Source organism: Miscanthus floridulus, chromosome 6 (genome assembly GCF_019320115.1).
Source record: "Miscanthus floridulus cultivar M001 chromosome 6, ASM1932011v1, whole genome shotgun sequence".
NCBI classification, from domain to species: Eukaryota; Viridiplantae; Streptophyta; class Magnoliopsida; order Poales; family Poaceae; genus Miscanthus; species Miscanthus floridulus.
The window spans coordinates 249,107-320,478 of NC_089585.1; the positions used below are offsets into that span (position 1 = coordinate 249,107).

Below are 71,372 nucleotides of genomic sequence, written 5' to 3' on the forward strand. Positions count from 1 at the left end.
GTTCCCTCTCCCTAATTATCCTAGTACATTTAAAACTTGGGTCTAATTTGCTTCATAAGTAGCTCAAGCACCATAGAAGAGAGAGAAAAACAAAACTCTAATTACTCACTAACCAACCATTAAAACTTCAAAAAAAAGTATGAAATAGCATTTTCTTACCTTCTATAACCTCTCCACCAAAGGATTTAAGACCAAAACCTTTCCCCCTTAGTAGAACAATTTTTGGGAGGTGTCCAAGGCCTCTCCATCTTTTTTTCACGGATTGGAGTGAGTGACCCGAGGAGAAAGAATGTGCTGCATATGTTTTATATGGGGGGCATTTGTAGGGGCGGCTGGTGATTGAGCCGCCCCTACAAATCAGAGCTATAAATACGGGGCCATTTATAAGGACGGCTCAATCACTAGCCACCCCTACAAATAGCATTTCCAGGGGCGGCTGGTGATTGAGCCGCCCCTACAAATCAGACCCCATTTGTAGGGGCGGCTCGTAACACCAGCCGCCCCTGCAGTTCTATTTGTAGGGGCGGATGGTGTCTGGGCACCCGAGCACGCCATTGTAGGGACGGCTCCATCACCAGCCGCCCCTACAAAAAATTCGAACCGTTGCTAAAAATTATTTTTTACGTAGTGAGAGAAGACAATGCGTGCTGTGTTCAGTGGATAAGAGAGAAAAGGAAAATGTAAAATAAGTAAGGAAAAATGAAGAAAAAGAAAAAAAAATGTAAAGAGGCAAACAGAAGGGTATTTTGGACACTTCACTAATTTACAAACAAGAAGAAACTGTTTTACTAAATGGTTCACTGAAACAGATTCAGCTCTACCAGGAGAGCTGCTTAAGCTAAAGCCAATAAAAACTGATTCACACGACGTATCGAGTCGGACAATGCAAGAAGCAGGCTGCTGTCTAGAGTGTAACATTTGTAGCATGTAGTATACGTCAGCTAGGTAGCTCTCTAACGCTCGCTGTGTTGTTTGTCTCTAGGAGTATATTGGATGGTTTCAACGGCGACCTAACAACGAACATCGTCGTCTATCAAGCTTGCTTGACTGCGTCTCTCTCTCAGCTGCTGGCCCACGGTCAACCAGGCTACCAACCAGACTAGCAAGTGCTTGCTTGCATCATCGCTGGGTTTAAATTAACTAAATTGTTGCTTAACTAACAAGGATCAGCAATTGGAAGATTATTTCTTCTTAATTTCCATCCTTGATCTGGTGATGAATTGGTCCACAGTCCAAAACAAATTACTTTTACGACCTGGACAATTCCTTTTTCTTTTAGGACAATTGCATGCATTGACAGTTACTTTTACCACGATATATATTACTATGCCCAACAGATGAGAACAACTAGTCCAAATTATTTTTACAGCGGCGTATGTATCTCTGTTTGCGCAACACCGATGCTGGTGGATGATAAATTTATTTTTTCATGTGTGACACTTTATTACAGTTATACAAGAACATATAATTAGCAAGTGATTTCAGACAGATTTATTTGTGGCACATAACTCACATGCATGGACTTTGGATATATATAGCTAGTCATGATAAAGTAGTGTGCTAGCTACTACACATCATGCGAAATAATCTGCGGCCATCAAATAAAATTGGATTAGGGAACTGATCATAGATCAGCTGGTTGCGTTCCTTGTGGTGGAACCTGTCCACCCTGGGTTTAAATCCTCAACTTACCACGGCTGCTCGCATTTTTCTGGATTTATTCCAGGATTTAATGGCGCATGTGGTGACTTCGTGAATCTCGAAGATCTGTAGGCTCAGTCCTTCGTAGGTGCTCATAGAGGTAGGGTTTGCGTACGTGTGTTCATAGGGGTGAATGTGCGTGCGTGTTATGGGCGTCAGTCGTTGTACTGTGTAATTCTAAAAAAATGAATTAAACTTAAGATTGCTTTACTTTAAGGGGCCATTTGGATCCCTTCATTTTGGAAGAATTAGAATCTACTTGATGGATTAGGTTATTTGGCTTGAAAATTAACATTCCATAACTTTTTCAAGCTCACAAATAAGCCTATCTCAAATTCATAGGTTGAAAGATGGAAATTGATTCTATAGATCACCATGCTATATTTCTACTCTGCAACTTATAGCATTCTCTTCAACTCAGTTCTCTACGGTAGAAATGCAACATATTATATGGTTACCAATAATATACAAATGTATTTTATATACAACCATATTAGCTTAATTAATCTTTGTATAAATTATAATTATTAAAATAAATTCAATTCCAAGGATCCAAATGAACCTAAATGATTTTTTTAATTAATTTATTTTGAGACGTACTCCCTCTGTCCCATAATATCTGTCGTTTTCGATGTTCGTGCCACAAGTTTGACTCGATTTGTAGAAAATATGTATAACATTTGTATCTCCAAATAAATTTATTAAAAAACTAGATTCAAAGATCTTTTCAATAATACTAACTATGTACCATAAATATTAATATTTTTTTAATATATATTTTGTTAGAGTTGTTTTTCAGAAAACGAAAACGACAGATATTTTACGACGAAGAGTAGATAGCATTATCCTGGATCGACAAGCACAGAATGGGAATATATATGCATGGGAGTATGGGACTTAGTGAACGGTAGTACCTAGTCAAGTCAACAAGAGACTTGCTCAATCTACCAATGACTATGAACATGAGACGTGACATGTGCTCGCCGCTACATGCCTGCATCCAGAAACTGATGCTACTACCACGCCACGCGTCATCTCGTCACAGGCTAATAAACAACCTTAATTAAAAGTTTTATTACCTTTTTTCACCTTCTTTTCATTTATTTGTATCATGTACTCCCTATCCTCTTATTAATAATGTCGTCAAATAATTTTTTCTTTTTATTCGTAACTGGTAACTGATGGGGGGCAGACTACCACTAAGCTAATCTCAACAGAGAGTTTTATTTTTATAGTTTCGGTTTAGTCGTTGTATATAGGCCACTCAAAACATTTGTTCTGTGATGCACTATTAGGCGATTTGTCGTGTGAAATGGAACAATTTTTAAATTTTAGAAAGTGTGTATGCTCAGTTTCATCATGATGAACCTCATCTTCTCTATATGTTCATAACAACTGACATCTGCAGGTCGTAAATGATTTTTGAAGGTGGGCATTTTTCTGCCCCCACCCCCTCCAACCATTTACAGAGGCGGTCGGCTGGTGTGCCCATCTCCATTAAGCAGAGAGCATGTCTCTTATTTTTTTTCTAGTAGTACTTTCTCCAATCCAAATTATAAGTTGTTCTGACTATAAATTCTGTTACGTATCTAGACATAATGTATTTCTATGTGCATAACAATAATATCTATATATCTAGAAACCAAAATAACTTACAATCTGAAACGGAGGCTCCCTCCGTTAAGTTAATTAAGTTGAAGTCAAGAGTGGTCCTAGCGTGCTTCATCTCTCGTTATATTATATTGTATGTCTCTCTAACACTTACTGCATGCATCTCGATCCTGTCACTCTCGAACAGGCAGAGGTCACATCTTTGTCGATATATTAAGGGCACGTTTAGGATTGCTCTTCAAAGTTTGCTCCATAAACTTTATCGTGGAGCAGTTCCAAAAAACTAGAGTTTCTAGAGCATCTCTTTAGGCGCTCTCACAGCTCTATATTTTTTCTGGAGCAAAGTACGTGGAGCTACACCTGTTTAGCTAGAAAACATGGAGCGGTGCAGTACCAAACAGGCCTCAAGGGGCCCTGGCTCCTCCAAGTGCACTGTAGCATCTACCGTGTTAAGAAGCTTTTTTTTTTCTCTCTTCTCCAAAACAACAGGGAGCCACGATTTATGGCTCCTCTAGTTATCGTAAGCTAGAGCCCGATTGAGGAGCCCTATCAAAGAGGGCCTAATACGAGCAGCTAGATTCCACGGATCATGGTCATCACTGATCGCACGCAGTTCCAGTTAAGTTAACTATAAATGTATATACGTGATAAATATATACTCCTATACATAGAAATATAGATTCTTCACTTCCCTTGTATATATAATCATTCGTTCACACGACGACTTGGTCACAGAACTATTAATTCATGCATTGTTCGTTGAAAACGAAAATGGAAATGGAAAGGAAACGAAACGTGTGGCGGAAAAGCTCAAACATGTCTGCGCGATGGAGGTTGTTTGATCGTGTCGCATCCCATGCATGCATTAATTTGCGTAGCGTATGCAGGAGCGAGGAGGATACTGTACATATTAAGATCGAGAGGTCTTTCTTGCTTGCGTCACATCCATCCTACTACTACTATATATGACTTTGTTCTTGCACATCCACTGGGGTGCTGTTTAATTGCACCTCATTTTGACAAAAAATTTAAGATTACTCGTTACATCGAATCTTTGGACGCATGCATGAAGCATTAAATATAAATAAAAAATAAAACTAATTACACAGTTTAGACGAAATTCACGAGACGAATCATTTAAGCCCAATTAAACTATGATTGGACACTAATTATCAAATAACAACGAAAGTGCTACAGTGCCATTTTCCAAAAAAATTCACGAACTAAACAATGCCTGGTTAATTGCTTGCTTGGACTTGTTCAAATACAGCATCCATCAGTGGCAGCAGTAGAGAAGCTACTGCATGCATGCATGCGATCTCCATCCATCGAGCTAGACTGCTTTCAATTCACTTCGTTCCTTGCTTGACCTCTTCTCGTTTTGACAAACCTACGCAAGAGGGAATTTTTTTAATTAAACTGTCAAATCATTCCCAAAAAAAAACTGTCAAATCAAACACTTAATTCAGTTACTTCTCTTTCATCTCTGTCTGTCTGTCTGTCTATATATATATATATATATATATATATATATATATATATATATATATACACGTGCGGTCTACCTGCTGGTCACCAGATTGAAGAGACGACGTTGCATTGCATGCACTTGAATTTTGCCCCAATTGATCCTTCCATCATATATATAGACCATTTTGCAACCAGATAAAACCCTAGCTGATCGATCCATCCATCCATCTGCCGATCAAGCCCGCCCATCCATCCATCCATCGAGCTCCGACTCCTCCGATCCATCAGCAGGTAGCTAAGTCGTCGATCGTTTAGACATGGAGCAGCAACCCCAGCCCTTCTCCAGCGCGACGACCACGTCGCCGTCGTCGTCACAGCGCCGGGAGCTGCAGGGCCCGCGCCCGGCGCCGCTCAAGGTCCGCAAGGACTCCCACAAGATCAGGAAGCCCCCGCCACCACAGCCGGGAGGAGGAGGAGGAGGAGGAGGACCCGTCCAGCAGGTGCGCCAGCCGGTCATCATCTACACGGTGTCGCCCAAGGTCGTGCACGCGGAACCCGGCGAGTTCATGTCCGTCGTGCAGCGCCTCACGGGCGCGCGCGGCACCACGGCATCCTCCTCCTCCCTGCCGGTGCCACCGCCAACAGGGACGACGACGACGACGGAGCTACATCATCATCAGATTCAGATGACGTCGTCTTCGCTCCCGTTCCCATTCCCGTTCTTGGGCGGCCACCACGTGCACGCGCCGCCGCCGTCGTCCTCGGCACAACTACTCCCGCCGGCGGCACCACACTTACCGTTCCAGCTGCAGCAGCAAGCACCCGGAGGGGCAGCACCTCCGCAGCACGATCACCTGATGATCCACCAACTCTCACCCGCGGCACGCCTCTCCGCCATTGAGCAGGCGGCGGCGGCGTCTGCGCGGAGTTCCGGCGGCACTGCCACGGCTGATGTTGGACTTGGAGGAGGCCTGCTGCCGCCGTTTCCGAGCATCCTGTCGCCAGGGTCGCTCCCGGCGATCCCGCCGAGCTTCTTCTCACCTCCGGCTTCGGCCGGTAACTCGTACCCGCCGGGCATCAGTCTCTTTGGCGGGCTCATCAGCCCGGCATTTCTTGGTAACGAAACCACCGGTGGTGGTAGCATGAGCATGAGCATCGCCGCCATTGCCGGTGCAAGTCATCAAAGTGTGATGTCGTCGCCGTCGACGGTGACTCCATCTCCATCTGCCGGTGCGTACTATTGGGATCTCTTCAACAACCAGCAGCACTAGCAGCTACCTAGCTGTTGCCACAGGAATTGATCGAACGAAGCTTATCATCAATGCAAGGAAAATGACAAGAGAGTTGCTGAATTGGTCGTACCGTACGCGGTCGTTCTTGGATGACATCCTGCATGAGCTTAGAACGCACGAGATCGAGTCCACTGACCAGTGGACGGGCGACTGGGTTCACCATTATTTCCTTTCCCACTGACAAACAACACAGAGCCACCAGCTAGATAGGTTAGCTACATACATGCCGGTATGTGATTAACTGTGTAGGAGTATTAGCTAGCTCAATTATTCATCCATTGCTACTACTGCTTTGTTAGATATATTATTCATTTTTTTATGAGACACCCCATTTAATTTGGAGGTGATCCATCGGATTAATAAGATCTACAGGGGATGATTTCCCATGATATTATATTCTTTTGGTGACATAAACATCCCTACTATCCACATTTATGAATTCAACAGCATGTGAAATGAATCGATTCAGTTCCAATTTTCTTTGGTTTCCTTTCACGCGTGATGTTGTGGCTATGTGAATTAATACGACGACTAGTTGTAGTTGTGTAAAATCGCTCACAAAGGTTCTTGTTCATTGATAGTTGCATCTTGCATGTATATGGTTGTGGTATTGTAAAAAGCAACCCAAAATTATCTATTAAGAATATATAGAAAATTGAACTACTCAAAAAGTGTGGTAGGATTACGAAAACTATCATAGAAACTACACTATCAAAAACTAGTTTTCTAAAACACACCTTTAATTTGAAAGGTACAATATAATCAACATTAAAAAGGATGAAGCCTTAAAATGTGTTGTTTTGGGAGAATGAGCACAAATGCATATGTATGTTTTTGTGATACATATTACAATAGCAACATATTTTTTTGTGAAATTCACTCAAAAGGTAGGTAATGGAAGTCTATCTACAGGAAAATAAATATATATAATCAACATTAAAAGGGATGAGCAAGTACTCCCTATATGTACACATGTGCATAAGAACTGGAAATGACATTTCTCTTCTACTTTACTAACAACGCTATCTTGTGATATATATATATACTTCAAAAAATAAAGCTCCTTCACTAATGGATCGTGTAACAATGAAGAAAGTCTTACATCTAAAAGATGCATTATTCTGATGACAAACAAAATGTATGTATAATCAAAAACTAGTTTTTTAAAACACACTTTTGAAAGGTTACAATATAATAAACATTAAAGAGGATGAAGCCTTAAAATGTGTTGTTTTGGGAGAATGAGCACAAATAGAGGTTATGATCTTAGTCGAACGATCTTGTCTATCTGAATTTTAGTTCTAGACTCAATATAAATGCTCATGTCTCCCTCTTGTACTCCAAAAGGATCCAAGAAACTGTCGTATCCACAACATTTCTTGATAACATGCAATAGCATTTGTGTGTGTGGAGCCTTAAGCAAAGAAAGTGTTCATTGTCATTGTACAAAATGTGATTCAAAGAACAAAAGTATATCAATAGACCTAAACCTAAACAATTTTACTCAATTCTACATCCACACTACGTAAAAAATGATTTTTAGCAACGGTTCGATTTTTTGTAGGGGCGGCTGGTGATGGAGCCGCCCCTACAGTGGCGTGCTCGGGTGCCCAGACACCAGCCACCCCTACAAATGAAACAGCAGGGGCGGCTGGTGTTATGAGCCGCCCCTACAAATGGAGTCTGATTTGAAGGGGCGGCTCAATCACCAGCCGCCCCTGGAAATGGTATTTGTAGGGGCGGCTGGTGATTGAGCCACCCCTACAAATGGCCCCGTATTTATAGCTTCGATTTGTAGGGGCGGCTCAATCTCCAGCCGCCCATATAAATGCCCCCCATATAAAACAGATGCAGCACCTTCTTTCTCCTCGGGTCACTCACTCCAACCCGTGAAAGAAAGGTGGGGAGGCCTTCGACGCCTCCCAAAAATTGCTCTACTAAGGGGGAAGGTTTTGGTCTCAAATCCTTTGGTGGAGAGGTTGTAGAAGGTAAGAAAATGCTATTCCATACTTTTTTTGAAGTTTTAAGTGGTTGGTTAGTGAGTAATTAGAGTTTTGTTTTTCTCTCTTCTATGGTGCTTGAGCTATTTATGAAGCAAATTAGACCCAAGTTTTAAATGTACTAGGGTAAATTAGGGAGGGGAACAAGATCATACCCTTATTTGGTCCATGTTTCTTGATTTTAGTGAATAATTAGTTAGTTTTATGGATATTTCATGTGCATGTGGATCTAGATCTAGGGTTTGGTTTTTTTATTAATTTCAGTTTTTATAAATTTTTGTTTGATGAAATTGGACTAGGGTTTGTATGAAAGATATTGGGTAAAGTATAATTATTGCTAATTGTTGTCTTTGAAATTATTTATTGTAATCAATAAATATGTATTTTAATTATTTATGGATAAATGGGCCATTAATTAATTTTCCTTTACCATGGTGTGTTTGTATGCTTCATGTAATTATATTAGATTTATATTCATATATATCTGAAGTATATACAATTATTCTCAAGTAATTATTAATTTGTTTTATTTTTATATATATCTGAATAAGTAGTCATTTAATGTTTGTTTTATTGTTGTTGTAAAAGATGGAGTACAGGAACTCTTGGATGTATAGTTCGTTAAGGTTCAAGGCAGGTTTCCGTGAAGAGGTGGATAAATTTATTGAAGCCGCAAAGAAGCATGCAACGACATTGAAAGAGAATAAGGATATAATTATTTGCCCATGTAAAGATTGCAAAAACCATAGGCATGGATAGATGTGACTATCATAAGATCACATTTGATTATGCGAGGATTTGTTGAGGACTACACAGTGTGAATTCATCATGGTGAAATGGTTATTGTTAACGACTGAGGATGAGGAGGAATACGACGATGAAACCATAGAATCCCTGTCCCAATATTCAGCAGAGCTTGATGCATGAATGGATTTTGCGTTTGGCAATGAACAAGGTGGTGATGCTGGTGGTTGGGATGGTAACGACGCAGGTGGTGCCAATAATGATGGTGGAGCACATGTCGGGGATGAAGATGATTTGAAGGACATGATTCGAGCCCTTGGACCAGAGATTTTACTAAATAGCCCGAAAGGTCTAGAAAATTTAGAAAGGGATGACAAAAGCATCGAAGGAGACTGTGTATGGTGTTGAAAAGGGTTGTCCGACACATTGGACATTGCTACGTTTTGTGCTTGAGCTGCTCATCCTGAAGGCTAAGTACGGCTGGTCAGACTGTAGTTTTAATGATCTATTGCATCTCCTGTCATAGGTGCTGCCACAACCAAACTCAGTTCCTACCAACACATACCAAGCGAAGAAGGTCATAAGTCCATTGACAATGGGGGTTGAAAAAATCCATGCATGCCCCAACCACTATATACTTTTTCGTGGCGAAACGTTCAAGTCACTGGATAAATGTCCTCGGTGTGGGGCCAGCCGGTACAAGAACAATGACCTTTACGGTGGGGATGAAGCCTCCATGGGGAAAAAGAGGAATAAGAAGGGTACAAAAAAATATGGTACAAGAATCTTAGACCCCAGAGGACACTCCATTAGGCCACTGATGCAAAGTAGAGAAGAATTCCTGTCTTGATAACGTGGTACCTGCCAGTGACCGATCGCTTGAGACGTATCTTCCTAAACCCTAAAGAAGTCGCACTCGTGGTATGGTGGGATGATGAGCACAAGGTGGATGATGATAAGATTGCACACCCGGTTGATTGTAGTCAGTGGCAAAGGTTTGATGAGAAGCATAAAGAATTCAGCGATGACCCAAGGAATGTACGGTTTGGCTTGAGCATCGATGGAATGAATCCCTTCAATGAGAGAATGAGCGACCATAGCACATGGCCAGTGATCTTGACCATGTACAATATCCCAACATGGTTGTGTCAGAAGAGAAAGTACCTTCTCCTCACTATTCTTATTTCTGGCCCTAAACAACTAGGCATTGATATAGACATGTTCCTCAAGCCTTTGATGCAAGAAATGGAGAGGCTATGGAGGTATAGGGAGCAGATGTATGATGCATTCCGAAAGGAGGACTTCATATGTAGAGCAATAATATTTGTTACTACCAATGATTACCCCACGCTATTTGCTTTGTCTAGACTAGATCAAAGGGAAGATGGGATGATTGGTTTGCTTGGATGGTACTACATGGGTGTACCTTGATGCATCTAAGAAGATAGTTTACCTAAGGAACTGATGCTTCTTAAAGATAAGTCACAAGTACCGTAGCAAATTATTCTTTAGATTTTATGATAATGCCCCAGGAGATTGAACCCCCTCTGGAGAGACGTCATAATGGAGAACACGTGTACAGAATGGTGAAAAACATACACGTTGTCTATGGAAAGAAGAATCCAGATGGGACTGAATAGAGATAGAAGCACACCTCCCGTCGAAGGCGTACCTTTCAAGAAACAATTAATCTTCTTTTAGTATCTACCTTATTGGCCAGACTTGGAGGTCCCCCATGCCATTGATGCTATGCACATATAGAAGAATGTCTTTGAGAGTCTCATTGCTACCTTGATGGACACAAGGTAAGTTAAAGGATGATCTGAAAGCACGGAAAGATATGGTGCAGCTAAACGTGATGCCACAGCTTCACTCGGTACCTAAGGCTAATGGAAAATACACTCTGCCCGGGCATGCTTCAACCTAACATTAGACGAGAAGAGAGCTATATGCACTTTCCTGAGGGGGAATCAAAGTCCCAACTAGGTTTTCAACAAATGTGAAGAAGCTAGTATCGATGAAGGACTTATCAATAACACACTGCAAGGCTCACAATTGCCATGTGATGCTGACAGTGTTTCTACCTATTGCAATCAGGGCTATAAAGCCAGAGTTCTTGAAAATGGCCATCACCCACATGTGCTACTTCTTTTCGAAGATCTCACTAGAAGATGATTGGCAAGGAAGAGCTAAGTGACCTACATGAATTTGCTGGTGAAGACACAAAACCAACTGGAGATGTGTTTACCTCCTGCTTTTTTTGATATAATGCCACATCTCATGATTCACATGGTTCATCAAATACAGGCGCTTGGCCCTTGCTACTTGCATGAAATGTGGTCCTATGAGTGGTTCATGTCGGTTCTAAGTCGATACGTGCATAATCGAGCATACCCAGAGGGCTCCATGATAGAGGGTTACAGTACTAAAGAAGTCATCGAGTGCTGTCAAGAGTACCTAAAAGTATAGAAAGGGATTGGTAAACCCAATTCTCGTCATAAGGGTAGGCTGGTTGGGAAGGGCACCTAGTGGTAGAAAAGTGTTCATCGACCATGATTACAAAGAGGTGAGTCAGGCGCATTATAGTGTCTTACAGAGTACACAATTGATGCAACCGTATATTGATGAACACTTGGCTATCATTATGGCGGAGAAAAATGGCCATTCAGATTATTGGGTCATGAAACAACACAAGCAACGACTAACTACATGGTTGAAGGACCAAAACATACCGCCTGGAGAAACTATAGACTCTATTACCATCAGTAGGTTGGCGGAGGGGCCATCGAGACAAGTGACATCTTGGAATACTTATGACATCAATGGGTATATGTACTATACCCATGCAAAGGATAGTAAATATGTGAACCAAAACAGCGGCGTTCGAATAGAGGCTCTCAATGGATTAGGGTAAAAGATCCAATACTTTGGCATCATTAAAGAGATATGAGAACTTGACTATGAAGGGATATAACTGGTGGCCCTGTTTCGATGTCGCTGGATCAAACAACACCAACTGAAAGAGATCGGATTAAGAGTCATGGACCTCGAGAATCTAGGCTACCAAGATGACCCTTGGGTGCTCGCTTCATGTGTCGCACAAGTTTTCTATATGTCTGACCCACAAAGTAACCTCCCCCAAAAAAGAAGACAAAGCACGTGGTTGCCTCCGGGAAACAACACATTATTGGAGTTGATGGCGTGGACGATGTTGAAGCTTATAATAACTACGATGAGATACTACTATTCACAGACTTTCCTAAGAAGATCAGTATTGTAGAAAAGAACCTCCCCAAAGACATATTGCTATGAGAACAAAAAGGATGTCAAGGGGAAAGTCGTTACAGCGGGCTAGCTAGTTGTTTAACGTGGACTATTTTATGTAAATGTGTGTTTGTAAGACTTCATTTATAGATGCGTGTGAGACTATATATTTATGTACGTGTGTAAGACTACATATTTTTGTATATGTATGAGACTATATTTATGCATGTGTGTGAGACTACCCTTTGCAACATCCAGATGACTCTATTTGAAGTTGCAAATCTTGTTTGAAGTTGTCAATTATTAAAATTCAAAATTTCAACTGTTCAAATTTGGTTAAATGAAAATATGATCAAAATAAAAGTTGTACATATTGATTAGTTCTACAACTTTGGTATTCATGAGTTTTTCATCTGAAATCATTTACTCTTTCAAAATATTGTTTCAAGTTGAAATTGTTTGAATTTCAAAATTTGAATCGTTCAAACAAAGTCACATGACAAGATGACCAAAACAAAAGTTGTACATGTCAATGAGTTATACAACTTTTATGTTTATAACATTTTCATTTTATTTCATTTAATGTCATAAAATTGTAGTCGAAGTTTTAAAATTTAAATTTTTAATTTTTGTTTTTTTGTTTTTATATTGTTTTGACTACAATTATTTATATATATATTTATTCATATATAGAATAATACAAAATATTATATTTGTGCATATACATAATTTTTTTATATTACTTTGTATTTTTATGATAAAAAATATAGAATTTATAATTTAAAAAATAAAAACTATTTGTAGGGGCGGCTGGATCAGGAACCGCCCCTACAAATGCATTTGTAGGGGCGGCTGGATCAGAAACCGCCCCTACAAATAGTCCCAAGTATAAATAAGAGGGCGCATGGGAGTCAGACTATCTGGGCACTGTCTTCATCCTCCGACGCCGTTAGGCTACCCCGCGCCCGCGCCCGCCCACACCGGGCCCCCGGCGTCCCGCACCCGGCCCCCTGCCCCCGCGCCGCCACTGCACCCTCCCAGACCTCTCCCAACACCGGCGACCCCTCTCTGCACCCCTGGGCCATAGCGCGACATCCCCGAGCTACCACGGTGCCTAGGGTTAGAGCCTCGGCCGGCCGACACGCGTCGCCGCCCCATCTTGATCTACCCCCGGTGCTCCCTCCCCCGGTGAGCGACCGCGGTGCTCCCTCACCCTGTGAGCGCCCCAGTGCCTGAACTCTCCACCGTCCATGCGCTCCTCCCCTACCGTCCTCGCTCCCTTCCCCGGCCAGCTGACACGCCACCGCCGCCCCATCTCGATCCGCCCCCGGTGCTCCCTCCCTAGGCGAGCGCCCCGGTGCTTGAGCTCTTCGCTGTCCATGCTCCTCCCCCATGGAGTCCTCGCTCCCTCCCCCGAGCTCTTCACCATCCAAGTTAGGGTTTAGCGTGCGCGCACCTCCACCAGCGGGCGAGCAAGTTGCCAGTGCTGCCCGGTATCCGCGGTCCTCCACCGGCGTCCGTGCTCCTCCACAGCTCCCCCTACAAACGACAGGTTTGGATCCACCACTGCTCTGCTCGTTGAATGCTGCTCACTGCTTCGGCACTCCGATCCACCAGTGCTTAGTTATATGTGCATTGTCGACATATATGCAATACTACAAATTGGTTTGCTTGTACAACTGGGCATGCTTGTACAATTGGATGCCCCAATTTGGATCCACCACTGCTCCGCTCTTCTTGCTGCTTGCTACTCAAAATTGAAATAGGCTTCCAATTATAGAAGCTGTTAATGCTTATCTTGGACATGATGATGGCTATTTCGATTTTTACACGATGAGCAAAGTGCCTAGAGTAATGGGAACTATACATGATGTTCATGCCCATTTTGATTCACACTGAGCAAAGTGCCTTAGGTCAATGATGTTAGATTTTTAGGCGTAGGAGGAGCGCCCTTAGGTGCGGCAGCCGCACCTTACTTACGATTGTTGTCTGCAATTTTTGCTAGCTAATAATCAGTACACCCCCTCAGTGCATCCTCCCTATCTAATTAGCACTATTTCCTGTTGGTATCTGTGGACTAATTAGTAGCTTTGATGAGAACTTGGGTTATTAATTGAGACCTAAGGCACTTTGCAATGATGTTCCTATACATTCTTAATAGTATTATTTCCCATTTGTAGAAGATGTGGCACATGGATGAAGCTAAAGAACAAACTTGTTTATTAAGAACTGCATTTGATTTATTTTAGCTGTCCTACTTGAGTGCTTGTCTTGCTGCTTTAGTCTGTCTTAAGTGCTTGTACTCGTTTCCTGCCATTTGCAACAGCTCATTAGCTCATTAATCCTAGCTGTTCTGGTCCCAGATACATATAGAGCTGTCCATTTTTGGGAGATATGATTTTTTGATGTCACTGTCAGGTTTTCACCGTGTGCTATATAGTTCTGCAATTTTTTGTATTTCTACCATGTTAACATCAAAACTAGCTCTTGTTGCACACTATGTAGTTCTAGTGCTTTTCCTAAGCTTTCCAAAATGGTTAAGTACATAATTTACCATGGTCTACAACTCCGGCTATGATTTATTTTGACTAAATTGCTGTTGTCCAAATGCTCAGTTCCAGTTAACTTTCAGTTTAGCAGATAACCTATGAATCACCTCTTGATGAAAATAAAAGAGTTGTAGTGCTTTTCTTAAGCTTTTTAAAATGTTAAAGAACACACCTTTTCATGGTCTAGAACTCTAGATACGAGTGTTTAAAGTTAATGTCAAGATCTGTCCAAGTCTGAACAGATTTGCTGGTATATGATGTTTGGTCTTGTTATCTATTGTATCCACTTGAGATGATAATAAGAAATTTTTAGATAACTTAATAATCTTTCTAGAATGTTAAGGATCATGTTTGTTGGAGGAATAGAACTCTAGATATGCTTTTGTGAAGTTACTATCAGTTTCCTTTTCATACTACTACTATTTTCTCGGCTTACACTTGATTTAGTGTTCTGATCTGTGATGTCAAAGAATTCTAACTGAATTCTAACTGAGTTTTCGATTTCTACTACTACTCCAAACTGAATTCTAACTGAATTCTACTAGTACTACTCTATCTGTTGCTCTATCACTGGATATTAGATACTAGTCTTAACTGAATTTTGCCTAATGTTGCTGGTGCTCTACTATCTACTCTCTTCTCTCTTCTATGGCTCCTGCTGGCTGTTGTTGTGCACTTCTCTCTTACTGTGAGCTTCTACTCTTCTGTCTATTCTACTCACTGAGCAAATGCTTCTATGGCTTAATATGCTTTTCTTGGCCACCTTTCCTATCCTCTGTGTTTGGTAAACAGCTGCTGCCTATTTTGCCAACTCTCCCCTCTCCTCTTATCTCCTTTGTTTTGTCGATGATGAAATTGTCTAAGTCCATACATTATATGGAATATGAGCTGAATGATCAAGAACTTGTGAGAAACTTGGCATCATTACCAGCCGCCCCTACATTACCTTCTCCTCTCTTCTCTGTTATGATGCCTTGCTGCTCTAAGTTCATGATCAAATGATGATTGACATGTTTCTGAGGCCTCTACTACTGCTACTACTAGTTTTTTTTGATATATTGTTGTTTTATAGGACTTTTTTTGACATATTTCTAAAGCACACTTTCTTGCATCTATTAGAACAAAGCGCGAAATAATGTCGCGAACACCAGATAGTGCAGCCCGATGTCCCGAGCCTAATGAGCAGCCAACCCTTGAGGAGCAAGCACTAGAGGACCAGCTTACTCAGGAACAGTTCGATAACGAGGTAGAAAAGGATCTAGAAGTGATGCTTACTCAGGAGTAGTATGACGAGAAGCAAGGCCCCGAAGGAGAGGCTGCTGAAGGCGAAGAAGAAGAGGATAATGAGGACGATGACTCAGAAGAGGGATATGTAAGTCCCGAGGATCCTTTCTCACGTGAAGCCAACAGGAGGCCAACGGAGGAAGATTTGGACAAGGACTTTGACCCGAATGAGGAGGTAGGGAAAAAGCCTTAGCTTGTAAATTTTGCTAAAGCTTTGGCTGTGTTACCTCTGCTAACACTTTGACCTATCATATATACAGGTCCCTTTCGAAACTCAGAAAAGACGACGTCAATGTCCGCGACATCTCGCTAGACAAGACGGAGTAGATGAAAGGAGAGCAGAGGCAACAGCCACAGAGACGGATCACGATGCCTCTGCTCCACAACCTGAAGACAACCATGACTACCAATCCTAAGAGGAAATGAGGGGATAGAAAAGGAAATCTATATCTAGATAAGGCATGCTTTGTGATAACGGAGGTCGGGCCAGCAGGAGAGGTCCTTGAGCCGAAGGAATTAAGAGGACGATTCCGTAATACGATCGGAGCCCTAGTAAGAGATAAATTAAACCCATCAATCCTTAACTAAAAAGAGGTACCAGAGAACAAAAAGAATGAACTATGGGATAGGCAGCTGAGGGTCAATTTTAGATTTCCGGAGGGTAAGCACGAACTGGTAAAAAATACTTTCAGGATTATGGGAGAGTCATTCCGACATTGGAGGTCAGAGCTCAACATGAAGTATATTCAAAAGGGGTTAACTCCCTTCAAAGAGTTTGGCAAAATAACTCCTAGTCAATGGGAGGAGCTCATGGCTCAAAAGACTAAACCAGAGGCATTGGAGCTCAGTGCCCGTAACACCAAGCTGATGAAGAGGAACAAACACCACCATCATCTAGGCCCTGGTGGCTACTATACTAAGGAAGAGCAGTTTAGGAAGATGGACAAAGAGGCCGCAGCTACTGGGAATATCGATGTGATGAATTTGAAGGTACGCTCAAGGAACTGGATATATACGAGGAGTACAGAATCATCCGGTAGTAATCTTAAGTTTGATAAGCCAGAGACCCAAGAGGCGGTATCAAGGATACTGAAATATGCTAAAGACAAGGAGAAGGGCTTATTCAATCCTTCTAGAGAGAGGGACGAGCTTAGCCTTGGCTTGAGAAACAAGGAGCACACAGGCCGCACCATGGGGCTAGGGAAAAGGACGACCTAGAAGCAAGGATTCAAAGAGGACAGACACATGTACAAGAAACATGGTCGAGACCAGGAGACTAGTCTTAAGCTCCAAGTGAAGGCTCTAGTTGCGAAGGTGCTAGAGGAGCAAGGACTATGTACGGAGCCACGGATATTAGTGATGTCACCGAGAGAACTGGCATTAGTTGGCAGCCCTCTAAAAGTTCCTAGCAGCCAAGGTTCCACTACAGCCACAACCCCCATCGATCGCATACGGGAACCAACTAGTTGCACCTTGGTGTTTCTTAGTGGCCGATAGAACACTATGATGGAGGTGACAACGGGTGTGGCACATCCTCCCGGTGGCTTACACCACAATAATAAGATACCGCCGGACTACACTAGGGTCGAGGTGCATACCGTGAAGCCCAAGTTCATGCAGTGGAGGATAGACTATGCAACTCCCGAGGGGCTGGTGTTACTTGGGGATGTTATTGGGCAGTTCATCCTCTAGCACAAACGGGATATTATATTGACTGCTTCTTCGCCGCCTCCCCCTCTCCCAAATTTGGAGCGAGTTATTGAGGTTGGGGAGATATTTTCACCATCTCGTGACCACCACATACCTAAGATGCCACATTCTTCCCCACCTCCTAGCGAGCATGTGCCTGATGAGATGCCACAACCTTCTCCAGCTCATACCAAGCAAGTGCATGATGAGATGCCACAATCTTCTCAACAAGCACAGACGATACATGAACAACGAGTGCCTCCTGAAGAAGGTGATACACAAGAAGATGAGGACATGCCTGAATGGGAACTCCGAAAGAAGATTCCAATCAACATAAGGCCAGTTTATGTTCCGGTCAAAGATGTCTCATCGGTGTCCAAGTGGTATTCCCATGACTAGTTCAAGCCTAAGAACCAAGTTAAAAAAGTCCCATCACGGGGTTCTGAGGAGGCCGTAACTAGCAAACTCCACCAAATTGCAAAGCAGTATCCAAATATTGATGACATCAAATGGTCAAAGGATTGCCTGAAAACATATGAAAGAGGCAAGCCCTTCATACCAAACTGGGACATCCAGCGCCTACCACTTGGAATGAGAAGGTTCCATGATTGGTACTTGCATGTTCTCCCAATGAGCATAGATCTCGTACAAGTATGCTTCCCCACCGGCACATTTGGAAGCCCAGCCGGGAAAATTGTCTTTGACTTCAATGACATGCACATATGCTTTCACCTGGGAGAAATGGAGATGAATCTAATTCGCACATGGTGCTTGTAAGTCCTTGTCCTCCTGATATGATATGAATGTAATCTTTGAATTTTGTTGTAACTAACCCATGTCGTGATTTGTAGAATGCAAGTGCACATTGTCAAACAAATGCCAAGTCTGAAAGCCGGGTATGTAGACCCTCAAGCTATAGCCCAAACAAATTTTAATTACCCTAAATAGTGGACACTGGATGCCAAAGAGCTAGCTGCTGCAAAGACTCTTTGGGAGAAAGAGCGCATCCGTACGGTGAAACTAAAGGAAGAGTCCCTTAAGGTTGCGGCATACATTGCTCTGGCTTTCAAAAATCTACAACAACACTCTACTATATGGCTACCATACAACTTTGAAGTAAGTTCAACTATATACTTAAAGCTTTGTTCGATATATTTTATTCGATGCAAAAGAGCTTATCTAGTTTTATGATTAAATCCATACAGCAACCACTGGATTTGTATAGCCATCGATGTCAGGAGGAGCATGGTATGGGTCTTTGATTCAATAGATAAGGACCCGGTGACATACAAAGACTTCATATTGATTCTCAAGACGTATACATATCAACAATCCTTATTAGCTTATATGTTTGTATACATACTTGTAACGTTCACTTATGGATACTAACAAGTTGTATTTGCTAAAATAATTTGAACAGGGCATTTAGGTTCTATGTCACTCATCATCACGGAAGGCATTGATCCAGCAAGGAAGGAAAAGCTGGCTATAAAAACAGTATGTGCAGTAAGTGTAACTTACTTCTTCAGTACTCCATTACATGGCTGTCAAAAGCATTACCTAACATTTTCATATGCAAAACACACAGTGCCCCAAGCAGAGGCCTGGGAGTGTACATTGTGGATACTATATATATTCTATGATGAGTAACACCAGTGCCTACAGGAGACACCCCTTAAGGGTAAGTTTGAACCTCTTCATCAGTAGTATAAAAACTTCGTACATGGTATGAAATATTAAACCGAAACTTGTTCTCTTGTAGTGGAGAGAAGAGAAAGGAATGAAAAAAGACCCATACAAGGATGACCAACTCTTAGAGCTCATCGGCGACCTTTGCAACTTCATATTGGACCAGATTGTACTAGTCAAAGGTGCCTACCATGACTGAGAGTCTAACTTAGGTAGAAATCCTCAGTACCAACACCTTCGTGAGACTGAAAGGCTAGCTCTAGGATGTTGATAACAATGTGTATGGAATTTATATATTTAATGATGGATTGTATATATCCTTATGAATTGGACTTGTAATTGTAGTTTATATAATACTATTGTGCTTGTAGTCGTGTTCGGAACGTTGGTCACGGGGCGTTCGGCAACACGAACGCGGTTCGGAATGTTGGTCACGGGGCGTTCGGCAACGCGAACGCGGTTCGAAACGTTGGTCGCATGGCGTTCGGCAACGCGAACGCTGGATGGAATACGCGAAAACAAACAGTTCTGGTCGAATTTGAATTGTAAATTTGAAATTTTTTGGCGGGAAAATGTACTGTAGGGGCGGTTCTAGATTGAACCACCCCTATAAACAGGTATTATAGATGCGGCTGGCACTACAGTCGCCCCTATAAATCAATTTGTAGGGGTGGCTAGTGATTGAGCCACCCCTACAAATCGATTTATAGGAGTGGCTCAATCACCAGCCGCTCCTACAAATCGATTTGTAGGGGCGGCCTTGGAACCTCCCCTATAAATGTTTGATTTATAGAGACGGTTCGGTAGGGGCGGCTGGCCAAACCGCCCCTACAAAGGATTACCAGCCACCCCTAAAAATGTTTTTTGTAGTAGTGCCAAAGAGGGATACATGATACAATTGTTTAATGGCATCGACTACCAAACCCTCTAATGTCTAGAAAGAAGAAAAATGGTAGATGAAATCATTTTTATGTAACACCCCTAGTGTTAATCTCTTACTTAGGTTGCTAATCACGTCGTGAGCATCACGTTTTAATTGATCTGTGTGTGGTGAGATGCAAACCAAATATTTGCTGAAAGTAAAAATTTGCTAAACGATAAAACCTAGTTCTTAGTTTATGCTGATAAATTAATAGTTTGACCTTGTGTTGTTGCTCCAAAGTTTTTGTCCGAACCTCCGTAGTTCGCGCTGTCATCCGTGTCGTTGGCGCTGTGTTCGTGGGCCGGCAACGAGCAACCACAGCCACTCAATCCACCTACCTCGTTGCTCCCTCTCTCTTCCTTTTATGCTGAATTGATGGGAGGTGCCCCAGCAGCTCCCTCTCGGTCTCTCTCTCTGCTCCCTCTCTTTCCCCTCTCTCTCCCGAGCAAAGCTTGCTGCCGCTGGCCTGCTGCTGCGCGCCCCTGCTAGTCGGAGCTGCTGTCTGCGGCCCCTGGCGGGCCCCAGCCTAGCCACCTCCCTTGGCTGCCAGCCCAAGCCGCCGGCCAGCCCCTGGCCTCCCCGACGCCTCCCTCTGCTCTCTCGATGCAAAGGTAGAAGAAGGACGAGGATTGTAATAGAAACTTTTCTAGGATTCCCAATGTAAATCTCTTACTCACATGAATAGTGTCAAATAGTGCTTGATGTCCTGTAGGTTGGTTTGAAGAAACTGTAGGGGCCTTAGCGCAAAGTGTTTGTCCTTTATGGGTTTTCTTTTTCTTTTAGTATAATTCGGCTGAAACTTTGAAAATTCATAGTAAATAGTAGAAAAATCATAAAAAGGAAAATGAAGATGTTTTGAAATCCTTGTGTGTAGATCTATGCATTAGAACTATAATATGACATATTTTAGAAGAAAGTTTTTGCTGTAAAAATATATCTATGCTTTCTAGTTTAAAATTCATAAAAGTAGTTCGGCTACTCCAATTGCAATGAAATTTTTATGGTAACCTAGTGTTAGTGTGGTTGTGTTGTGATAAAAATTTCATATTCATTGGATGCAGTATTGTGGAGTTATTGTTTTAACTTGTATGTTGCTCATTAAATGATTTTAAATGGCTTATAAATAAATTATATATCCAAAAATGTGAAAGGTGGTTCCACAACCTTGGTACGATGTTGTTATATCATGTTGATACATAATATGGCTATATGTTTACAGAAAATGTAGATTTTTAGAGTTATCTTGCTCTCACATGTTTTCTTGCAATAGCAATTTGTCTTTTTCATAATATTTAAATTATAATACCTGAGCATGTGGAAATTGAGCCATAGTCATATTTTGATAACACCTACCACTCATAAAAATATCAGCCCCAAACTAGTTATTCTTATATGGCATTAAAAATAACATATGTTTAATAAGAAATTGGTTAATAGAAACTTGATGATAGATAAACTTATAAATGGTTCTTGTTATGCTTTCAATGCCTTTGATGAGGTAGTAGGTATGTTTATGATTCATGATAAGTGTGGTTGAGCTCTTGAATGGTTTATGTGGGTGCTCTCATGATTAACCAAACACGTGTAAAACTATGTTGCTTTAAACTGAAATGGTTGCATGTGTAGTTTCTGTTGTGGTAATCACTTTGTAATTAACATGATGTTTTATGTAGATGATATGAATACAAAAGTTGTAGTTAACTTCATTATCTAGCTTGTATTAAATTTTCATGACCATAGGCCTGATAGTTTAGGAGTTATGAAATTAACAAATGCTCTGTCATGTTCTGCAAGTTCTCTTAACAGATCTCAATGAATGGTTTGTTTGACCTTTGTACATAGGGAATCATGTCTTGGTGATAATAAAATAAGTGTAGTACTTTTATTAAGCTTTCCAAAATGTCTAAGATAATATCTTTTGGTGATTTAAATCTCCAGTTATAGCTGCTCAAAGTGGAATGTCAGAATCTATCCAAATCTGGATAGAAATGTCTTCCTTGTGTTGTTGGGCCTTATTAGTTGTAGAATCATCTTAAGATGATAATAATAAAGTTATAGACAAATTAATAATATTTCTAAAGAGTTAAGAATCATGGTTGTTGGATGATTAGAACTTCAGTTATGCATTTATGAAGTTCATGTCAGTTTTCTGTCTTTGTTAGTACAGATCTGCTTGTTGGTATCTTTTGGCCTTGTTAGCTTTTGAATAAGCTCTGGGTGATAATAACAAAGTTGTAGGTAATTTCATTAGCTGTCCAGAAAGTCTAGGATCACCTTTTCTGGATGTCTATAACTCTAGATATGGTTAAAAGTGTGACTGGTGTCTTGCTGTCCAAAATTGCATGCATTGAGAGTGTTGCTTTCACTTGCTCTTGTATGAATGATTGATAGTGATTAACTTATATGCACATAAGAGTTACATTAAGGTACTTAGAGTAAGGAACATATATGTGAAACACTTTAAGTACATTTAACCACTAGTTGAACAATGCTTGTGTATGTAGTTCATGTGTGCTTTAAAAATAATAGGTGTCGATTGTATGCTCTCACTATAATGACTAAAGAAACTGATAATCTTATATCTATACCATGTGTTGCCATCCTATGCATTCATATATTGCATTGCATATCATAATAGGAATGATGATGAATCGATGGATCAATCGGACTTGGTGCTTAACTGAAAAGATGGCGCTATGGTGATCATGTCCCGATGGTGGAATGCTAACTTTTGGTTAAATTTTACCCAGGCAAGCCCCGCTGCATAACCCCTACTATTGTTCACTTCATTATATGCTTATGCATTAAGTTTCAAGGAGTTGAATGAAACTCACTTGCATATATATATCCTTATCCTATGAGTCTTACTAGTATGACAGGAATCGTGTAGTTTGTCATGCTATAGGATTCCGGTACAAGTCGAGTGATTATCTATCACTCGCGAGAGATATGATTATATATTATTGATATTACTATTATGTTATTATCTTATGAATTAATTGTGGATAATAATTGAAGATCGGGCGGGACTGTACTGTGGACTTTGGATGGACTTGGACTTGGTTAGGCAACAGAGCGAGGCTCTGGTTGCGTTGTCCCGCCTGTGTCGATTGAGGACCGTCCGTTGCTGTGGATGGTAGTCAGGTCATAGACTTTTATGCTGAGCACATACTTGCTTATGGGAGCGGTAAGACTTGTCACTCTTTTGTCATGGGTTCTGGCTCTTTCTGGACCGACTGTTAGTGGTGATTTTTGGGTGGAAGTCTAAGCATCGCACTGAGTCCGAGACTCAGGTGTAGGGGCTTGGAGTCCCAGTTTAGATGGGGACCTAGACCCCTTGACAAGAGAGTGGTAGGTTGGTCTTGTCTGTGCCCGGGGTACAGATGAGGCGTGTGTTTGTACCCAGCTGGGATACATTGATTCGCGAATCGCCGCGTGATGCGGTATCGACTTAGCTATAGTCTAGCATCGTAGTAAGAACTGGAACAAGAAAGATGGTAAAATGGTTCTGATTGCTTACCACATGCTTGAAAGTAGAACAGGTGCTTATCTAGAATGGTTAGATAAATGGACCAATCATGACTGCTAATAATATAAATATAAGGATGCACTTTTAGTAATGCTTCCTGCAAATGCAATCAACCACCAAGCCAAATAAGCCTTGCATATCCTTGGAGTCTTTTATTTTCCTCCTGTCGGATAAGTCTTGCTGAGTACAATTGAGTACTCATAGTTTTATTCCCCCTATTGCAGGTGACAGGTGGATGCTAGAGCTGACTCTTGTGTGTGGATACCTCCTGGTGGGCTCAGCGAGGATTCCTTATTACGTTGCGATCGTAGTGTTTATTTATAACCCTCACCGAATGTTTTTATAAGAAAAACTTTATAACATGCTATCATATCTGATATATAATTGTTCACCATGATAATACTTTACCATGTCTGTAGCTAGATCTTAATTCCGCTATAACTCTGATCGTATGTTTATTTCTCCGCTACAAGAATAAAACTTGGGAACTTGAAATGTATAAACCAATTGCATGTAAACTGTTTAATTCCGCTGTTGCATTTAACCAGTGTAATACTCTGATACTGTAATAAAGAGATGTAATAAATTGTTAAAGATGTTATAAGCTTTATGTTCTTATTTGTGATCCTGATGAAAAATGTGGAGTTTTCGAGTTCTCCCTCGGGATGTGCTCGATAGAACTGCTCGGTTTAGTGCTCTTCCGAAGTACTTAGTGTCTAATGGAAGACAAGTACTCCGAAAGAGTGTTAAATTAGGCGGTTCTGCCATATTTTATATGTTGAAAAGATACAAATTACCTCAACCATTCCCCATCTCTCTCCCCGGCCTCCCAGTCCCCACCACACAAAAAATTACGTGTTTGAAAGCTCCTAAACAAAAACTTTAGTTCGATTACTTCCCCAAACTTGTTTCATATGTAACCTAATAATAAATTGTGAAGTAATAGCAAATATCATAAGTTATATTTTAAAAGTTAAATTATGAATTTTAATAATTATTTTGATATGTCACAACATCGAATAATGAATTGATCCTAGAGATACAAAGTCATGGAAAAAATAATGAAAAAAATAAAAATGTAAGGTTAAGGTAATGTTGATTTTGGATGCACATATCCTTAAATGGCAAAGTTTTCGCATCCATAAGTTAACATTGTCTGCCTGCTATCACCCCCATAAAAATTAAATTAAAAGTCAACTTGTATGTAAAAGAAAAAAAATAAATTAAAATATTTTAGAAGTTAAATCGAATCAAACCAAATATCTTACTTTTATTCGCAACGAGGTCAAACTTAGGATAGGGACTTTGCCTGAGTCCGAACAACCCTTAAATAAAAATTTGAGAACGATTATTACTCCCATAAACTTTCAATTGGTCATATGTAATTTTTAATGCATCTCATATAAGTTGATTTAAAAGTTAAAATTTTATAGGGCGATAGCAAATATAAAAAAACTTGATCCGCGAGAGGTAAGACAACCCTCGGGCATTTGTCTTAAGAAGAAGATCTTCTTACACAGATCGAGAAAACCCCGATCCCCTGCCCCAACCATACATAACGGCACCGCAGCACCCGTGAAACTGGGCTGGCCTTATAACTGTGCTTTGACGTGGAACGGACGAGGGGATTTTTTTCAACACGCAGATAAACGACACCTCCTCTGGCCAATAAATCCGCTCCCATTGGGGATCAAACTCTGGCCAGCAGTGTGCAATGCACCCAGCCAGAACAACTGGCCTGACGTTCGCTCGCGGACAATAGCAAATATCTTTAAACAGTTAAAACATGAATTGTAATCATTATCTTGATAGGTTACAAACACCTAATAATAAATTGATCTAGAGATATAAAATTATGGAAAACAATAATAGGTTAAAACTGTGGAGTTGACATACAGCTTGTTCGGTTGACTGGTTCATTTATGTGAGAGAGAAGTACTGCTGGCTAATTCATTAGAGCAGTGTTCATATGAGGGGGCTAGCCAGCCCAGCCAGCCAGACAGACCCAGATAAGTTATAAGTCCGCTATAGCCCCACAAAACCTTTAACTTAAAGTCAACTTGCGCAGAAATGGGAAAAAAAAAGAAAAGAGAAATAAATTAGACCAAGTGAAATAGGTTAACAGTAAATCGAACCAAATTTCATTTTTTTTAAGGGAAATCGGCCCAAATTTCTTACCTTTATTAACTTGGGATAAGGACTTCATATAAACACGGACGCAGTTACTAGACGATAGCGCAGAGAGAAGATATCATTCTAGAGTGATGTACGAGTCAGCATCCTTATCCGCCCAATTCCTGCACACGTGGCAACGCGATTGCAAAATCTCGACCAAGCCGTGTAATCCGAGAGCAAACGGGCGCTGCGATTGGCTGGAGCAGTGATTAATTAGGCGCCAATTGCTAGCATTATCAACAAGCCTTTCCATTCCATTCCTCCTCGTCCCGGTCTCACGGTCTCCCTCTCACCTCACGGCACGGGCTGCCAATTCCATCCAAAAGGAAGAGGAAGACGAAGGGACAAGAGACGGCAACGCCGAGGACTGAGGTAAGACGCTCCAATCCAATCTCATCTTTGCTGTAATTTACCTGCGTCTTGGTCGGTCAGGTTATTAGATCTGAGCTTCCTCCTCTGTTTCCAGGAGCAGATCCCTGTCTTTATTTTGCTATATATGTTTGCCTGATGCATGATACTAGTATGTATAGAGAAAAGTTTGGATTTTTATCCCGCGTCTCTATGGATTGAAATCTGTAGCCTTGTTTCTCAGGAATTGAGAGTTCGCGCTTTCCGGGTCAAATCAACAGAAGTTGTTAATTTCTTAGGGTTGCCAGTAATAATAATTGGATCAACTGTAATTATTGCATTGCAATCATAAAGAAACTCAAGGATGACTGGATTTTCAGTATTTCAAATGACAGTTCAACTTATCATACATTACACAACCAAAGAAAACATCTTTGCAACTGAATAGTTCATCGATCCTTGACATACCCACCAATTTGACCAACTTGTGTAATGGAAAATGTATTGGTGATTAGATGGACCTTGTTCCAATAAATTCCTTTCCCTTTATTTTTCACACTGAAACATTTTAAGTGGCACTGCCAGGTAAAGCTAAAGCCCCTCTCATGCTGTTTTTAAGTAATTATTAACTTTATATATTGGAAATTGTGTTTCCCAGTTGCCAAATGTCGGATGCGGATGAGTACCGTTGCTTCGTTGGAAGTCTTTCGTGGTCTACTACTGAAGCAGATCTCAAGGACGCATTTGGGAAATTCGGCCATCTATCTGGGGCAAAGGTAGCAGATTGGTTTCTTTTATATGATATATATGAGGGTACATTTGTAAAGGAAAGCATAGGCATATACTTATAGATGAATGAATGAATGTATTTTGTTATGTAGTATTGGTTTATTCTGCTCCAAGAACAGCAGACAATTTGCAATTTATTCTGCAAGTATTTGCCATATATATATGGTGTGACTTACCATTTGCTCCCTCTATTTTTGGCTCTATATATATAGCTGAACACGTCCATTAGTATTCTGATGATGTCTGTCAATCTGCAGGTGGTACTCGATAAGTTTTCTGGTCGATCTCGTGGATTTGGTTTTGTGACTTTTGATGACAAGAAGTCCATGGAAGAAGCAATTGAGGCAATGAATGGAATGGATCTGGATGGAAGGAACATCACTGTTGAAAGAGCTCAGCCTCAGAGTTCAGGCAGCAGGGACCGTGATGGAGATCGAGACTATAGTCGTGGTGGTGGTGATCGTGACCGCTACCGTGGTGACTATAGCCACGGTCGGGACCGTGGTCGTGATTTCGGTGGAGGCCGTGGCGGCGGAGGTGGTGATTGCTTCAAATGTGACAAGCCTGGACACTTTGCAAGGGAATGCCCCTCTGATGATGGTGGCAGGGGGGATAGGTATGGTAGCAGGGACGACAAGTATGGTGGCAGCAATGGTAGTAGCCGATATGGGCCCGATCGTGGTGGTGATCGCTACTCTGGGAGCCGTGATGGTGGAAGCCGCAATGGTGGAGGCGGTGACCGATACAATCGTGACAAGTCTGGTCCTTATGAACGCCCCAGCCAAGGTGGATACAGATCTTGATGTTTGCAAGGCTGTGATCTCAGGTATGAAAGCTAATTTATGATTTTAAGTAAGTTCTATGCTTTGCTTGCTTCATCACCGCATAATGCAGCAAATGTTGCTGCAGTGTATACTCTCATAAGAGTTTCAGCTGTGCTTGTTTTTACCAATCTTGTTGTCTGTATTTGGCTTGTAACTACTGGTTCCTCAGGAGCTTCAGTGGATTGACTAGTTTCCATCTGATTATTATCTGGGGACTGAGATCCATGTTTCTCCGTTGATCTGATGGTAAAAATCATGTCGTGGTACTGGCCTGTGGTCCTGTTTGTTTGAATCGGTACGGATTCACTGGGGTGTTGGTACCAAGGATGTCGGAGAACAATCATGCTCAGTCTGATTGCGATCTTGAGGGAGAAAGCAGTATGCCGTGCTGGGGTACCATCTTCTGCTTGTAAAACATGTTCATTCACGAATTATAAGATGGAAAAAGAGGGTAAATTCTTGACTTTTGTTCACAGGATTGTTCGATTTTATTTTGCCTGTTAATAAGCAACAGTTCTCACATCAATTTTTCGCAGGCATTTGGCCTTTCTGTTCCTGTATATTGATCGGCATGGCTTAAATAATGTCCCTCTATTTGTCCCTAATTCTGATTGCTCTGTAACACTGTTGGACGGCGTTGATATGTTTTCTAGCTCAGCTCTGTTAAGCGAGCATGACCCATCTACATTGAGAACCTGGAACAGGAGCTGGTCTGTGTGGAGCCTCACACATATCTAAAGCTTGCTGGAGATTCTTGATTTTTTTTTGAGTGACCACAGATGCATCCTTTTTTTTTCTTTTCTTTTTTGTGTGCAAAGTGACCTTTGTAGCTGGAGGTTCCTGAACAGGGAACTGGTTATTTGGCAGCAAGAGTGTTGAGGGTCCTGATATTACTATTATAGTGTGCATAGAGTGGCTGCAAAATACAGACTGTTGTCGACAGGTTTGAAGTTTTGAACCTTGCTATTTGGGATGTTCCCTGAATATCAATATATGGCCTGGCTCCTGCTGGTTCACTTGACTACATTTGTACTATGTTTTGTGTTTGATTTGTGAGTGGTTTGCATTGGCACTGAGTACAATTGTCAAATGCAAATGGATGGGTGTCATCGCATTTGAAGCCTGCTGCACGCCTAATAAATAAATTAGTGCCGTTTCTTTCTTCTTTTTTGACTCAGAGCCACGTCATGCACCTCGCCGGCTGCCCACTCCCACCATTGTCTCTGTGCATTCATCGTACACAGTAAATGAGTACCATGTTGGGTACTTTTGTGGCTTGTTATTGGAAATAGAAATTTGTGCTTACATTTTGGGTTGGTGACTTTCACAGACACAGAAAGGACTAATTATTATTATGAGTGGCCTAACGAACAACAATATGATACAGTGCACGCACGGCACATTTGCATGATGGAAAAAGGGAAGAAAAAAAAAGGGACCAAAAATTGTTAAAACATCCATCTTAGTGACATGACAATAGCCAGCACATTCTGCTAAAAAAACAATAGCCAGCACATTGCTTCGCATGATGGAGAAGGGGAAAAAAATGTTTAAAAAACATCCGACCTGCCGGATTCGAACCAGCGACCTAAGGATTGATCTGCAGACACTACAGTCCTCCGCTCTACCAACTGAGCTAAGGTCGGTATCTGCTCAGACTGAGCATCCATCCTTATAATATAGTTCACTCCAGCGCAGCTCAGATAAATTACTAAAGCTGCAAATGCACAAGCGACCCATACTGACACATATGTACATCACCACGGCACCAGATAAATATCACACCAGCACCAGCATGCTGCTCCCATTGCTAAAACCACTTGTACTATAAGTTGTGTATATAACCCACCAAAAAAGGAACTGGGTAGCCCTTGCCCTTGGGTTCTACGTATGTATTTTTCATCCCTCTGATTTCTTTTGCATCTTTGCTCTAGAACGACGACTGGGTCCCTTCGGTGCCTGTTAAAAACAATATATGCTCAGGGTCACCGTTATTGTATTAAACAAAAAAGACATGGCAAGTGGCTCTCAAGAAACCATAGCTCCAACTTTATTCGCTTATCATCACTCCCATTCTCATATAAGAGTTGCACAGTATTATAGTGGATCATACTACCTGGATATGGTGTAGAATATCTTGGAGTTCTATAATGATCTCTGCAAAAGTCGGACGCACATCAGGATCTTCATCCCAGCACTGTCGAATTAGTTTGGTCAATCTTGGGTACACACTGGCCGGAATGTCCAAGCGCAATCCCTAAAGGAAGGTAACGAGTGTGTATCAAGGAACAAAGAAGTTCAATTCAACAAGAATCTCTGAACAAATGCAATGGATTACAGAAACCAGCTTCAGAATGTTCGTTGCTATGTTTTACATGGCGATGTTGGTTTCATTGTCATACAAAAATAGCGATAGTATATATATTCATGCTATGTTTCTTAAACAAGCATCATCAATAAAGACATCTACATAGAAAATGGGCCTAGCATGTATCTGTGACAGAAATCCGTACCTGCCTTACTCCTAATGCAGCTTGCAAGGGTGTCATGTTGTCATATGGGACCTATGGTACAGTTAAGACTTCACGTTATCTTTAGTAAACAGAATACTAATGCTTAAACGACCTGGAAGTAGTCTCAAGCTGCATTCGACAACAAGCCCACCTTTGAAGTTGCCAGCTCCCAAAGAACAATGGCAAAGCTGAATACATCCGCTTTGTGGTCATACGGCTTATGATTAATTATCTGTCAAGACAACCAACTCTTGTGAGCACACTATTCAAATACAATGTTCAAAGGTAGCAACTTTATTTAAGAGGGGCAAGGGGATTTGTTGTCTTTGGGAACAGAAATTCCTGCACCTGAGAAATAGAGATAAAAATAAACTTCATTTGTTTGCCTATCAGGAAAAAGAATGGGACACATTTGCTGAATATTAAACCATGCAACAAGTAAAATGAGTTAAAGTGTACATGACTTTAACAGGAATTCAAGTCATTTAAGCCAATTTGCAGGGTTGGGCAAGGAGTTTAAAACAGCCTTCTACAGAGTCAAAGAGTCTAACAAAATGACAAGCTAAATCGTATATTTGTCTAGACCAAACCTTACAGATGAAGAGGATTCTCTTGAGGAAACTTAAGTTCACATGCAACTCTTGAATCAATACTTTCTGACCTTGCAGATAAGATATTAACTAAAACTAAAAGATTGGATAGAACTTTTGGCACATTTGGTAACAACTAGGAGTTTCTGTTAGATGAACAATGAAGTACAAGTCAGAATGCAACACTATACAATACTAATCAAAGACAAATCACTTCTCTAAGAGGGAAAGAGACAAGATCTCAACCATACCTCTGGTGCCATCCATCGGTAGGTTCCAGTTTCAGCAGTCATCTGCCCCTCCTGACTTCCAAGTCGCGCCACACCAAAGTCTGCGATCTTTACAACCTATTTCCAAAAGCAGATCTACATGTTAACAGCTTGGCAGGTCAGATGAATACAATGGAAAAAAAACATTTACCAAGCTCTGACATCAACTTAATGCTGTGATATATAGATAGACTGAAGATGAGAGACTCCGAGAATTGTATTGTTTTTTCTAAATGTAATTAGATGCTCATTCAGTTGCTGGGGCTTATTTCTCTGTATAGTATATATATTGAGGAACTTACAAAGGATTTCTTGGAAATCAAAATGATAGCCGTTGAGCGTGCTATTTATCATGCAATTGCTAGTCTGCCAGAAGTGGATTCTAATTTTGTAGTCACCTTTAGGCATTTAAAGCAAAGATATTATACAACAGCAGTCCTGTCTGAGCACCTACCTTAAACCAAGTTGAGTACTATGCGAATTACTGGCTTTCCTTTATGTACTTTCCAGATTTTGTACAGAAAATTGGGAAGGAGGAAGAGAATGGGCACTAATGATGATTAGCTTCAAAATACTGAATAAGTGTGCATACTTGGTCATTGCCTAGCAGAAGATTTGCAGACTTCAAATCTCTGTGTATAATGTTATTCTGGTGCAGATAATCCATTCCTTTTGAGATATCGATAGCAAATCTTAGAACTTCATGGAGTTCCAAGAAGTTACTTTGCTTGTGAAGAAAGTCATATATATTCCCTCCAGGCATGTATTCTGAAAGCAACAGAACCAACGACAAAACAGAAAGGTGAGGTAATAGCTGCATTTGCAGCTGAGCTACCGGAACACAAAAATATCGACATTAATAAATAAGAGATGCATAATAGACAAATGGGATACACCAAAATTGCTTAACTCACTCTCAAAACTTGTTTTTTTCACAGAAGACTCACAAACATTGAGTAAGAGTTTAAGGCATAAGCATCATTCATGATATTACACTTGGAACAGGAAAACAAGCATTAAAAACACTTGGATGGAATCAACTAGTGAATGGATAGAAAGAATATCTAGACCTAGAAAGTGAACAGTGCGATATTTGCTAGGTGGTTGGATCTCACAGATCACTACTACTTAATTCAGGCAGTTCCAAAGAAAAAGATCGAATCTTTGCTAGGTTATACACTCACCACCATTCTTAGTAATGCAGCCCCTCTGTTGCTACCTTTTGGGACTATCGGTATCATAGACAAATATTTTTCCCATAACATCTCTTATTCTTTCATTGACATGTTTGAGCATGGTGGTTCCAGTGCACCAGGGAACCATATACACAGCAATGCTGGCTACACCACCAACAATCTCGACAAAGAAGAGGAACAGCGAAGTAGATGGGAGAGGAAGAAGCGACACCACGCAGCTACATCGCCAACTAAATAGACCATGGGTTGTTAATGGTTAAAGGACTCAATGATTTGTTCTTTGTTATGTTCCCTAATTGGTAAGTGAAAGATTACAAGTGTATTCTTTCATTGACATGTTTGAGCATGGTGGTTCCAGTGCACCAGGGAACCATATACACAGCAATGCTGGCTACACCACCAACAATCTCGACAAAGAAGAGGAACAGCGAAGTAGATGGGAGAGGAAGAAGCGACACCACGCAGCTACATCGCCAACTAAATAGACCATGGGTTGTTAATGGTTAAAGGACTCAATGATTTGTTCTTTGTTATGTTCCCTAATTGGTAAGTGAAAGATTACAAGTCTTATCACCGTTTACATTTCCAAAGTGTGCATGCAGGTTGCGGGGTGATATCACCATTTATTCATGGCGCATGTGTACACAAGAATAATATCACCATTATTTGAGTTTGCAGCAATGGTTAAGAGTCAATAATCCAATCCCATCCAAATAGCAAAAAAAAGACAGATGATCGTACCTGTTACAATGCAGTAGTTTGGATGTTTCGTGCATGCCCCATAAAATTGCAGAATATTTTCATGACTAACACCCCTGTAGAGAAAATATCTAGAATTAGTTGGAACAAAATGGAACTGATTTATTCAGTTATTATGTACAGTGAAAGCTTGCCTTAGAATAAGTACTTCCTGCAGGAACTCAACTTCTGAAGGATTGCTGAGATATTTAGATCTGAGACACTTTATAGCAACATCATGGCCTTTATAAGTTCCTCGATATCTGTGAACGACAACATCAATGATAAGCATTGGACAGTAAACTATTGTATGGTATTGTCTATGGAAGCAAAACATAGGTTAATACAGATGGCAAGTTGTCAGCTGGCTTATGACAATCTACTAATTAAAAATCGTTTATTTCATTTTCAGCAGATGGCAAGCAGCATCCGTAGATATTTATAGAGAGAATAGGCTGGCACAAAAGGAAGGTTAGGACTGAAGTGGCAAAGTGGGCACCACATTTCAAAATTCAAAATAAGTGAATTTTAAGGTCATGATATTACTGGGAACATTGACGCATCAAAATAGTGCTTACAAGTCTGCAGACGATCCAGATGCGATCTTGTCCCCCCTTGTTAGCATGCTTAAGTCAATTTCAGAATCTCCAACCTTTTGTTGTAGGTCAATTATTTTCTCCGATGTAGAAGAATTTGTTGAATTAGATGGTGAAGCCTGCGTATTGCATGGAGAAAATTAAACTCTTTAGAAAAAATGTTAACAATTAAATGCTGGCTAATATCAGGGTTTTGTGCATAACGTCACATTTGCTGTGACCAATGACATAAGACAAGGGTGAAGATGGCTTATTCATGACTTAATCCTTAATCATAAACTAGAATTACTGAAATATGTTCGAAATAGTAGTGTGTCGTACATTTTTGTGTGTTAACGTCTCCTTAATCGCCGCGATCAGGTCATTGGTCTCCTGCATGAATAATTGCAGAATGAGCATCATTTTCCAGACAACCCTTGCGTAGTTGCATTAGTACAAGAGAATGTACCTACAGATTAGATGGTTCACTCTATCTATTAGAAATGTAAGTCGGTATTCATTGATTTACATCGACACGATCCTTTAAATAATTTTGGGCCCATATAGTCAAATTTCAGATACAGAACAGAAATGATAATTTCAAAAGTCCACAGCAGTAAGCATATGTGCACGTTTAAATTTACCTGTGTCTTCCAGCCGTCAACAACAAAAACGTCCAAACAAAAACCATCCTTTGTAGAATAAACATGAGCTTCCTGGATATTCAGTCCAACCTCAGAGAGCAACGCAGTTAGCTGTTGAGCAAGCATTCGCCGTGAGAAACTTTGAATCAAATAAGAAGAGCAGGCTATATGAAAATGATGGGTATGTGAACTGACAAGGTACTTGGCATTACCCGACTTAGGAGCTTGGGCTTGTCGATGGAAGAGAAAATGATCTCATGAAGAAGGACAGTTTTCAAATCGTCCCTGTACAAAATCGAGTAACAAATTTTATTAAGAAAACATTAACACAATCATTCCTATCTAAATCCCGTGTACTAAGAAAATGGAAAGGAATGAAAGAAAGGAAGGAAGGCAGCACTTTCTGAGTGAATCCAATTATTGCAAGAAGAAGAAACCAGCATAGGCAGGGGGAGCGGATAAAGGGAACAAGCACTACCTAGTCCTAGAGGAGATAGACATGGAATCGTTTCGGTCCACAGTCTTTCTTCTTTCCAAACTGAGTTCCTCCAACAACTTTTGACACGGCTCCTCATGATCTTGACTATCTTGACTATGACCAATGCCGTCATCCTCCCTTGGAACTGTCTTATACTGCTCATTAATCAAGGCAAGCAGAGCATTAGCAACACAGCACAATCAATCATCCTCTTTTCTTTTTTTTTCTTTGCCGCTTCGGAATAACCCCGTTGCTTAATGCCTTAATCAATGCTCTCTCTGTGTGTCCTTTTTTTTCTACTTCATTCGTTTTCATCAGACGAAAAAAAAGAGTGGACCTTTAGGAACCGCGCGTGAAAGACGGGTCGCTTGTTGGGGTCGGCGCACTCGTCGAGGATCCTCCAGTGCAGCAGGACATCATCCACCTTGTTGTCGAGGTCGAGGTCGAGGTCGAGGAGGTACCTCGGCGGCAACCTCTCGAGGTGGCGGGCGAAGCGGGCGTTGAAGGTGGGGTCTGCGAGCGTACGGTCGTGCCGCCCCGTCTGGCGGAGGCGCTCGCAGATCTTCCTCTGCACCTCGTGGAGGTCGGAGTTGAACGCACGAGGCGACCAAGGAGGTGGGGAGCTCTCGCCTGTGCCCTCCTCCAAGTTCTGCGGGTCCTCCTCAACACGCGGCGGCCGTGCCCGCGGAGCCATCTGAGTATTTCGAACCTCTTGTTGCGGTGGCGGGTGCGGCAGGCGGAGGATGCGTGCGTCGAGCCGGCCGGCCGGTTCGGGGCACCCTAGGTTAGTATTTATAGAGGGGCTCCGGCCGGCCGGCCGGCGGAGTGGGCGCCGATTGGATTGGAGAAGACGACGACGACGATGGCCATGGAGGATGGACGCTGACCGGACCAAGTATACAGTAGTACTACATGTGAAGGAACCCAACTAAATTCAAACACACATTTGCAAATAAATTAGAGAAAATTTTGTATTTGACCCTAAAAATAATGCTCCTTTCTTATTTGACATCAAAACTGAAAATATTTCCTATATGTCCTGAACTCGAGTTTTTCTTTTCTATTTGACACTTCCGTCAGTTTGGGTTATTAACGGTGTCAAGTCCCATGTGAAAAGTCCGTTTTACCCCTAGAGTTTTTTACTAATCCTGGCATTCCATGGTTAATATTGCTATCTTTTATGAATATTTTTATCTTAAACTGCAATGTTTCATAAAAGATAGCAGTATTAACCATGGAATGCCAGGACTAATAAAAAACTCTAGGGGTAAAATGGACTTTTCACATAGAACTTGACACCGTTAACAACCCAAACTGACGGAAGTGTCAAATAGGAAAGAAAAACTCGAGTTCAGGACATATAGGAAAGATTTTCAGTTTCGATGTCAAATAAGAAAGGAGCATTATTTTTAGGGTCAAATACAAAATTTTCTCAATAAATTATGTTTTGAGTTAGACTACATTAACTAAAGATTGTAAATTTTGACCTTCCTTTTTTCTAAAACATAGTACACACGCAAACATTTATATATCTACGGTGTCGATGTAAGTAGGCTCACTCCTGTTATAGAGATGATAATGGGACCTGATCCCTGGTTCTTCGCGAGAAATCCCCTATCAGGATACTAAATGGGGGCAATTTAATTCACAAGGAGATCAAAACGAAAAACTTTAGTTCCCGTCGGGTTCGCGGGGATGGCTCCGTCCCCAATGAACCTGCCACGTGAACTTGCTCCTACTCTGAATTAGCTTCTTGGCATGTCCCCAATGAACCCGCCACGTGAACTTGCTCCTACTCTGAATTAGCTTCTTGGCATGTTAAAATTCTATCAAAACTCAACACGTAGCCTAGTATAAAAGCAAAATAAACCCTAACGTAGATGTCTCTTGTAAATGATTTTTTTAGAATTTGTAATATGAAATTTGCTTGTTCAATTTATATTAATTTTGCATTACGGATTTGCATTTGCTCTCTAAATGTTGCATTTAATGGGGACGGGCTCCCCACGGGGATAAATTCTCCATGCGAGGACGGGGATGGAGAATTTTTATCCCCACAAGGACGGAGATGGGGGAGCCATTCTCCGACGAAAAATTCCTTGTTGGCATCCTATCCTGTTAGCACAAAATAAGAGCAACTCGAGGAGAAGAAGGCCCCTATTTTTGACTTTTGATAATATTATTTTTTTGTCTACTCCAACAATAGAGGCCTCCATAAAGTAGGGATTCGAGTCATGGCATTGTTGAATTAAGTTCTTTTACTCTAACACCCAAAAATATAAAGTAAGGGTCGTGTTTAGGTCTTTTGGAGATGCTCTGTGAGCGAGATGTCTACGTTAAATTCGTTAGGAAAAAACTAGTTGTAAATGTTCCAAATCAAACACTTATTAGGACATTCACGGCACCAGACAAAAATGCCTAGGAGTAAAGCAAACAAGCTCTTAATGTGAGCACACATCTTGAGTCGGAGACTTCGACCTAGGAGAGTAAGTTTGGCCACAATGGCATGTACAATGCATGAAAGCCTAAACAGGCACTTGAGGAGAGAGGATAACCAAACGTCTGCATAAGAGCCCTGGCCTCTAACGTGAGATGCTAATTTTCTCTGCTTCTGAATGCCTAAACGGCCATTTTTCATGCTGAAAAAGCTGTAAGCGCCGATGCTTTCGCAAGCAGCGCTACGCATATGCAAGCACCTGGGGCAGCTCCACGGTGGCATCAAAACCAACAACCTCCCACAAGCGCCTGTCTAGAAGTACGTGTTGTATGTGCCCTAGGAAGCCTAACCATCTTAGCTACTCTTAGTTGCAAATGAAGTACGTGTCTAGAAGTACGCTCCGGCCCAAGCCTCCGGCGACGGGCCTTCGCTTCGCTCCGTCAGAAGCCCGGCCTATATCCTGGAGTGAATTTGGAACAACTCCAACAGAAGGAGGTGCTATAGGTGACATGGTTGAGGCTGGGACAGCCTCATGTACTTCCTGAGTTGGAGTAACAGCTGCTGGAACAGGTGGAGTTGCTGCTGTTTTTTCATCAACCTTAGGCTTCCACACTTGTTTCGGATTGATGACAGGTCGAATTTGGTTGAAGAATTCGTCCCTTAGCTTCTCCCTCTTTTCCTCCTCCTTTTGCTGAGTTCTCATGCGCTGCAGCCTCCTCTTCTTAGTCTTGGACAAGCTAGGAGGACACCATATCGGCTGGGTATATTTAGGATCAATTTTCTTGGCGCTGCTGGTACTAGCATCATGATCAATAGTTGCTGAACCTAACTGTACAGCAGCCACAACACCACTAGATTTAGCTGGATTATCAATAATAATCGGCCCTTTACCTAGGTCTTTGATCTCCACATCTTTAGTGCCAATTTTGATAACATCGGCACCTGTAGACCTCCCTTCTTGCTTACCTGCTGGTTCTGAAATTCCAGCACTTGGTGACTTAGCACGCCATTTTTGCTTCACCATCTTCTTCTTTGGAAACGCTTGTGATGGCCGATTAGTACCATTGCCCAAACGACCTTTTGCGGAATGAGTTAGCCTCTCAAATACAGGTCTTCTAGGTGCTGGCCACCCAGGATGAAAAGCATATGGAGCCATTGGGGGCTGCTCCCATCCTCCATAGTAATCTCTTGCATAATATGGCGCATAGGGAAATGGCGCCATCCATGGTGCAGGGGCCCATGGCCCATATGGAATATTGTAACACCCCTGGTGTTACGAGCTTGTTTAGCGCCACGATTTAGGCCTAAGTAAAATTTTCGAAACGAGTTCCACGGAATTTTTGGATTTAAAACGTACGTGATGCAATAAGTGAATCATGTGTGACTTAGTTTCGCAGACTCAGGTAAACGCTCAAGTTAAACTACGCCGTGCGTAGGAATATTTATGAATGTCCGACGACGATTCTAGCAAGCGGTTTGTTATATTAGATTAAGCATAAGAAGCAACTCTTATAAATAAAATGAAATCCATTGATAAATAAAAAGTTATATACATATATGAACTCTTCTGGATCATTGATATCATGCATGGCCGGTGTCGGTCCGATCCAGCTGCCAATGTGTACGTGCGGAGAGAAAGTTAATATTATAATATAAAGTAGGCGATAACGCATGGACAACTTAACTCATTCGCTCCCTGTCTGTGCATGCACCAGCACCGTGCACGTGGTGCCAGGCTTTGGCTGTCGTTGTTGACTTTGGGATAGCAAGCAAAATGTTCGGAGGGACGCCTCCATGCCTACCTTGCTTGCTTGACTTGCCGCACGTAGCCCTGCTTGGCCACTAGCACACTGAAGCAAGAACCACTACTAGTTTACAGGCAGCAGTCAAGTCAGTGCCTGACCTGTCCCGCAACGCGCCATGGCCGCTGGGCCACGGTCGACACTGGCTGCCTGTCATCTCTTCCCTTTTCCCCTCGTGCTTGCGCGTCCTTGTTTTCCTGTGCTGGACGCAGAGCCCCCGCTCTTGCTTTTCTTTTTCCTCTGCTTCTCCACAGCTCCACCGCACGCCCGCACCAGCGTTCTCCTCACTTCTCCTACCGCGTGTGGCTCCGCACTGCCTCACCTCGCACGCCGAGCCGCAACGCCCCGCTCGGCACCCCGTTGTCCGCGCCCACCGTGGTCGCCCATCTTCCCGGCCAGGTATGGCACGCCGCCACCTCGCTCTCGGCTCCCCGTGCTGCCGTCCCGCGCAGCTCCGCGCTGCTCCGCGCTCACAGGCACAGCTGAGCCCCTTGGCCCCGCGCTGCCGTCGCCGTGGTCGAGCCCACAACCGCCCGCGCTCCCGCACTGGACCGAGCTCTCGCGCGCTACGTCTTCCCGGCAAGCCGCGACCACCGCGCCCTGGAGCGCCGCCGCTCTCCTCTGTCTCACCGAGCCTCACGCGGCTCCTCCTCGCCTGCTCCATGGTGCCATCCATCTCAGGCATTTCCTCTCCAGCGTAGCTCCACCTGCCAGGCCGCAGCGCATCGCCGGTCCGCCCGTGCCAAGCTCGGTCACCGCCTCCGCGTCTGCACCTAGCGCCGCCGATTTTCCTCCCGTTGCCCCACCTCTAGCGTCGGAGCTCATTGCTGCCCCATCGCCGAGCAGCCGCGGCGCCTCCTCACCGCCGGCGTGTTCTTGACATAGAGCCGCCCGGTCCTGATGCGTCGGCGCGCGTGGCCGGGGTACCATGCTCCTGCTCTGACCAAGCCGCGTCCTCCTGTGAGTGCGCCCGGCATCAGGCGAGCCTTGTGGCCGCCTCCTCACCGCCGTCGACGAGCGCGCGGCTGGATTTCACCACCGGCCGATGACTCTGTTCTGCCCGCTGCTTTTGGGGAAAGAAGGAGAAGGTGAGGAAGGGTATAAATTTAAGAAGAAATTTTATACGGGGATTTATTTATGAAATACGCGACTTGAATGAATAGTACCTGTTGGACTGTGTTTTAGTTTCGAGGTAATACAAGGGCCGTTTAGCAAATTGCCGTCGCCACCTGCCGCCTGGGCCGCCAGCGCCTGGTTGGTGGGCCACGCCGCTGCCCGCGCCTGGGCCACCCGCGCCGCGTGCTGGGCCAACCTGCTCGGCGCCCACCTGGGCCGGCTTGCCGTCCACCGTTGCTGGGCCGCTCATGCCCCGTCACTGTGCTGGGCCGCACGCGCCGGTGGGCCGCTGGCCGCGCGCGCCCTATGCCCCGCCTGGGCCTGCTTGCCGCTGATCCTGGCCAAGCGGGCTGCTGGGCCAGCCAGTGGCCGTCGGCCCGTTTTCATGTTTAAGGTGTTTTCTAATTTAAAGCTGAAGAAACTTTGAAAAATTCGTAGAAAATCACAGAAAAATCATAAAAATGTCAAACTAGTTTTGATAGTCTCCTAAAATTAGGACCTACCTATTAGTATATTTTGTTCACATAGTTCGATGATATTTTTGGAAGCCATATAATTAATCTAAGATATTTAATATTGCAAAGTATAAACTTGTAGAAACTTTCGTGACAAATTGGTAATAGTATTAGATCTGAAATCTTTACAGTAGGTTCCTAGCAATGTTAGCTGCTCACCATAATTTTGTAGCTCTAGAGTAATTAGTTGCTAGATAAATAATAATGTCCTATTACGAATAAAGAAACACCGTTGATTTATATAACTAAAAGAATTGTTGAGAAATAACGTCCTATCCGACAACGGGAATATGTAGCCAAGTGCGGTCGTCGTTAGAACTAGCTCGTTAACTTGAGATGCGTAAAGCGTATTTATACGAGTCACGATTGCAGTCAATTAATTATATCTTTGCATGGCATTACATTGCATATCATAATAGGGACGTCGGTGGATCATAGAGTCGTCGGGAGTTGCTGGAGGGATGGTGCTTTTGGAGATCATGTCGCCCTGATGGAAAGCTAACTTCTGATTATATTTTTCCCAGGCAAGCCCCGGTGCATAACCCCTACTTTCTGTAGTTTAAATTATATTTGTACATTAAGTTTCAAGGAGTTGAATGAAACCACTTGCATATATATCTTTATCCTATGAGTCTTACTAGTATGACAGGATCGTGTAGATTGCTATGCTACAGGACTCCGGTAGAAGTCGAGTGATTGCCTGTCACTCGCGAGAGATAGGAAATATATTATTGGATTACTATCACTTGGAAAATATGAAAATGGTGACCGGGCAGGGATATGGTTTGGGTATTGGTGGGTGTAAGAAGTTGTGTCGCCGCGGAGGCGGGTCATAGCTTGGTTACACCGTTTCTCCCTGTCTGGTCGATTAAGGACCGATCGTGCATATGACTCTAGGCAGGTCACAGACTTATTATCTCGAGCACATACTTGTGTATGGGCGCTTGGAAAGCTTGTTGCTCTCTTGTCGCGGATCTGGCTCTTTCCGGACCGACTATCAGGGTTTTATTTTGGTGGAGGAGGTCCTTGCACCGCACTGAGTCCGGGACTCAGAGGCGGGGGCTTGGAGTCCCAGTTTGGACGGGGACCTGGACACCCGGGACAGGAGAGTGATGGGTTGGTCCTGCTTGTGCCCGGGGTACAAGTGGGGCGTGTGTTTTCGGGGTACCCAGCTGGGGGCATTGATTCGCGAATCGCCGGGCTATCCGGTACGGCTTGTCTACGGTTTAGCATCGTAGTAAGAACTGAAAGATGAAAGATGGAAGATGGACAAAGGAAATCTGATTGCTTACCACTTGCTTGAAAGTAGCACAGGTGCTTACATAGAATGGTTAGTTAATGAACCAATGCGTCTATTAATAAAAATCAAATATAAGGACGCACGCTTAATAATGCTTTCTGCAAATGCAACCCACAAACCTGATAGCCTTGCATATCCTTGGAGTCTTTTCTTTTCTCCTATCGGGTAAGTCTTGCTGAGTACAATTGAGTACTCAGGGTTTTACTCCCCCCTGTTGCAGGTGACAGGTGGACGCTTGAGCTGACCTTTGTGTGTGGATTCCTCCTGGTGGGCTCAGAGAGGATTTCCTTTACGCTGCGATCGTAGTTGCTATTTATAACTCTCACCAAATACTTTTATAAATGAAAGTTTCATAATCTGTTGCCGTAGTCTATATATATCAATACTTGACCATGTCATTAATAGATGTTTATTTCCGCTGTAACTCTGTTCACATGTTTCTATTCCGCTGTTCAATTAAATTATTTATAACTCTGATAACATGATTTCATTCCACTGTTATATTAATAAATATTATACTCTGATGTTGTATTAAAAGTGATGTAAGAAATGGTTACGAATGATGTAAGCTTTATTCTCTCATTTGTGATTCTGGTGGCAAAAATGTGGATTTTTGGGTTCTCCCCTGGGGTGTGTCCGACGGAACCGAGTAATCTAGTGTTCTCCCCTGAGTGCTTAGTGTCTAATGGAAGACAAGCACTCCTGTGAGGCATTAAATTAGGCGGTTCTGCCACAAACATGTTGTTGCTGAAATTGATGGTATGGAGGTGACCTTGAATGCTTCATTTGTGATGGCCGATTGGAGCTAGAACCGGCCGCTTGTTTGGCATATTTGGACAACAACATATCAAATGTTGGCTTGATCTTCTTCTGTTGCGCTTTTGCCTCATTCACCTTCCACTTGCCAACCTCTGGACTTTTAGGCTTGATGAATTTTGCATGACTTCCTTGCTGCGCTTGCCCCCCAGGTACATGAGTTTTCATAGTGATTTTTAATGTCTCCTTGCCATTGGGAGCCTTCTCAAGCACAACCTCTCTTCCCAGGACCTTGTCATCGGTGGTTATGACCCTTGGTTCGCCAATAACAACCATTGACTTCCCTTTAGCAGCTTCGGCTTGTTCAGGCCGAAGTAACACCTTCTTCCCCTCCAAATTTAAAGTGTTCATGGGAAAGGGAGTCTTGTCAACTTGCATTTCAGCAAAACTCAATCGTCGATCGTTTATAGCCGATTGGATCTGTCGCCGAAACACATTACAATCGTTAGTAGCATGAGAAAAAGAATTATGATACTTGCAATAAGCTCGCCATTTTAGCTCCTCAAATGGCAGTAAAGTATGTGAAATTTTAATGTACTTGTCTTGCAGCAAAGCATCAAAAATCCTATCACATTTAGCAATATCAAAAGTAAACTTCATCTCTTCTTCATGATTCTTGCGAATCGGCTTAAGAGCACTACAAGCATATGGTTTGGCCTTTGAAGGCCAAACAAATTCAGCAGCATAGACATCAACTTCAGCATCCGAACCAGAATTATAATAAATAACATGCATGCAAGGACGATCAGTTTTAGTCTTATAACTATCTTTGACATCTTTGCTTCGGCTTTCTTGAGCCAAAGCTCGCTGCAAGACTTGGTTAACAGTTAGAAATTCATAACCTTCTAATTTTTCTTTAATGTGAGTTTTGAAACCATTAAGCACAAGGTCAGCCAAATCTCTTTCTCCTATCACGAGACCATAGCACCGGTTTTTAACATCTCTAAATCTTTTGACATAATCTAAAACCGATTCATCATGCTTTTGTCTAACCGATGTAAGATGTGATAGCCTAAGTTCATTATCGCCGCTATAAAAATGATCATGGAATTTTTGTTCTAGCTGCAACCATGTTGTAATAGAACCAGGAGACAAAGCAGAGAACCATGAAAAAGCTATACCGGTTAAAGATAAAGGAAATAAACGAACTTTCAACTCATCCGTGGAACCCGCTTCACCTAATTGAGCAAGGTATTGACTAACGTGCTCCCATGTGGTTTTGCTATCCTCGCCATTAAATTTAGAAAATTCAGGAACCTTGTAACCTTGAGGATAAGCAATAGCATCAAAGCAGGATGGGTACGGCTTTTGATAAGTTCGTCCTCTAACCTTTGGTTCAACCCCAAAAGACTCAACAAACATCCTATGTATATCTTCTCGTAACCCCACCATAGCTTATCCTAAATTGGTTGGGAGTGCCCTAGGTGGTGGCATAGAATTTATAGGAGTGTTGCTCGTATTTAAAATATGTGACGTAGGCATCGACGGTGTAGAACATTGTGGCATGGTTTTATTTGGCGCCGAAACTCCCAAAGATGGTACGCTAACAATGGGATTAGGATATGTAGGCATTACCATTAATTCACTTCCAGGTGTAGCTTGCTGCCCAGAAAAGACATTCATCGGCATGCCATATGTGGGTTGTTGTGGCAATTCCGATAAATCACTAGGTGCTGTTGTGTTGGGGTTTACTGCACTAGTGGATGCACCAATATGACTATTAGAGGGCTACGGCGTATTTTCCTTAGCTTTCATCATATTTATCATAGCCTCAGTAAGAAGATCATTATTCTGTGCAACGCAAAACTCTAATTCGGCCAACTGTTCAGGAGAAAAAGCGCTACTTACAGAATTTTGTACCTTTTCTTTGCCTTGTAGAGGAGGGAAAGTGATCTTGCCGACTGCTGTGATATTACCTTGACGATCTTTGTTGAAGTTAGCAAGGAATCTATCCATCTCTTCCTTCTCATGCTTCTTCTTGTATGCTTCATAAGCTTGGCGATGCTCTTCGGACAATTCATCAAAGGTAGGCTTGATGATGTTGTCGGTGCTGATATCCGCGGGCTTTGGGATCTTGCTGCTAGACATGACTGACAGCGGCGTAGATGTACCTTGATCTTCCTTCTTTCCCCAGCGGAGTCGCCAAAAAGTGTGTTCGCACACGAACACGTCACGTGTGCCCCCAGCGACGAGCGCGGTGCGCAAGACACGTAGCAAGGGGAGTCTCGTCGGGAGCGCGATACGCAAGACACGCCAGCGAGAGCTCTTCGGACCCGACACCCCACGCTCCCAGGAGGGACCCCGTTAGGGAGAGCGGCTGCGATGGGCTGTCCTAGGACCTTGCACTCGCTATCGCAATGAAGTAGACGACAACGAAGAACAAGAAGCAAAAACTAGAGCTGAGAGAAAATATTAGATGCAAAATAATGTAGTAGATTGATTTGTTCGATTGTGTGTTCGCAATCGGCCATCACCCTGTACATATTTATAGGGTGACTAGTCTTTCCATGAATAACCGAACAAGGCTTTCCTAATCTACTTCGACAATGTCTCCTAAACCGGCACGTCTGTCTCCGTGAAAAAGCGCAGCCTTCAGCCCTGCATCTTACCCGTCTCCTTAGGGCGGCCCGACCCCAATGATCAGGCGAGGCGTACCCAGACCTGTGGGGGTCGGGCAAGGCGTAGTTTGTCCCTAGGGATCGGGCAAAGCAGAGTCCCCGTGCCTAGGTCGGGCGAGGTGGACCCAGTCCCTCGGGGTCGGGCGAGGCGGAGTTGGTCTCTGGGAGTCGGGCAAAGTATAATCCCCACCCCAGGTCGGGCGAGGCGAACCCAGACCCTCGGGGTCGGGCGAGGCGGAGTTGATCTCTAGGGGTCAGGCGAAGCAGAGTCCCCGCCCGGGCGAGGTGGACCCAGACCCTTGGAGGTCGGGCGAGACAGAGTTGGTCTCTGGGGGTCGGGCGAAGTAGAATTCCCGCCCCAGGTCGAGCGAGGCGAACCCAGACCCTCGAGGTCAGGTGAGATCGAGTTCGTCCCTGGGATCGACCGAGACGGAGTTTCCGCTTCCAGGTTGGATGAGGCGAATCCAGACCCTCAAGGGGTCAGGCGAGGCGGAGTTCATCCCTGAGGGTCGGCCGAAGCGGAGTTCCCGCCCCCAGGTCGGACGAGGCAAATCCAGACCCTCGGGGGGTCGGGCGAGGCGCAGCCTTGTATAACTTCTCCTCTAGAGGCTGAGATGGGTTGTTGATTTGGTCATCAACAGGCATATAATAGGATTAATATTATGCACGACATGTGGGTCCCATATATAATTATGATTTTTAGCACCAAGCATAAGGAAGGTTTAAGATGGTGCAAGCGGATTATATATAGTTGCAATCACGGTTCAACAAATATTTCTGTTGGACGCTCTATTAATAGACATTTGATGCATGACTCAGTGTCCTATATATCTCCTTGTGCCACGTGGTAGCTCTTTGCTTCGCTAGCTTTGGTAGCTCAAGCGAGTACTTCACCTTAGGCCCTCTTTGGTGCGGCTCACATCGTTTGTTGCTGGCCATTCGAGCATGTTGTTGCAGCTGTGGAAGATGGCGGCTGCAGCGGTGGCGGCCTTCCATGGCATACTCGGTCATCTTGAGATGCTTTGACTCTAGTTATAATTTGAAATGGAAGGAGTAGTTGATATTTGTTGTTGACGACTAAACTTAAGAGTATATTACAATGGGTCTGTTTCATATCCAAGGGCTAATTATTAGCCACCTAAAAATATATAAATTAGCTCTAGTCTATCTAAATAGGGTCTAATTTCTTAAGCCAAGTCTCCAACTGCTTGTTAACAAACTAGGGGGACAACCTCAGTTAATTTAGACTAATTTTTAACCCTAGTTAGTAACTAGTCCTAACCGATTCAAACAGGTCTTTAACTTATAACAAAACTATCTAGAATGATAACTCTTTTGGAATGGATGGAGTAACTGTATAGTGATATATACGACCTTATGTCATAAGCAAACATGTCAAAAAGCACAGGAAGGTGATTAGTGAGCCTCATTAGGCCTTAGTGTTGGTGGTTAATTTGTGTACAAAGGCACAGCGGCCGCGTCAGCATTCATTACTAGCTACTTGGATGTGACTTGTCCATGAAACGTCGAAGTCGAATGGGACATGACAAGAGCCCTTAAATAAATCCATGAAAACTTTGAACCATGGCCATTGCAGTGATGCATGGCTAACTGGTGGACACGGCGATGGTCATAAAAATTTCAATTTCAATTAATAAAGCACTCCTTCATTTGTTGACATGATATATGAGCGTCTACCTTTATATTACTGTAAATCGTAAAATACAGTTGTTTCAATCTACACCACAGCAACGCCAAAAAAATTGAATCTTGTATAAAAAAAAATCATGTATGTAGTAATATACTTTTATAAAAAGAAACTACAGTACTTACCATCAAACTACACCTATATTGATATATCATAATGTTTTAGTCAAAATACATCAACTTATCAAATGGAATAAGTGGCTATGTTCTTTCGAACTTATCAGCCGGTTTATATCAGCCGTACTTCAGCTTATTCTCTCACAGAACACTATTGAATCAGCCAAAATCATATTCAAATAAAGTGTAATGAATGCTGAAAAACCAAACCAGGAGTAGAGCTGCTTCAGTTCGGCTTCATCTGCACTCAGACACAACACATGTGTATATATATGCTTCCGATCGATCCAGATGCTGCTTCTGTTCCGTGGCATAAATGCATGACCTGACCCAACCAGATTCGTGCATGTATCACTCATGTTCTTCTTCTTCATTTTCTTTTGAGCTTTGCCGCGGTACCTTTAAATGACTGTGAGCTGTCGATCTAGATGATTTTTATCACATATTACCTTCTAGGAGGTAATAAAAGCATAAGGAAAATATTTTCCAATTAGATCTAATTCCATATCCTATTAGGTCTCACTTGCATGCATGATGTAAATTGTAATCAACAAACTAATGTTCCTATGTTTGTGACAACGTGACATATCATGCTAAGATGATTTTTAAACATTTTTGTAACATTTCTTTTTTCACGTACGTTTGCATGTACGTCACTTGCTAAAATACACGTATATGCATGCTTAATATTTTTTGTGCTTAATCCTTTTATGTAATGTAGTCTTAATTGAGTTAGAATAATACACACACTTAAATATGTAACGTGTTAGCATGTAACATGTTTTAGATCGCTAGTGTCACACCCTGAAAATTTTCATTTTCTAAAATAGCCAAATTGATTTATTTAAGCAATTTTTGTGAGCATTGAACCTAGGGAAATAATAGTTTTATGGAATTAAAATCAATTATAAGGTTAGTAACCTCTTTACGCATACATGCTGCTGCAAATTCATTCTTGGGATGATTGGTTTGACCAAATTTGAAAACAAGAATTCAAATCCATTTTAAAAATACTTTTGAAAAACTCTAAAAATAAAAAGAAAAAAAAGAATTTCTTCTTTTCTCTCCATCCCTTCCTCACTTCTGGCCTAGTTGGCCTTTCTCTTTTTCCCGCGGCCCGCTCGCCCTCCCCTCTTCCCTTCCTGGGCCGGCCCAGCTCGGCCAGGCGGCCGTTGCCGCGCGCCTCTGCCTAGGTCAGCGCCGTCTCCCACCTCCCGCAACCGTCGCGCGAGTCCATGCCGCAACCGCCCCACGCCCGCTCCTCGCATCATGGGCGTGTCACCCCGCGTCCGGCCTCTACAAAAGGGTGCCGTGACCCCCGTGTGCACCCCTGCTGCCTATCCCCGCTCCCTTTTCGCTTTTGCTCGAGCCAAGGAAGCCGCAACAACTGCCACGCCGAGATCCGCTGTCCGCCTCCACGTGGCCGCCGTCCCCGAGCCACCGTCGACGTTGATTTTCCCCGCTGTGAGTTTCGCCGTACTCCCCTCTCTCTTCCCGTGCTGTTTATTTCTCATTTCATGGCTTGTAGTGGCTGTTTTGCGTGCGCCCACGAGCTTTCGGCCACCGGCCATGGCGACCCTCGCCTCAGCCATGTCCTCTGGCCCCGTTCTCGGCCTGGGCGAGGTCCCCTGCTTCCCCTCCATCTCCCGGTGTCCTCGGTTCTTCGAACCGTGGCCCGTAGGCCTTGTTCCCCATGCGCCGGTGACCACCTCGCCGCCGGCCATGGCTAAGCCGCCGCGGCTGCACTGTTCCCCGCTAGCCTCCCTTTCTCTCTCTTCTCCTCTCTAATCCGAGCCCTCCATTGTTTGATCGACGGCCCAGAATGGCCGATACCCTTTCGCCCTAGCAGTTTTGCTTAAGAGACCCTGGGTTATTCTAAGTCCTAACCCGCCGTCCCTAGCGTAGTTTCCAGAGTACGCTTTCTCGTTTTGAAAACGTAAAGTACACTGTTTTAGTCCAAAATACGTTTTCAGTATTTACAGAAATGCCACTAGATTTGTTTTGCTCATAAAAACTTCGTTTTAACTCCGAATTGACCCGTTCAAATTGCGTTGGCTTCATAATTTCATAATCTACGTGTTAGTACCACTGTTAATCAAGTTTGCAACTTTTAAATTTCATGGTTAGGTTTAATTAAATAAAGTGCTATAGGAAACCCTGTTTAATTCATAACTTTCGCGTTTTAGCTCCGATTTTCGTGAACTTCACGTTGACGTGATCGTAGCGAGACGTAGATTCTTTTCATAAACATTTTATCTTGTTTTCTATACTGCTGGTGTACTATTCTAACTGTAGGATTGTTTGCTTTGCATGAAAGTTCCTAGAATATTGTGTGTTGCTGTGTTGGTCGTGTTCAGACGGTGAGGAGAACGTTGAAGATCAAGAGTTCTTTGACGACCAGCAGGACCAGCAGGAGTTTGTGAACCAAGGTAAGTATAGCATGGGCCTACCTTGATGTCCTATTCACTTTAATCATTTACTCATGTGCATGCATTTAATTTTGATAACCATAAGGACATCCTAGTTATTTGATGACATGTTCCCTTGACTCCTTTGGGTTAATTGCATATTGGTAGATTGCTAGTGCTCTAACTGAACATGATCTATACAATGGTTAATGGTTCTATGAAACTAAAAGTATAACATGATTTATAACAACTGATCCATAGGGTGAAGGTGCAAATGACTTTTGATCATGTTGCTCCTGGCCCTCCATAAGGACTTATCTATCGGCAAAAGCTAGGACTAATAGTGCAACCGTGAGAGTCATATGGCTCTGACTTTAGCTCAGTAATAGGACCTTTTCTAGCTTGTTAGAGGTTACCTTTAAGGCGCAAGAGGGGCTTGCCACATTGGGTATAGGGCTACCTCTGTTCCTATGTGTATAGCCGCGATGTATATGTGCCATAGGAAAGGAGGGTTCCTACATCTGCCTACCGAGGAAACCTAGCGGCCCTAACTTGTTAGAGAAACCTATGAAATGGCTTCATAGTGTACCCTGCCCGCTCACCTAGGCAGTGACATGGGAGTAATTAACCCGGGCATATGGGGATCACGACTCATGGTGAATGTGCACCACCTCTGCAGAGGGTTACAAACTATTATAACAACTGTGCTCACAGTCACGAGCGGCCCGTAAAACTCACAGAATAAATGGTTACTCATTGTGGTTCATTTATGATGGTATACGATGATAATATGATGCAAACGACTCTGATATCTGCTTATGTGGGATTAAATGGGAGCTTAAGCATAACTTGATTAAACTTGATAATAAAATCTGGACTTACTAAAAGTGCTAACTGCAGTAAACATGTGTCATCCTTTTTGAGCTACATAACCCCATGTTATCTTGTTAAGTACGAGAAGTACTTACGCTTGTATACTTTCTATATTTGGATAAAAATCCTGGATGGGTAACAGATGACAACAGGTATGAGGAGTTTCTTGAGGATTATTAGGCTTGTGGTCAACCAGTTGACCTTCCCTGTGATGGTGTTCCACGAGAGAGAGTTATCTTTTTTTTTCCGTTGTGATGTGTAAGACTAAGTTATGTTATAATTGTGATGTAAGATACATTGTGATGATACTCTTTTATAATTTGTCAGCTTGTGTGTGTGACTGATCCCTGGGCACATATGAGTTAGTGCATTCAATTTTATCCTTAAAATTGGGCGTGACAAATTAGTATCAGAGCCGTGTTGACTGTAGGACGCAAGCCTAGATAGAAACAGTCGTTTTAGCATCTTTGCTCCTCTGGTTTCATGCTTACTGTCTTATTCTTGTTATTTTATTAAAACATTTATGCTTTTCATACCTTAATCTATTATATAAAATTGTTGATTCTAATTCTATCTCACTTTAAATCTATAGATGTCTCATAATCCGAAGACCGCCCGCCTCAGCACTGCTGGCTACCGAGCCTTGTTCACCCCACGTGCTCCATAGGCAGAAAAAGAGATTGTGATCATCTTCAACGATGAGGAGATGGCTACCCCGACACCTGCACTTGTTCCTACTCTAGTTATTGCACCGGTCTATCCTGTTGTAGCTACACCTGAGGAGTCATCAGCTACTTCACCTACACCTGTGCCATCCTCAGCTGCCCCTGTGGTGGATGAGGAGATAGGCTGGAAGTGCAAGTACTACTTCAAGCTAGCTCGGGAGATGGCCTACTACCACACCCTCCTCACCCATGTGCTGGATGACTACTACCCCGATCTACATGCCTCTATCAGCTATCATTATGCAGTGTACCAGCATCCTTTGGAGGCAACCTTTTAGAAGGTAGAGCTGGTTGTCACTACTTGAAATGACATTAAGAATGGACATGAGGTGGAGACCGTCCACCGTGCCACTGCTAGGAGGGCCCATGTATTGGATGGTATGGAAGATGCAGCGCAGGATGCCTATATCTACTACCATGGTTGTCGCTTTGAGGCCATGAGGGAGGATCATTTCAGGTTCCTTCCTCGCAATGATCATGAGGGTGTTTGGCAGGTCTTGGCACCACCAGAGAGTGACCCAACTCTAGAAGCAATAGTGCAACATGTCCATGCCATGCAGGGGGTGGATGAAGAAGTCAAGGAAGAGCTACGTGCATCACAGAGGGCTGAGAGACGCCTCTAGAAGCAAGTTGATGAACTACGTGCTCAACTTGGGCAGCCACCGATCTACAAGAAGAAGCGCCAGTCGTTCACCATGATTGACACCGCCCCATAGGTGTTAGGTGCATTGTTTACGATTACAATGTTGTTAGTTCGTGAGTCATGCTTGTTGGTCATGTGAACTTTGATGATTAGATGTTTTTAATTGTGAACTTGGTTGATTTGGAGTTTGGTTGTTTGCTAGAAGTTTGTGGGCATGTCCACAACTTCCTTAGGTTGGAACCTTAAGTTTAGATGATGTTCTTAATGTAGATGTGTTTGCTTTATCTTATCTCTACTGTGCTGATTTCTGGAGCAGCCTGTGATCTTTATTTTGTATCTCGAAATCTAGGCTGTCAAAAATTTTGAAAATTTTGTGGAGATAACTAGACTTCTGTATCTTTCTAATGTCTCTAGAATCACATCAATAGCTGTTCAGGTTTGTGAAATCTAGCTGTCATAAATTGATGTTCCTACGCAGACTGGAATCCAGAACAGATTCGGTTTAGCTCTATTTATGACCATGTGTATGTCAGAATCTGTAAAAGTGATCTGAATAAAAGTTGTAGCTGATCTCCTAAGCTTTCCAACCGTTCTTGGTACACCTCTGTTGGATCTCTGAAACTCAAGTTATGATAGATTTACTGAACTGTTGTTTTTGGAATCTTATCCAGAAATTTTTCAGCATTGTTCCTTATCTTTATAAGCTCTGTATAAATGGGAAATCTCTAAAATTTTGCGCATTTATTGGAAAATAGATGGCCGCAAGAGGAGGAAGAGGTAGAGGCCATGGTTGTGGGCGTGATGCTCTCATAAATCCACCACCACCGCCACTAGTGACTATGGAACAATTGATGGAAATGCAAGCGCAATTAATGCAAGCTATGATGCAGCGCCTGGATAACGAACCTGCAAGAGGACCACCGCCTGTTCAGGTCAGAGATAAGCATGGAGAGTTTATGAAGGGTCGACCACCGGTGTTCACCCATGCCTTAGATCCTATGGAGGCAGATGATTGGTTACGTGCTGTGGAGAAGCAACTTAACATAGCACAATGCAATGATTTTGAGAAGGTGTTGTATTCTTCTGGTCAACTCCAGGGAGCAACTCAGGATTGGTGGGATTCTTTCCAGTATGGATGTCCCAACAACGCTCCTGCTATCACTTGGTAGGAATTCAAGGACAATTTCTGGTCTTATCATATCCCTGATGGACTGGTGGAATTGAAGCAAGAGGAATTCAGATCCTTTAAGCAAGGATCCATGACTGTGGCGGAGTATCGTGACAAGTTTGCTCAACTGTCACGTTATGCTCCAAATGATATAGCTGATGATAAGGAGAAGCAACGTCATTTCCTCAAGGGACTTTATGATGGCCTGCAGCTCTAGCTGATGTCCAACGCCTACTCTAACTTTCAGTCTTTGGTGAACCGCGCTATTGTGATCGACGATAAGCGTAAAGAGATGAAAGCCAAGAAGAGGAGGCTTCAAGGGCAAGCTTCTAGAAGCAAAACATGCCCGCGTACCTATCCCCAGCAGGGTTTTCAGCAGAGGAGTCATGGACCATCTAACTAGGGAAACCGTGGTCAGTATCCTCAGCGTAACCAGTTCCAGCAACGCCCTCAGTACTAGCAACAGTATGGTAACCAGCGTTCCCTGCAATAAACTGGCAATCCGGCAATACGCCAGGGAATGACCAACAATGCTCCAATGAAGAGTGGTGCACCCAATAACCCCAATGCATGCTATCGCTATGGAGAAGTAGGTCACTATGCTCATTAGTGTCCAAAGAAGCAGAACCAGCAGGCTCCTCAGAACTAGACTGGCAATCAGAAGTTCAATGCCCGACCACCTCACACTATGAAGGTGAACTATGTGTCATCTGATGTAGCTTAGGAGATGCCCAAGGTCATGTTGGGTACGTTTAGCGTCAACTCTATCTCTGCTATAGTACTTTTTGATTCTGGTGCTTCACATTCTTTTATTTCCCAAGCTTTTGTTAGAATGCATAGCATACCTTTGTGTGCCATGAAAAACCCCATACTAGTAAATTCACCGGGAGGTAGTATGCCCGCTTCTTATTGGAGTCCCTCAACTAGCATTTCCTTAAGGGGGTAGACTTCAAAGTGAAACCAATTGTGTTGAGAACAGCGGGAATTGATCTTATTCTAGGAATAGATTGAATGAAACAACACCGGGCAGTGATTCAGTGTCAGGAGAAATCTGTGGTTGTAACATCACTCAATGGAGATAGAATCTGTGTAGAAGTGGTAGTGCAAACTCCGCCAATAGCCACAGTGAACCAGTTGGATGGTGATGCCAATGAACAAGATCGTGTTGTGGAGGAATTCTCGGATGTCTTCCCCGATGACTTGCCAAGTATGCCACCTGACTGAGACATTGAATTCATTATTGAATTATTACCTAGAACTACACCAATAGCTAAATGTCCATATAGAATGGGGGTTAATAAATTAGAAGAGCTTAAGAAACAACTAAAAGAGTTACAAGAAAAATGTTTCATACGCCCTAGTTCTTCCCCATGGGGGGCACCTGTGATCTTTGTGGATAAGAAGGATGGTAGTCAATGGATGTGTGTGGATTACCAGTTCACTTAATGAGGTTACAATCAAGAATAAATACCCTTTGCCTAGGATTGATGATTTGTTTGATCAGTTAAGAGAAGCCTATGTGTTCTCCTAAGATTGATCTCCGCTCAGGATACCATCAACTTAAGATTCGAAACTTGGACATACCCAAGACAACATTCACTACCCGATATGGCTTGTATGAGTATACCGTTATGTCTTTTGGATTGACCAATGCACCTGCATACTTTATGTATCTGATGAATAAGGTGTTTATGGAGTTTCTAGATAAATTTGTGGTGGTATTCATAGATGACATACTGATATTCTCCAAGACTGAAGAAGAACATGTTGAACATATAAGGTTGGTCTTGCAAAAGCTTAGAGAACATAAGCTGTATGCTAAGCGGAGCAAGTGTGAGTTTTGGTTGAAGGAGGTCTCTTTTCTGGGTCATGTTGTCTCCAATGGTGGAATAGTAGTGGATCCAGGCAAGTGTAAGATGTGTTGAATTGGAAACCACCAACCAATGTAAGTGAGATTCATAGCTTTTTAGGATTGGCTGGATATTACAGGAGGTTCATTGAAGGTTTTTCCAAGCTTGCTAAGCCTATGACAGCTCTATTAGAAAAGAATGCTAAATATGCATGGTCGGATAAATGCCAGGAAAACTTTGATGAGCTAAAGAAGAGATTGACTATAGCTCCAGTATTGATTTTGCCCGACTTAAGCAAGAACTTCTCTATATATTGTGATGCATCCCGTTTGGGCCTTGGATGTGTGCTTATGCAAGAAGGAAGTGTGGTGGCATATGCATCTAGACAGTTGAGGAAGCATTAGTTGAATTACCCTACTCATGACTTGGAATTGGCAGCTGTGGTACATGCTTTGAAAATCTAGAGACATTATCTAATTGGGCATAAGAGTGATATCTATACAGATCACAAGAGTTTGAAGTATATCTTTACCCAATTAGATCTGAATCTAAGACAACGTTGTTGGTTAGAATTGATCAAAGACTATGATTTGGAAGTGCATTATCATCCGGGAAAAGCAAATGTCGTAGCTGATGCACTTAGTAGGAAAAGTTATGCTAATGGACTTGGGATGACATTTCTGTTAGTAGAGTTGTGTGCTGAAATGGAGTATCTCAACTTGAGTTTTGTCACTAATGCAATGGAATTGGTGATAGAGCCTACATTGAAGCAAGAGATACACAAAGGTCAATTGGAGGATGAAAAACTAAAAGAGATAGTAGAGAATGTAGTGCTTGGAAAAGCATCAGGATTCAGGATGGATGAGAATAGTACTCTTTGGTTCGGGAAAAGAATATGTGTACCTGAAGTGAAGGCTATCCGTGATGTAATTCTGCAAGAGGCACATGAGTCTGCCTATTCTATACATCCCAGAAGTACAAAGATGTATTTGGATCTCAAAGAGAAGTATTGGTGGTATGGTTTAAAGAGAGATGTGGCAGAGTATGTGGCTCTGTGTGACACTTGTCAAAGAGTGAAAGCTGAGCATCAAAGACCTACAGGATTGCTACAACCAATGAGGATTCCTGAGTGGAAATGGGAAGAAGTTGGTATAGATTCTATCGTAGGTTTGCCCCATACTCAAAGAGGTTATGATTCAATATGGGTAATAGTGGATCGACTCACCAAGGTTGCTCACTTTTTACCAATCAAGACTACCTATACGGGTGCAAGACTAGCAGAGTTGTACATGGAAAGAATAGTGTGCTTACATGGTGTTCCCAAGAAAATTGTGTCGGATAGAGGCACTTAGTTTACATCGCAATTCTGGCATAAAGTACATAGATCTTTTGGGACAAAGTTGAATTTTAGTTCTGCTTACCACCCACAAACTGATGGACAGACTGAAAGGATCAACCAAATTTTGGAAGATATGTTGAGAGCTTGTGCACTATAGTATGGTAATAGTTGGGATAAGAGTCTACCATACGTAGAGTTCTCGTACAACAACAGTTACCAGAAGAGTCTCAAGATGGCACCTTTTGAGGCGTTGTATGGACGTAAATGTAGAACGCCTTTGTTCTGGAATCAGACTGGTGAAACTCAAGTGTTTGGACCCGATGTCCTTAGAGACGTGGAAGAACAAGTGAGAATGATTAGAGACAACTTAAGAGTGGCTCAGTCCCTGATAGAAGAGTTATGCTGATACTCGTAGAAGAGAGCTGACTTTCAAAGTTGGTGATTATGTGTATTTGAAGGTGTCATCAATGAGAAGTGTGAAGAGATTCAATATGAAGAGAAAGTTGGCAGCCAAGGTATATAGGACCTTTTAAGATCCTAGAGAGACGTGGAGAAGTAGCCTATCAATTGAAACTGTCTGAAAGTTTGTTAGGTGTGCATGATGTGTTCCATGTTTCTCAATTGAAAAAGTATTTGAGGGTACCAGAAGAGTAGATTCCTTTAGAAGAGCTTGCTGTTAAGGAAGATCTTACATATGAAGAGTATCCGATAAAGATCTTGGAAACTGCAGAAAGAGTTACAAGAAGCCAAACTATAAAGATGTGCAAGGTGCAGTGGAATCGGTATACAGAGAATGAGGCTACTTGGAAAAGAGAAGAGGATATGAGAAAGTCTTATCCCCAACTGTTTGAGTAAGCAATCATCCGAATCTCGAGGACGAGATTCATCTTAAGGGGGGTAGAATTGTCATACCCTGAAAATTTTCATTTTCTAAAATAGCCAAATTGATTTATTTAAGCAATTTTTGTGAGCATTGAACCTAGGGAAATAATAGTTTTATGGAATTAAAATCAATTATAAGGTTAGTAACCTCTTTATGCATACATGCTGCTGCAAATTCATTCTTGGGATGATTGGTTTGACCAAATTTGAAAACAAGAATTCAAATCCATTTGAAAAATACTTTTGAAAAACTCTAAAAATAAAAAGAAAAAAAGAATTTCTTCTTTTCTCTCCATCCCTTCCTCACTTCCGGCCCAGTTGGCCTTTCTCTTTTCCCGCGGCCCGCTCGCCCTCCCCTCTTCCCTTCCTAGACCGACCCAGCTCGGCCCGGCGGCCGTTGCTGCGCGCCTCCGCCCCGCTCTCTGCCGCTACCAACCCGGCCCCACCTATCGGTGCCGTCTCCCACCTCCCTCAACCGCCGTGCGAGTCCATGCCGCAACCGCCCCGCGCCCGCTCCTCGCGTCGTGGGCGCGTCGCCCCATGCCCGGCCTCTACAAAAGGGTGCCGTGACCCCCGCACGCACCCCTGCTGCCTATCCTCGCTCCCTTTTCGCTTTTGCTTGAGCCAAGGAAGCTACAACAAGTGTCGCGCCGGGATCCGCCGTCCGCCTCCGTGTGGCCGCCGTCCCCGAGCCGCCGTCGACATTGATTTTCCACGCTGTGAGTTTCACCGTACTCCCCTCTCTCTTCCCATGCTATTTATTTCTCGTTTCATGGCTTCTAGTGGCTGTTTTGCGTGCGCCTGCGAGCTTTCGGCCGCCGGCCATGGCGATCGTCGCCTCAGCTGTGTCCTCTGGCCCCGTTCTCGGCCTTGCTGAGGTCCCTTGCTTCCCCTCCGTCTCCCGGTGTCCTCGGTTTTTCGAACCGTGGCCCATAGGCCTTGTTCCCCATGAGCTGGTGACCACCTCACCGCCGGCCATGGCTAAGCCGCCGCGGCTGCACTGTTCCCTACCGGCCTCCCTTTCTCTCTCTTCTCCTCTCTAATCCGAGCCCTCCATTGTTTGATCGACGGCCCAGAATGGCCGATACCCTTTCACCCTGGCAGTTTTGCTTAAGAGACCCTGGGTTGTTCTAAGTCCTAACCCACCGTCCCTAGCGCAGTTTCCAGAGTACGCTTTCTCGTTTTGAAAACGTAAAGTACACTGTTTTAGTCCAAAATACGTTTTCAGTATTTACAGAAATGCCACTAGATTTGTTTTGCTCATAAAAACTTTGTTTTAACTCCGAATTGATCCGTTCAAATTGCGTTAGCTTCGTAATTTCATAATCTACGTGTTAGTACCACTGTTAATCAAGTTTGCAACTTTTAAATTTCATGGTTAGGTTTAATTAAATAAAGTGCTATAGGAAACCCCGTTTAATTCATAACTTTCGCGTTTTAGCTCCGATTTTCGTGAACTTCGCGTTGACGTGATTGTAACGAGACTTAGATTCTTTTCATAAATATTTTATCTTGTTTTCTATACTGCTGGTGTACTGTTCTAACTATAGGATTATTTGCTTTGCATGAATGTTCCTAGAATGTTGTGTGTTGCCGTGTTGGTCGTGTTCAGACGGTGAGGAGAACGTTGGAGATCAAGAGTTCTTCGATGACCAGCAGGACCAGCAGGAGTTTGTGAACCAAGGCAAGTATAGCATGGGCCTACCTTGATATCCTATTCACTTTAATCATTTACTCATGTGCATGTGTCTAAATTTGATAACCATAAGGACATCCTAGTTATTTGATGACATGTTCCCTTGACTCCTTTGAGTTAATTGCATATGGGTAGATTGCTAGTGCTCTAACTAAACATGATCTATATAATGGTTAATGGTTCTATGGAACTAAAAGTATAACATGATCTATAACAACTGATCCATAGGACGAATGTGCAAATGACTTTTGATCATGTTGCTCCTGGTCCTCCATAAGGACTTATCTGTTAGTAAAAGCTGGGACTGACAGTGCAACCGTGAGAGTCATATGGCTCTGACTTTAGCTCAGTAATAGAACCTTTTCTAGCTTGTTAGAGGTTACCTTTAAGGCACAAGAGGGGCTTGCCACGTTGGGTATAGGGCTGCCTCTGTTCCTATGTGTATAGCCACGATGGATATATGCCATAGGAAAGGGGGTTCCTACATCTGCCTGCCGATGAAACCTAGCGGCCTTAACTTGTTAGAGAAACCTATAAAATAGCTTCATAGTGTACCATGCCCGCTCACCTAGGCAGTGACATGGGAGTAATTAACCCGGGCATATAGGGATCACGACTCGCGGTGAATGTGCACCACCTCTGCAGAGGGTTACAAACTGTTATAACAGCCGTGCTCATGGTCACGAGCGGCCCGAAAAACTCACAGAATAAATAGTTACTCATTGTGGTTCATTTATGATGGTATACGATGATAATATGATGCAAATGACTCTGATATCTGCTTATGTGGGATTAAATGGGAGCTTAAGCATAACTTGATTAAACTTGATAATAAAATCCGGACTTACTAAAAGTGCTAACTGCAGTAAACCTGTGTCATCTTTTTTGAGCTACATAACCCCATGCTATCTTGTTAAGTACGGGAAGTACTTACGCTTGTATACTTTCTATATTTGGATAAAAATCGCGGATGGGTAACAGACGACAACGGGTATGAGGAGTTTCCTGAGGATTATTAGGTTTGTGGTCAACCAGTTAACCTTTCCTGTGATGGTGTTCCACGAGAGAGAGTTATCTTTTATTTTCCGCTGTGATGTGTAAGACTAAGTTATGTTATAATCGTGATGTAAGATGCACTGTGATGATACTCTTTTATAATTTGTCAGCTTATATGTGTGATTAATCTTTGGGCACATATGAGTTAGTGTATTCAATTTTATCCTTAAAATTGGGATGTGACATAAAGTTTACGGCTCAGTTAACGTGTTCGATGTTGATATTCTTATTGTATATAACATATTTTTTTTCGTTGAGCATGTGAACTAAAAATGGATTGTTCGAATTCATATTTTGATGTACGCGCACTTTAGTAGAACAAAATAATTATGCATGGTTACGAAATAGAAAAGGAAGGTTGCAGAAAAAGAAGATTACGGCAACAAGGAAGGGGCCACATGCGCTTGTATCTCCCGTAAATCCGTGATTTAGGGGATTTGAGAATAATTATTTTTTCTTTTTTAGGTTAATTACTTAATTAATTGCAAAATCTAAAAAAAATCAATGGCTTAGATTAGTTTGAGGTATTAGCTCCTAGTAGGTAAAGTGGGTACCGTAACATTGCCTTTTTCTTTTTGAGGAACCGTTCATGTGCTTCTTGTGTTTCAGATCGAGGAAGAGATAAATTAAAGACGTATTGGTCGTGTTTCACAAGCCCAATATAATCTCTCACTATTACAAAAATAAAATTAAAGGAGATCAACGAAAATTAATTCCAATAGCTTGTAATAATTAATCCTATTTAGAATATCAACCCACGCATGAACCATGATATGGCACTCCCAAGTCAAAGTTGATGAAATCAATGCTGGCAAAAAGAAAATAATAAGTGGGCAGGAATTGAATCAACCAAGACACACCTTGCTAGCTATCTCTATCTGGCTGAAGAGGAGTGATTCTGATGGTTCCAAAGTTCCCTGCAAAAATGGCCCATGAATGAAACATGTGCTACGATGTATTTGCGATTTTTTTCCCTAGCCTCGTTTATCATGCTCTCCTCTTCTAAATGCTATCTCTTCGAAACCGTTGAAGATCCATGGTAATACCAAAAATGATATCGATTGGTACAAGATTTTTCAGTTTTGCTTTCTCATCTAATGGTTAGAGAGACTAGATGATGGGACCAACCAGGACGAGGAGGGTGTACCAGTGGAGGCTCATGGTGGTTGTATGGTTGAGTCGTTAGACTTATCTAAACTTTAGCTCATCTTCTCGCTCTAGGCTGTCTAGATCATTAGCAGCTAAATTTAGCCAACTAAAATTTAGTTGGTGATCCAAACAGACCCTTAAAATAATAATGACCGTACAGATAATCAAGATGTACGCGGGTTTATCTACGAATCCATAAAGAGACTTGAGTTTTGATGATGTAACCCACAAAAAATTAACTCGTTCACCTTCCTACCGGTGACTTCATCAAAATCGAAATCTGCCAACACAGTCTTTAGAAGGTGCTCATATGAATAAAGTTTACGTGTGTACGTTTATAGGAGCGAGTGTATGTGCGTATTGTGAGCCCCTACGTCTATAGCGTGTAATTCGGAAAATATATAACTGGCATTCTAGCGAAACCAAGTGAAAATGGTAATTTGGGAAACCCACTTAAAGAGTGGAACGAAGAAAAAAAGAAACCCAAATGTCCTAATAATAAAGCCATTTGAAAGCATTTATGTAAACATCACTCGTAACTAGATGGAGCAAGCAAAAGCAAGAAGGTTCAAAATATTATTATGTCTAGTACTAATAAACAAACCTGGATAAATCACTGCTACTATTGTGCTGAATGCTGATGCATATCTCATTCTTACGTGTCCCCTCCTTTCTTTGTTTCGGAGTCCCAACAACACTGTTCCAATTCCTCCCGCGTTCTTCATTTCCCCTTCCTATCCTATCCATATGCTCCCCTCCTCTCCCCTCACCCCATTTGTGCTGTGATCTGTACATCTCAGTCTCCTCTTCCTCTTCTTCCACGCACCAGATCGAAGCTACCCCATTTGGGCTCGTCCTGTATCCTTCCTGTTGCTCAAAAGCTCGCTCCATTTTTTTTCAAGGTTGAAAGGCGACAAATCCGCCAGGAATTCGGAGCACAGAGCTTTGAATCCAGGGGGCAAAAACGTTTGCTCATCTCCCTTGCGGAAAAGCGCCTCCTCTGCGTGTGAAAGTTGGATCTTTTTCACACATTCGGTCTGCAATTCCCGAGTAGGTCGACGACCGCGGTGTCCATAAGGTAAGATTCATGTCCCTTCTTCTTCGTCCTTCACTAGTACCATCGAAGCTGCGAGTTTTTCATCTGATTTTAGTAATTGGAGTTGCCCGCCCAGGAATTCCTAGTCCGGTTCCGGACCTCTCCTCTCGCCTTACGTTTCTTGCCTTACCACACCCCTCTCGAGCTGCTTAATGCTAACAACATATATGTTCTGTGCTAACTCCTGCGGAAATAAATAAAATGTTTCCTTTCTTTTTCTTTTTCCATTTCTCCAACTGCGAAGAAAATCTTCAATGCTTAATTCCAAGTAGAACTCTTTGAATGTGCTGAAATAATGTCAAATTCTGCTCTCCTCCTGCAATAAAGGGGGTCAAAATTTTGCATCCTGCGGAATGAATCAGTTAGGCCTTAAATTAATGTTGTGTTCCGTTGTCCTTTCCCCATCAGAGGGGATGGGGTTGGCTGCCCATGTTGCCATCATCTTGTGCTAAGTGTGAATCAAGAACTGGTTATTGACTTTATAGATGCTATTAGACTATTCACTATTCAAGTGGGAATTGTATTCTCTACGATGGGCTTGAGGCTTGACTTCGATGCGTTCATAGACGCTCTAATCCCTAATAGTCTTCCTTGGTGGCTGCTTACTTTGTAGTTCATGCTATTCTTCCTGTAGATTTTTTTCCTGTGTGCCATTATAAAAGATCGTAATCCCCTGCGTGCCCCTAAAAAAATTCAGCGGTCTTCAGCGTCACTAAAAATGCCCTTAAGTTTAAATATGTTATTAATTTTTTGAGCATCTTAATGACTTCAAATGAAAAAACTCAAAACTAGAAAGTTGTAGATCTCGTCGAGATCTATAATTTTCATATAATTTTTTTTTCATTTAATTTCGCAAAAAAAATAATATGATTTTTCTAAGATATATTAATCATATCAAATCATATTTTTTGCGGAATTAAATGAAAATAATTTTTATATGAAAATTATAGATGTCGACGAGATCTACAATTTTCTAGTTTTCAGTTTTTTCATTTGAAGTCGTTAAGATGCTCAAAAAAAATTAATAACATATTTGAACTTAAGGGCATTTTCGTCTTTTCACACCTGCAGTTTGACGGCGTTAGAGTCCAAACTGACGGAAGTGGCATGGAGGACACGAAAGAGTTGGAGTAGTGGCGCTGAAGACCGCTGAATTTTATCAGAGGCACACAGGGGATTACGATCTTTTATAATGGCACAGAGGGAAAAGTCTCTTCTTCCTGTTTGGTAGTTTGTAGTGCATGCTATTTTTCCTGTTTGGTTGAAGACTTAGCTTTCAGCATGATGCTGACATGGTTTATAAACCAAAGAAGGCTGCGGCTGAATGGCTGATAGAAAAGATAAGGCACAGCCATGATATTGTGTCGGCAGTGTTTTTTTTGGGTGTATGTACTGTACTATTGTATAAGGCGAGGAGTTACTAATGCTTTGCCATTTGAATACTCTGTACTGTTGCTAGCAGACTTGCTTTGAAGATCCTGATCACCACAAGAGATTCGTTGGATTTCTGCCTTCTGGTTGTTGCACACTTTCCACTGGACATGTCCTTTCGCAGCATAGTCCGTGATGTTAGGGAAAGCTTTGGTAGCTTATCAAGACGAAGCTTTGAGGTTAGGATTTCTGGTTTGCCTGGTCTGTCTGGTCATCATAGAGGGAAATCTGTTGGATTTCTGAGCGACAGATCTGTAGTAGTTGATCAAAGCAGGTGGGTTGGTCTTCCTCCTGAATTGCTTCGAGATGTAATGAAAAGGCTTGAGGAAGGGGGAGAGCAATTGGCCATCCCGAAAAAATGTTGTTGCTTGTGCAGCAGTCTGTGGAACATGGAGAGAGATATGCAAGGATATAGTGCTGAGTCCGGAGTTTTGCGGGAAGCTCACTTTTCCAGTATCACTTAAACAGGTAATGATTGAATTCAGTTACCAGGGGTGGAAAGTTGCAGACCTCTGTTATTGAATATCGATTTTGCAGCTTCTATTTTTGTGTTACTCAATTATTTATACTCTCAAACAGTTGGAATAAATAAAGGATTGTGCTGCCCAAAATATTAGGAACCAATATACTCCTGTTTGCATATACCTGATATTCTTGACCACTTTATGTGTTTACAAAATACTTGTCAGTACATGCTTATCCATGCATAGTTTCCCATTTTTTCTTAATGAAAAATCACCTCACCCAAGCTCCCATTCTCCAAGCGGTTAGCCCAGGAAAAATCATTTAATCTAGTTAGCTTTTTTGTGGGTCTATTGGTCAAGTGGCAAATAGGAATAATGGTTGTTGCAATCTTGTTGTTTTGAGGCATCACCCAGATGTCCAGGTGTGACCCCAACACCACAAGATCCTAGTCGGCTAGTCGCTATGTTGTGGATTTGTTCACTGGGCAGCACTATATTGGGAAGAAGAAGGGTGCGGCTGCCTCTAGTGGCTAGAGCCTGGTCAATTGGATCAGCTAGCTGTGTCCTCAGCCGCTCATGTGGGTGTGCGGCTGCCTCTAGTTCTAGAGCCTGGTCAATTGGATAGGAAGTGTCATCAGCTGCGCATGTGGGTGATATAACCACTAGTGTGGCTGGGATTAAGAGCAGGCAGAAGCAGAATTAGCTGATCAGAGCCTCCCAGGGAGGGCGATCTCCACTGCTGCTGCTATCCAGTCAATCCTGCCATGGTATTTCCCCCTTCCAGTTCATCAATAGAGTTCCCAGATTACTAGTCATATCACGCTAGGTGTGTCCCCAACACCACAACACCTAAAAAACCATGGTTACAATGCTCATCAAGTACTGACTTGTAGCAATTTTGTCTCTTGCAATTGAGAAGTAGAGATCAGTTTCTGCAGTATAATATATATGTCCACCAACAAATGTTTGCATCGATCTAACTTTGTTTTTTCATGTGTAGCCGGGACCAAGAAGTGGAATAATCCAGTGTTTTATAAAAAGGGACAAATCAACGTCCACTTATTATCTTTACCTATGTCTTAGCCCTGGTAAGTATAAAGCATGCACTCTGTTTTTCTCATTAATATCCTTCTGAACGATCCCATGTAAATTTGGAAGTTTTTCATAAAACTGCAAACTATTATTGTCATCTTTATATGAATAGGGGAAAATGTTTAAGTTAATTCCATAGATACGCCTTTGCTCTAGTGATTTTCCAAATCAGATTTGGTTGAGAACCAAATGTGTTGCTTCCTGTGGCTTTTGGGCTATGTTTTAGTCCTTTCAAATTCAGGAATATTAGATATGAACAAAGTGACCTAGAAATAGAGCAGTACCAGATTTTGTTTCCCACTACCCCTTGTAACAAGAGGAGTTTTTGGAATGCAAAAGATTTAACTGATACTAGAAAAACTTATAATTTTGTGTGCCATGATGCATGCAAATATACAGTTTCCTGTTCTATTATTGCTTCGTCTCAGTGATCTAACATTTACGACGATAGTAAATTAAAGAAGGATTATACTTACTCTTTGATACCCTTAGTGAGATCGGATAAACTGTTATCACAAATAACTTTGCTTAATGCTTTGATGGTTTGGGTTTTAGCTGTCCTCAGCGAGGATGGGAAATTTCTGCTAGCAGCTAAGAGGAATCGCCGTACAACATATACTGAGTACATCATTTCTGTGGATCCTAAAAATATATCACGATCAAGTAATGGCTATGTTGGAAAAATGAGGTGAAGTATCTTACTTGACTACACTATGTCTATTTGACCTCAAATTATTTGTGAGCTTTGGGCGGTGTTTTCTGTTTGGACCTGACATTGTAGTGCCAACAGGTCAAATTTTCTTGGCACTAAATTCGTCGTGTATGACACTCAAACACCACACAATGCTGGGAGCCTTGTTTCGTGTGAGCGCGGGAGCCGCAGAATCTCCTCTAGGAGGGTTTCTCCAAAAGTACCCACTGCTAGCTACCCCATTGCCCGGGTGAACTATGAGCTAAACCTGCTTGGCACAAGGGGGCCAGGCGTATGAACAATCCTACAGTTAGAACAGTACACCAGCAGTATAGAAAACAAGATAAAATATTTATGAAAAGAATCTACGTCTCGCTACGATCACGTCAACGCGAAGTTCATGAAAATCGGAGCTAAAACGCGAAAGTTATGAATTAAACGGGGTTTTCTATAGCACTTTATTTAATTAAACCTAACTATGAATACTAACACATAGATTATGAAATTACGAAGCTAATGCAATTTGAACGGGTCAATTTGGAGTTAAAACGAAGTTTTTATGAGCAAAACAAATCTAGTGGCATTTCTGTAAATACTGAAAACGTATTTTGGACTAAAACAGTGTACTTTATGTTTTCAAAACGAGAAAGCGTACTTTTGAAACTACGCTAGGGACGGCGGGTTAGGACTTAGAACAACCCAGGGTCTCTTAAGCAAAACTGCCAGGGCGAAAGGGTATCGGCCATTCTGGGCCGTCGATCAAACAATGGAGGGCTCGGATTAGAGAGGAGAAGAGAGAGAAAGGGAGGCCGGCGTGGAACAGTGCAGCCGCGGCGGCTTAACCATGGCCGGCGGAGAGGTGGTCACCGGCGCGCGGGGAACAAGGCCTACGGGCCACGGTTCGAAGAACCGAGGACACTGGGAGATGGAGGGGAAGCAGGGGCCTCGCCTAGGCCGAGAACGGGGCCAGAGGACGTGGCTGAGGCGAGGGTCGCCATGGCCGGTGGCCGAAAGCTCGTGGGCGCACACAAAACGGCCACTAGAAGCCATGAAACGAGAAATAAACAGCACGGGAAGAGAGAGGGGAGTACGGCGAAACTCACAGCGGGGAAAATCAACGTCGACGGTGGCTCGGGGACGGCGGCCACGCGGAGGCGGACGGCGGATCTCGGTGCGGCAGTTGTTGCGACTTCCTCGGCTCGAGCAAAAGCGAAAAGGGAGCGGAGATAGGCAGCAGGGGTGCACGCGGGGGTCACGGCACCCTTTTGTAGAGGCCGGGCGCGGGGCGACACGCCCACGACGCGAGGAGCGGGCGTGGGGCGGTTGCGGCATGGACTCGTGCGGCGGTTGCGGGAGGTGGGAGACGGCGTCGACGGGTGGGGCCGGGTTGGCAGCGGCAGAGAGCGGGGCGGAGGCGCGCGGCAACGGCCGCCTGGCCGAGCTGGGCCGGCCCAGGAAGGGAAGAGGGGAGGGCAAGCGGGCCGCGGGAAAAGGGAAAGGCCAACTGGGCCAGAAGTGAGGAAGGGATGGAGAGAAAAGAAGAAATTCTTTTTTTCTTTTTATTTTTAGAGTTTTTCAAAAGTATTTTTCAAATGGATTTGAATTCTTGTTTTCAAATTTGGTCAAACCAATCATCCCAAGAATGAATTTGCAGCAGCATGTATGCGTAAAGAGGTTACTAACCTTATAATTGATTTTAATTCCATAAAACTATTATTTCCCTAGGTTCAATGCTCACAAAAATTGCTTAAATAAATCAATTTGGCTATTTTAGAAAATGAAATTTTTCAGGGTGTGACACTTTAGCGATCTAAAACATGTTACATGCTAACACGTTACATATTTAAGTGTGTGTATTATTCTAACTCAATTAAGACTACATTACATAAAAGGATTAAGCACAAAAAATATTAAGCATGCATATACGTGTATTTTAGCAAGTGACGTACATGCAAACGTACGTGAAAAAAGAAATGTTACAAAAATGTTTAAAAATCATCTTAGCATGATATGTCACGTTGTCACAAACATAAGAACATTAGTTTGTTGATTACAATTTACATCATGCATGCAAGTGAGACCTAATAGGATATGGAATTAGATCTAATTGGAAAATATTTTCCTTATGCTTTTATTACCTCCTAGAAGGTAATATGTGATAAAAATCATCTAGTCATTTAAAGGTACCGCGGCAAAGCTCAAAAGAAAATGAAGAAGAAGAACATGAGTGATGCATGCACGAATCTGGTTGGGTCAGGTCATGCATTTATGCCACGGAACAGAAGCAGCATCTGGATCGATCGGAAGCATATATATACACATGTGTTGTGTCTGAGTGCAGATGAAGCCGAACTGAAGCAGCTCTACTCCTGGTTTGGTTTTTCAGCATTCATTACACTTTATTTGAATATGATTTTGGCTGATTTAATAGTGTTCTGTGAGAGAGAATAAGCTGAAGTACGGCTGATATAAACCGGCTGATAAGTTCGAAAGAACATAGCCACTTATTCCATTTGATAAGTTGATGTATTTTGACTAAAACATTATGATATATCAATATAGGTGTAGTTTGATGGTAAGTACTGTAGTTTCTTTTTATAAAAGTATATTACTACATACATGATTTTTTTTTATACAAGATTCAATTTTTTGGCGTTGCTGTGGTGTAGATTGAAACAACTGTATTTTACGATTTACAGTAATATAAAGGTAGACGCTCATATATCATGTCAACAAATGAAGTAGTGCTTTATTAATTGAAATTGAAATTTTTATGACCATCGCCGTGTCCACCAGTTAGCCATGCATCACTGCAATGGCCATGGTTCAAAGTTTTCATGGATTTATTTAAGGGCTCTTGTCATGTCCCATTCGACTTCGACGTTTCATGGACAAGTCACATCCAAGTAGCTAGTAATGAATGCTGACGCGGCCGCTGTGCCTTTGTACACAAATTAACCACCAACACTAAGGCCTAATGAGGCTCACTAATCACCTTCCTGTGCTTTTTGACATGTTTGCTTATGACATAAGGTCGTATATATCACTATACAGTTACTCCATCCATTCCAAAAGAGTTATCATTCTAGATAGTTTTGTTATAAGTTAAAGACCTGTTTGAATCGGTTAGGACTAGTTACTAACTAGGGTTAAAAATTAGTCTAAATTAACTGAGGTTGTCCCCCTAGTTTGTTAACAACCAGTTGGAGACTTGGCTTAAGAAATTAGACCCTATTTAGATAGACTAGAGCTAATTTATATATTTTTAGGTGGCTAATAATTAGCCCTTGGATATGAAACAGACCCATTGTAATATACTCTTAAGTTTAGTCGTCAACAACAAATATCAACTACTCCTTCTATTTCAAATTATAACTAGAGAGTCAAAGCATCTCAAGATGACCGAGTATGCCATGGAAGGCCGCCACCGCTGCCGCCGCCATCTCCCACAGCTGCAACAACATGCTCGAATGGCCAGCAACAAACGATGTGAGCCGCACCAAAGAGGGCCTAAGGTGAAGTACTCGCTTGAGCTACCAAAGCTAGCGAAGCAAAGAGCTACCACGTGGCACAAGGAGATATATAGGACACTGAGTCATGCATCAAATGTCTATTAATAGAGCGTCCAACAGAAATATTTGTTGAACCGTGATTGCAACTATATATAATCCGCTTGCACCATCTTAAACCTTCCTTATGCTTGGTGCTAAAAATCATAATTATATATGGGACCCACATGTCGTGCATAATATTAATCCTATTATATGCCTGTTGATGACCAAATCAACAACCCATCTCAGCCTCTAGAGGAGAAGTTATACAAGGCTGCGCCTCGCCCGACCCCCCGAGGGTCTGGATTTGCCTCGTCCGACCTGGGGGCGGGAACTCCGCTTCGGCCGACCCTTAGGGATGAACTCCGCCTCGCCCGACCCCTCGAGGGTCTGGATTCGCCTCATCCAACCTGGAAGCGGAAACTCCGTCTCGGTCGACCCCAGGGACGAACTCGATCTCACCTGACCTCGAGGGTCTGGGTTCGCCTCGCTCGACCTGGGGCGGGAATTCTACTTTGCCCGACCCCCAGAGACCAACTCCGTCTCACCCGACCCCCGAGGGTCTGGGTCCACCTCGCCCGGGCGGGGACTCTGCTTCGCCTGACCCCTAGAGATCAACTCCGCCTCGCCCGACCTGGGGTGGGGATTATACTTTGCCCGACTCCCAGAGACCAACTCCGCCTCGCCCGACCCCGAGGGACTGGGTCCACCTCGCCCGACCTAGGCACGGGGACTCTGCTTCGCCCGATCCCTAGGGACAAACTACGCCTTGCCCGACCCCCACAGGTCTGGGTACGCCTCGCCTGATCATTGGGGTCGGGCCGCCCTGAGGAGACGGGTAAGATCCGGGGTTGAAGGCTGCGCTTTTTCACGGAGACAGACGTGCCGGTTTAGGAGACATTGTCGAAGTAGATTAGGAAAGCCTTGTTCGGTTATTCATGGAAAGACTAGTCGCCCTATAAATATGTACAGGGTGATGGCCGATTGCGAACACACAATCGAACAAATCAATCTACTACATTATTTTGCATCTACTATTTTCTCTCAGCTCTAGTTTTTGCTTCTTGTTCTTCGTTGTCGTCTACTTCATTGCGATAGCGAGTGCAAGGTCCTAGGACAGCCCATCGCAGCCGCTCTCCCTGACGGGGTCCCTCCTGGGAGCGTGGGGTGTCGGGTCCGAAGAGCTCTCGCTGGCGTGTCTTGCGTATCGCGCTCCCGACGAGACTCCCCTTGCTACGTGTCTTGCGCACCGCGCTCGTCGCTGGGGGCACACGTGACGTGTTCGTGTGCGAACACACTTTTTGGCGACTCCGCTGGGGAAAGAAGGAAGATCAAGGTACATCTACGCCGCTGTCAGTCATGTCTGGCAGCAAGATCCCAAAGCCCACAGATATCAGCACCGACAACATCATCAAGCCTACCTTTGATGAATTGTCCGAAGAGCATCGCCAAGCTTATGAAGCATACAAGAAGAAGCATGAGGAGGAAGAGATGGATAGATTCCTTGCTAACTTCAACAAAGATCGTCAAGGTAATATCACAGCAGTCGGCAAGATCACTTTCCCTCCTCTACAAGGCAAAGAAAAGGCACAAAATTCTGTAAGTAGCACTTTTTCTCCTGAACAGTTGGCCGAATTAGAGTTTTGCGTTGCACAGAATAACGATCTTCTTACTGAGGCTATGATAAATATGATGAAAGCTAAGGAAAATACGCCGTAGCCCTCTAATAGTCATATTGGTGCATCCACTAGTGCAGTAAACCCCAACACAACAGCACCTAGTGATTTATCGGAATTGCCACAACAACCCACATATGGCATGCCGATGAATTTCTTTTCTGGGCAGCAAGCTAAACCTGGAAGTGAATTAATGGTAATGCCTACATATCCTAATCCCATTGTTAGCGTACCGTCTTTGGGAGTTTCGGCGCCAAATAAAACCATGTCA

General features: G+C 42.7%; 4 protein-coding genes, 1 long non-coding RNA gene, 1 other non-coding gene and 1 pseudogene across 9 annotated transcripts; 5 read left to right on the forward strand and 2 right to left on the reverse strand.

Moving 5' to 3' along the window:
• Positions 1-5,099: 5,099 nt before the first annotated feature.
• Positions 5,100-6,053, forward strand: LOC136461474 (protein MKS1-like). The gene has a single exon (XM_066460744.1). The coding sequence runs from the start codon at positions 5,100-5,102 to the stop codon at positions 6,051-6,053; it is 954 nt and encodes a 317-aa protein (XP_066316841.1).
• Positions 6,054-26,025: 19,972 nt separating this feature from the next.
• On the forward strand, positions 26,026-28,901 carry LOC136461475 (glycine-rich RNA-binding protein RZ1A-like). Of its 3 annotated transcripts, none has more exons than XR_010760337.1 (5): positions 26,026-26,291; positions 26,926-27,043; positions 27,314-27,882; positions 28,059-28,331; positions 28,417-28,901. XR_010760337.1 is itself a non-coding variant. In XM_066460745.1 (3 exons), the coding sequence occupies exons 2-3, from the start codon at positions 26,933-26,935 to the stop codon at positions 27,857-27,859; spliced, it is 657 nt and encodes a 218-aa protein (XP_066316842.1). In that variant the 5' UTR covers positions 26,028-26,291; positions 26,926-26,932; the 3' UTR covers positions 27,860-28,136. The 3 variants fall into 3 exon arrangements, 1 of the variants encoding a protein (XP_066316842.1); XR_010760336.1 differs by having other exon boundaries at positions 26,027-26,291; positions 28,050-28,331; XM_066460745.1 differs by lacking the exon at positions 28,417-28,901 and having other exon boundaries at positions 26,028-26,291; positions 27,314-28,136.
• Positions 28,902-29,181: 280 nt separating this feature from the next.
• On the reverse strand, positions 29,182-35,799 carry LOC136461473 (serine/threonine-protein kinase STY8-like). 2 transcript variants are annotated; one of them, XM_066460742.1, is made up of 14 exons: positions 35,221-35,796; positions 34,884-35,038; positions 34,618-34,690; positions 34,406-34,516; positions 34,104-34,154; positions 33,765-33,901; positions 33,342-33,449; positions 33,190-33,263; positions 31,845-32,020; positions 31,235-31,330; positions 30,545-30,625; positions 30,394-30,444; positions 29,997-30,137; positions 29,182-29,839 (listed from the first exon to the last, which is right to left on the reverse strand). In XM_066460742.1, the coding sequence occupies exons 1-14, from the start codon at positions 35,575-35,577 to the stop codon at positions 29,780-29,782; spliced, it is 1,671 nt and encodes a 556-aa protein (XP_066316839.1). In that variant the 5' UTR covers positions 35,578-35,796; the 3' UTR covers positions 29,182-29,779. The 2 variants fall into 2 exon arrangements, with proteins under 2 accessions (XP_066316839.1, XP_066316840.1); XM_066460743.1 differs by lacking the exons at positions 29,182-29,839; positions 29,997-30,137; positions 30,394-30,444 and having other exon boundaries at positions 30,619-30,741; positions 35,221-35,799.
• Positions 29,441-29,526, reverse strand: TRNAY-GUA (transfer RNA tyrosine (anticodon GUA)). Its single transcript is given in 2 exon segments — positions 29,441-29,476; positions 29,490-29,526. It is a non-coding gene; the product is annotated as a tRNA-Tyr (tRNA).
• LOC136461481 (uncharacterized) lies at positions 31,939-33,752 on the forward strand. The gene is made up of 3 exons (XR_010760341.1): positions 31,939-32,054; positions 32,560-32,994; positions 33,602-33,752. It is a non-coding gene; the product is annotated as an uncharacterized lncRNA (long non-coding RNA).
• Positions 35,800-39,240: 3,441 nt separating the features above from the next.
• Positions 39,241-40,002, forward strand: LOC136457320 (uncharacterized). The gene has a single exon (XM_066457360.1). It carries the CDS (start codon positions 39,241-39,243, stop codon positions 40,000-40,002), a length of 762 nt encoding a protein of 253 aa, XP_066313457.1.
• Positions 40,003-61,630: 21,628 nt separating this feature from the next.
• Positions 61,631-71,372, forward strand: part of LOC136461482 (tubby-like F-box protein 12) — an 11,306-nt pseudogene continuing 1,564 nt past the window's right edge.

What these genes read in the sequence shown, in the direction of transcription:
- LOC136461474 (XM_066460744.1), top strand. Translation starts at nt 5,100, where the DNA reads ATGGAGCAGCAACCCCAGCCCTTCTCCAGCGCGACGACCACGTCGCCG.
- LOC136461475 (XM_066460745.1), top strand. Translation starts at nt 26,933, where the DNA reads ATGTCGGATGCGGATGAGTACCGTTGCTTCGTTGGAAGTCTTTCGTGG. An exon ending in GCCATCTATCTGGGGCAAAG is followed by an intron (nt 27,044 to 27,313) that starts GTAGCAGATTGG and finishes GTCAATCTGCAG; the next exon opens with GTGGTACTCGATAAGTTTTC.
- LOC136461473 (XM_066460742.1), bottom strand. Translation starts at nt 35,577, where the DNA reads ATGGCTCCGCGGGCACGGCCGCCGCGTGTTGAGGAGGACCCGCAGAAC. An exon ending in TTCACGCGCGGTTCCTAAAG is followed by an intron (nt 35,039 to 35,220) that starts GTCCACTCTTTT and finishes ATTAATGAGCAG; the next exon opens with TATAAGACAGTTCCAAGGGA. An exon ending in TCTATCTCCTCTAGGACTAG is followed by an intron (nt 34,691 to 34,883) that starts GTAGTGCTTGTT and finishes GATTTTGTACAG; the next exon opens with GGACGATTTGAAAACTGTCC.
- LOC136457320 (XM_066457360.1), top strand. Translation starts at nt 39,241, where the DNA reads ATGGCCGCTGGGCCACGGTCGACACTGGCTGCCTGTCATCTCTTCCCT.